The sequence below is a fragment of the Amblyomma mixtum genome, chromosome 3, assembly GCF_055824585.1.
Source record: "Amblyomma mixtum isolate Tamu chromosome 3, ASM5582458v1, whole genome shotgun sequence".
In the NCBI taxonomy this organism is placed as follows: Eukaryota; Metazoa; Arthropoda; class Arachnida; order Ixodida; family Ixodidae; genus Amblyomma; species Amblyomma mixtum.
This window is the reverse complement of record NC_143014.1, coordinates 187,240,955-187,301,902: the sequence shown is the minus strand read 5'-3', so window position 1 is coordinate 187,301,902 and position 60,948 is coordinate 187,240,955. Positions and strand designations below refer to the sequence as shown.

At 47.6% G+C, this 60,948-nt stretch overlaps 2 protein-coding genes, 1 long non-coding RNA gene and 2 pseudogenes across 3 annotated transcripts in view; 3 read left to right on the top strand and 2 right to left on the bottom strand.

The window, feature by feature from the left end:
* Window positions 1-7,695: 7,695 nt before the first annotated feature.
* FucTB (alpha-(1,3)-fucosyltransferase 10) lies at window positions 7,696-21,008 on the bottom strand. The gene is made up of 6 exons (XM_089582207.1): window positions 20,854-21,008; window positions 20,732-20,780; window positions 20,278-20,429; window positions 14,680-14,805; window positions 14,326-14,603; window positions 7,696-10,818 (listed from the first exon to the last, which is right to left on the bottom strand). The coding sequence occupies exons 1-6, from the start codon at window positions 20,968-20,970 to the stop codon at window positions 10,149-10,151; spliced, it is 1,392 nt and encodes a 463-aa protein (XP_089438333.1). The 5' UTR covers window positions 20,971-21,008; the 3' UTR covers window positions 7,696-10,148.
* An 11,837-nt stretch (window positions 21,009-32,845) lies between these two features.
* On the bottom strand, window positions 32,846-34,118 carry LOC149353007 (uncharacterized; annotated as a pseudogene).
* Window positions 34,119-35,919: 1,801 nt separating this feature from the next.
* Window positions 35,920-39,945, top strand: LOC149353006 (uncharacterized). The gene has a single exon (XM_089575754.1). The coding sequence runs from the start codon at window positions 35,920-35,922 to the stop codon at window positions 39,943-39,945; it is 4,026 nt and encodes a 1,341-aa protein (XP_089431880.1).
* Window positions 39,946-44,697: 4,752 nt separating this feature from the next.
* LOC149353005 (uncharacterized) lies at window positions 44,698-45,669 on the top strand (annotated as a pseudogene).
* An 11,115-nt stretch (window positions 45,670-56,784) lies between these two features.
* Window positions 56,785-60,948, top strand: part of LOC149353004 (uncharacterized) — a 22,516-nt gene continuing 18,352 nt past the window's right edge. The window contains exon 1 of the long non-coding RNA XR_016290894.1: window positions 56,785-56,945. This is a non-coding gene — a long non-coding RNA (uncharacterized LOC149353004). The remainder of the gene's footprint in view (window positions 56,946-60,948) is intronic.

Genomic DNA, 60,948 nt, shown 5'->3' with positions numbered 1-60,948 from the left:
TAATAATACCCTCTCGGCGCACCAATTAACGAGTGTTTCTATTTCCTAGTCGCTGCCGGAGTACCAACCTCAACTGTAGGAAGCTAGCTCAGCCTGCTTTTCTTCAATGCGTTAGCATTAGAACAGTGCTGCGAACGAAAACCCGTCTGTCGGCTCGTGTAGAGGCGGCGCGCGCTGCATGCCCCGCAAGCTTTCGGTCGGCCCACGTGGCTCTTCCATGGCGTTAGGTGCCGCAGACGGACATGTGTAGCGCGTCCTAAGAGCTTTGCTGTGTTTTGTGCGCTGTAAAACTGATGCTAATGCGTTACTGTTGCATGAATCCCATTGATCACACTTCATTCTTTTTATTTAATTTGGTGGAATTACAGTGAAACATGTGAATTATTCCAGTAGTGAAGCAAGGGGAAGGGGAGTCAGTAGAGGGAAAGGGAGAGGGGGCCTACATGCGCATTAGCCCAGGGCCCCCATTTTTCTTAATCCGGCCCTGCAGATGTGATCCTGGCACACGGACAACGACAAGTCTAAGTAGAACCCCTTGCTTGGGTGATTCAACGGTGAACTTCAACCCTGAGCTACATTCTTTGAAAACCTTCAAAATGTCAGGAATGCTCAGATTTAGATCAGGCTGAAAAGAAACACAAGGTAGACATCAACATATCTGCAAATTTTTTGAACCAATCCTATTGAATTACGCTGAATGTTTCGGTTCACCTGTGCGAGGAAAATGTTGTTCAGTATGGAGGCTACGCACGAACTGATACAAACACCTGTACGTTGAATGAAGAAGCCTCTTTCCCATCCGATGACAACTGAGGAAGGATAAAAAGGCTCTGCTGACACACCGCATCTGCCCATAAAAGCGACTTCATCATTATCATTCGTGATACACACCTTTCATTAACTCTTCATGAGGCATGGAATAGTACAAGTCTTCAATGTCTATATGCTAAAAACACCACACTGTGCTGCGTTCATGGTTCTCAGAAGGTCGATCACCGCGTCCGAATTAGGTATCACGTAAGGATCCTGGACATCCGACGAGGTGTTTCTGCAGGTAAAGGGCGACCGAGTGCTGCCATGTATGGCGCTCTGAAATAATGGAACGGAAGGGCATGCCGGTCTCGTGGGTCTTTGCAGTCAAAATCTGTGTCAGCGAGCCTCTGTTACCATGTTTCCAGTCTCCGCATTGTATTGATATCCTTTTCGATAACGGGTATTTTTGCTAAATTGATTCTGAACCATAGCGATGAGTGGCGTGTGCTGCTTACAATTCATTTTTTTTCCTTTTACTTGGGCTTCCGAGGAGGGGGGCTGCTTGTTTTATGCTTTTTCAAAGTGATTTGTATACGTGCGAGTTAGCGCTTGTCTGCGCGTCGTTCCCTTTCCGTCCCTCGTGTTACTTTTGCGCTATTTTTTCATTATGAACGTTATCCAACTTGCCCAACTTTCGGCTTTGCTTAAGGTTAAGGGCGCCCGCCTACTGAGCCGGAGTACCCGAGTTCGAACCCGACCGCGGCGGCCGCGTTTCTATGGAGGCGAAACGCAAAAGGCGCCTGTGTGTTGTGCGATGTCAGTGTACGTTAAAGATATCCAGGTGGTCGAAATTATTCCAATCCTTGCGGCGCTGTTCGAGTGTCCACCGAGATATGTGAGACAGTTACTGCGCCATTTCCTTCCCTCAAAAAAAAAAAAAAAATTTGCTGGGGTTTAGCTTTGGTTAAACCTGGTAGGTTGCGTAAGCATCCATAGCGTTTCATTCGGGATCATCACCGGTTGTACACGATTCGGTTTCGATAGAGGAGCGGTGCGCCCGTCTAGCAGCGTCTTGAGCGCGCCGCTTAGCAAGGCGCTGTTCGCGTTCATCTGTCTCCGAAGCCCGTTGTTTCCTGGCTTCGGCAAGCCGACGTAGCCTCCCTTTCAGTTTATCAGGCGGCATAACGATGGAGCCGGCAAGCGAGCGAACGCATTTTATACCCCCCCCCCCCCCCCCGTTCTCCAGCCTCCTCTCCACACTCCGCAGCTGGCGAGAGCGCGGCGAGGGCAGGGCCTCCACTCGGCAGCGGCGCGGCTACAGCTGTAGTGCGCCGCGCCTCGCGCCGCCCTTCAAGGTCAAACGTGCCTCGCGGCCGCCCCGACGCGACGGGCTGAAACCGGTCGTAATATTGCTTTCGCACTAAAAACAATTTTCAGATGCAGCTAGGAGGTTAGATTATGCAACTGTACTGCAGTCATCACGTCTCATATACATCTGTTCGCTAGTGAAGCCTTATTTTCCTGGGACAAAGCGCAGTGCTGGACTAAATTTAGCTTTTAAAATGAGCGTGCGGACAGTATACTGTCAACAATTGACCAAATTTTTGCGTTGTCATCGAGTTCGCGTGGTGAAACGCCGCCCAACGCTCTAAAATGTCTTCCGAGCACTCTGTGCCCGTCTGTGCCGCGTGGTCGCCGCGTGCATGCAACATGCTCTCATCGCACAGTGCGTCTGTGGCCAGCGTTGCTTTTTGACTTGAGTGCTGGTTCAGGTTTTTCCCCATTCTTTTCGCGGATTACATGACGCCCTTTGCTGCATGGGGATCGCCATGAATTCTTGTTAACGCGGCTTTTGCGCACAACTAAGCAGCGCTTGAAATTTCGGGAGCTAGATTTATGCTGCAGAGTCCTTAATCTTTAGAAGTTTGCCATGCAAATGCTTCACGTCGTATATCATTCTACACACTCATTCAGACGTGCCAGAACACGAACTACAGAGGCCGGATAGCTATGTCCTGGAGCTAAATGTAAGGGGTCAAACGTGTTGACGTCTGTACCTGAAGAACTCGTACATGCGGCCATGCAGTCAGTCTGATAGCGAAGGCGCATGAAAGCTAATCCGTTGTTTCAGACCTCTCAAATGGCAAATCGGAGAGGATATATGCATGGTTACGTGAAATATGATTATGATTAAGGGGTGAAATATCGGGACCTGTTAAACGCACGTGGGCCGGACTGGGAGTAAGCGGGTCCCCTTTCGCGTGAACGGTGGTGCAGTTTCTGCCCCACCCGCAGTGGCACAGCAGTTTCTTTTACACTCTAGATATGCAAAATTTTGTTGCAAAAGAAAGAGCTGTGTTATCTCGTCCGCCAATTACCTGGTACCTAGACCTTTGCTCAGAGCAAATAAGCCTTTAATCTGCGGACAAGAGGCCAAATGCCAGACAAGAGGGGCAAGAGGCAGCACAGCAACAAGATTTCTCACACACCCTCAATACACGCATTTTGTCTCCCAAGCATGCAAGATATTTGTACTTTCTTCACAGTTCTTGTGAGACATCAGGCATATGGGCTCTTGCTCTTTATAAGGTGCCTTTCACTTATACCACACATGCAAAACTGCTAAAACACTGTCAGACGTACCTCCCTTATCCACTACCAGCTAGCATTAGTACATACCACAGCTACAAAACGGTTAAAACACTAATCAAGGTATCACCTAGAAGTCTACAAGACGTCAAGGTAAACTGCTGTCGACAGAAAGCGTGTTCCGTTTTCCTAGGCCACAGGGTCTAAAAGAAATTTGGCCGGCTATATCTTAGCTACTTCTCTGAGGCGTCAAAATGTCTTGATGTAGATTACTTAAATTTTTACTAGCACTTATTGTGTTTCGTGGGAAGTAGCAGTTCACGTCATGCGCGCACTACAAGGCGATATGAGCAAGCGGGACGTCAAGCCCGCCTGCTCGATGAATGCCCAGGGGACATCACTATTGCTCTGTCGTGGGTGCGCTCTCTGCCACGCTTGGCCACAGAAGAAAAAATAGGTTTTATTTTCGGTCTCAGGAGCGCCTTGAGACTTTCCGGGTTGATCCCGAGCGCCCTGTACGCCGCGAGCACCTCCGGCTCTGTGAAAGCGGAACTCCATTGTACCGCAGTCACGTGTCGCCGAGCTCCGTGGAGCATTCGTCTTTCTCCGGGCGCCACACGAAGCCTACGAACATTCGAAGGATCATCGCGCGCTATAGAGGCGTGACAATGAAAACACGCAGAAGCAAATGCGCGCTCTCCTTGCGCGACGCGTGTTCAGGGTGAGCTGAGTGGACCCCAATGAATCACGAGTCGAAATGAGTGAGTCAGTGAGCCGTAAGTCGAAATGAGCGAGTCCAGATGGGAGTAGAAGTGAGTCGCGAGTTGTAACGAGCGGCTGACCCCCAGTGGATGAGTCAGAGTGAGTCCAAATGAGTTATGATCCTAAATGAGCTTGAGTTTATGAGTTCGAGTGAGGCGGCCCTGTGTGAGTCTGATTTTTAGTGAGCCAATTTATGTTATAACCAAACATTGTGAATGTGCCTGTGAACATACGTGATTTTGGCGGGCTATGCATGGTCACCGCTGCTCTCCTATGACTGCGATAAAGTGAACAGGAATACTGGTCACTTTAACGGCGCGTTTCTGATAAGCAGCCCCTATGGCCGGCAAATTCCTCGCTACCGCCGTTTCACATTAGTATACACCCGTGGAATGGCGTGAGGGGCCCGAGTGTGTCAGCATATGTTCAAGCATACACATACAGCCGAGCTGCTATGTGCCTCCCTCCACGACGAACAACCCGCTAGCTCCGCTTGCTCTACCGGTTGTATTTGCCGCTACACCGATGCCCAACATATATGGATCCAAATGGGCGCCTAACAGCTGGGATGAAAAATAAAACATAAAATTCGGTGTTGAAAAAACTGTGTTTTGCTCCAGCCACAGCCTGGACGTTCGGTCTCTTCAATTTGCCAAGCTCAGACCTATTCAGAACTGTTCCATGGCAACTCAAAATTATGTACCGGGCCTGGAAGCAGAATCATATATGAGCAACGCTATAGGCAGTCCCGGATCCAGCACGCGGGTCAGTGCTTGTCCTGTGTTTTTCTCCCCTTTCGTCTTCATTTTTCGAGCTGTTATTTTTGAACATGCTGTGCGGACCCTCTGCCCTTTGTGACCTGCATGTGAAATAAGTCAGAGCGCGAACCTAAGTGCAGCGGCGTCGCATTCACCAAAAGCGTCGCAGAAAAATGTTCATGTTTCTTAATTCACTTGCCATTGCAGTCTGTCCTTATTTGGAAAGCAATTTGAACAGCAAGGAGTATTTAAGCTAAGACTCTCTCTCAATATGGCTGCAAGCAGCGCACACTGTGTCTTCTCCTTCCTGTCCCATCTGGCCAGATCGAAAATTTGGGGGCTGCTGAGGAGAGTCCCCGGGCTCCCTAGAACTATCGGTATTTCAGTAGTCAGAGTGGAGAGTGGAGCTATCCAGGCAAATCATAGCAGACGGGTTCCTGGTAGTTTCAAGCAGTCCGCAATGGCAAATTGAAGAAAGCAGTCAAATATAGTGCATACTCACTTGAGACAACCATTTTAGATCCAGAAGATATTGTCAAAATGTACTACCACGCTCAGGATGAGCTAAACCACGCTAGCACCTTCCCGGGTGCTCGTGCAGTGTAGCTCATAGTAAGCGTGGTTGTACCTCCCAAAATATTTAGTGTACAGAGGATGTCTATTAATGACAACACTTGTCTATTTTACGTCTAGAAGATGTCCCCATTGCCTCAGAATGGACATATGCAGGATATCACCAAAAATATTTTGCACAGAAATTGTGACGGCAGTTGGGCAAAGCATGCATATGCGGAATATATTTGCGACCCTCTTTGCATATTCTGCAAAGGTGAAGCAAAAAGAAAATTTTTGAAATGCAATAAGCTAATTGCAAGGGAGATGGCTCGCTAGGACAGGTGTCAATGTTTTGACAGTTGATTCACCAAATTAATATCTCACATTGCCAGTGGCGTAGCCAAAAATGTTTTTCGGGGGGTGTTATACGAGGCCAGAAAGAAAGAAATAGAAAGAGCCCGCGCTCAAACAATATCTTGGTTATTTTTCTATATAAAAAGACGAGTGTACGCAGGACGCTGAGGATTTGATTCGTAAAGAACATTTATTTTCTCACAAAAAATGCCCTATCGCGGCTATTTAGAATATTTTCACATAATATACAACAACAGAGGAGCTTCTGCTCGACAACAAAGTGAGCAACTGCGAAAGAATGGCATATGTCAAAACTTCTACTCCATTCATGTGAACCTGCGTCCGGGTGCAGGTTCGCATGAATGGGCAAAAAAAAAAGGCCGAAAGGAGGGGGGATGCAGCACTCAGAAAATTTCGGGGGGCGTTCTGACATCGAAACACCCCCCCCCATGGCTACGCCCCTGAACATTACCAAGGCAGTCTAGTCAGGCATCAATCATATGCAAGACATTGAGCCACAAATACTATGCAACAGAAAATGGCATGCAATATATCGACGTGCTACACACACAGTAGTGACTTTCATTGAGGTTATACCAGATTTTTCAGAGAAGCTGACTGCTAATTTTTAAAAATAGGATTGTTGAGGTAAAGTGAAGCTTTTTGCAGCTTAGTAATATTAGCATGGTGGACATCAAAAAACTGGCGAATCGTGTTAACTAGTAAAGTGATTAACCAAATTCTAATAGTTAACTTTTGAACTATTACCAATAGGCACCTCGTTGCAATTAGAGATTTGTAGCTGGTTGTTAGTAATAGCCATGCCAGTTTTTAGAATTGCGAAAACACGATTGCCCTTGGCGCTGTGGCTTCACAAAATTTGGCTATTTAGACTAGTTATGTGCACTGGAAGGGTTGCTTTGCCTGCATGCTTTTCAAAAGCGCATGTATTTTGGCACGATGTAGCCAAAATTTTTGAGCCACAGCAGCGAGGGTAATCGCGTTTTCCAAAGTCTAAATGCTGATATAGCTATTACAAACGGCCACCTACAAATCTCTAATTGCAATCAGGTACTCATCAGCAGTAGTTAAAAAGTTAACTATTAGAATTTAGTCAACCACTTTACTAGTTACCATGATTCGCCGCCTGTTTTTTTACATCTGCCAACACTGGCATTACTATGCCGCTAAAAGCTTCTGTTTACCTCAAAAGCAATTTTTAAAAATTAATGATCAGCTTCCCTGAAAAACCTGGTGTATCCCCCACACAAGGCTCTCCTGTCAGAGCTAGTGGCACTTGCCAATCGAGCGAAGTTATATTAATCAATTATGAATTAGTGATGGCAAAAACAAAAAGTCCAAATGAACAACTATGTTGCTATTACATTTTATTAATAAGTCATATAAGTCTGTTTTTGTGTCTTTGCATGAACATTATGCAAATGCGTAAGGAGGAAACAATCGTGCTTCTAAAGAAGGCGCCTTTCGGAGCCCCACTCATGGGGCTTCTTTAGTGCATATGTTGCCTCATAAACCGCTTGAAAAGCTTTACGAGACACATGCAGTTCAATTCTTTGTGATGATAAAATGAGCCTGCCTAATTTAATTGTGTCTAACTGCGAACATTGACAGAAAGTCACTGCAGGAGTCTCAGTGATGTGCACAAAACGACATTCTGATCATGCAACAAAACGCAAGTCAAGTGGATGTGTACTAACAGATGACCTCTTGCGAATGCTAGCATGGATGTTTCATGGGTCTCTCAAAACGTTTCATATTGGGACCGTTTTTGGATATCCTCTATTTCTAGTTCTCTGGGACATGAAATGTGAATAAACTGCCTGCACTGGTGCGGCAACAGCGTGAGGATGTGGGGACTGTGCATGACAATGTCAAGCAATAAAACAGCCAACTTTAGTACAAAAACGTGTTGGAAAGTTTATTCCTGGAAATATGACACAACACTGCACTGTACATGGGTACGCAAGGCTACAAGTGGAACGTTAAGTACAGAATGAATATGTATATTAACACAATGAAAGGTTATTTCTAGCAACGACCATTCAATGTAGGGGAAGCTCAGAGCTATTTAAATGTTAAGAAATTAGAACAGAAAAATACTTGCCATTGCTTCATGCCAATGCAAGTGGCTAGACAGTTATGGAAAAGTAGCATGTTTCCATTAAATTTACCTGGCTTTGGCAGAAGATACAGTCGACAAAGTCCTAAAAGAAGGCAAGAGAAGAGTCGATTCCAAGGACGGTGCAAAGGAGACAGGGACAAGGAAGGCACATGTGCCTGTCTCCTTTGCACCATCCTTAGAATCAACTCCAGCTATGAACCGACTGGCCCGAACCAAAGTACTATTTAAGATAAGGCAAGTTCAACTTTTCTTGTGTTTCAAGGTTACCCCTGTTCACGCACTCTTACTGAATAGACATATTAAGCGCATATAGAAGTTTCTTTTGCTTTTTGACATGAACTGAAAATAAACGAAATCAACTTGCAAATGAGTGCACATATAGCAACAGCATATTTTTCTTTTCTTCAAGTCATGAAAGGAAGGGCTTTAACTGTTTAGCCACACACTACTGTTTAACCACACCACCTCTTAAAGGCAGCATAACAGGTACGTTAATGATGATACAGCCAGCTAACGAACTACCTCAATAAAATGCAACAAATTTCGTGTGCATGCACATGTAAGATGCATTAGCATGATTTTGGGAAAGCATGCACCTGAAGGAAGAGGGAGGTGAAACACTATTTCACACATGCAAGAAAATATGCAAAATAACATCACATTGTCGTGTGAAAGAGTTTATACCTCGGAGTTGGGAATGGACAGTCTTCTTAGTCCAAGACACTACATGACAAAATTGTACCAAGTCTTGTTCACCGAAATGCACTCACATTTATCGCCTAAACAAACACCATGTATTAAGGGATGGGACAAATACATTGACATGGTGTCCTCCAAATGCAACAGGCTCTAAGCCGCGCGATTTTTACAAATAATTTCGCTCTCACAGGAACACAATAGCCACGGCCAGAAATAGGGCTTGCAACCTAAGTCAGCAATGAAACACATCAGATGCTGAGCCACGGCAATTAGTTATGAGCATGCACTACCATGGCGAAAAGTTCCCAGTATGCGAGAATGGTGACTTAGGTGCTAAGCTGGAACAATTGGCACAGCTCACCATCTTTTATGATCACGAAGAGAGCTGAATTTTTTGTTTTTGCTTCCAACTCTATACAAAATGGTCACAAGTCATTGGCAGAGACCAGTGGTGAGAGTCATGTATTCTAAAGACTTCTGTACCCTGAAAGTTTAGAGTTAGGTTCGAACATTTTTCACTTTGCAGTTATATACATAGCCGCTTTGATATGTTTAGAAGCCACTAAGGTATATACAGGGTCTCTTCTGAAAGTAGTAGGACTCATTTTTTTTAATAAAATGTATTTATGAGAGTAGTAAAAACGATTAGAATTCTACACACTGCTGTTAATGAGTTTTCCAGTTTTCGTACGCCTCCAGGAACGCCTGTACCGGAATGCTGTTTAGCTCCCTCGTCACGGCCTGTTGAACCGTCTGTACCAATCTGTAATGTTTCCTCTTGAGCGTTGATTTTATTTTTGGGAATAGAAAAAAGTCTGGCGGGGCCAAGGCAGGGCTGTAGGGGGGCTGAGGCAGCGTTGCCGCCTTGTGCTGGGCAAAAAATCTGGGTCCTCATTCACATGATGCAGAAGATCCTGGCAGATCGGTTTCCGGTTGGCCTTTTGCTCCTCTGACAACACTCCCGGCACCAACTTCGCGCACACTTTCTTCATGGCTAAGTTTTCTGTCACGATCTCAAAAACTTGGGTTTGGGGAATGCGCAAGTCATCAGCAATCATTCTGATACTCATCCTACAATCACTGTTCAGTAAATATTTCATCCGCTACACATTTTCGTTGGTCTTGCTGGCCGATGGGTGTCCTGAGCGGTCGTCGTCTTCCACTCTTTCCTTACGTTCTAGGAGCAGCTTGCGCCACTCAAAAAATACCTCGTCTACTGATGGCAGCGTCACCGTAGGCCTCCTTAATCATGTCGTGAGTCTCTTTGCCTGTTTTACCAAGATTTACACAAAATTTGATCGTGTATTGCTGATCCGGTAAACGCTCCATGATTTTGCATGACGAGACGTTTCGACAAGGGTTCACAGTACAAGCGACCTGTTCTCTTCAACAGCCGAGAGTCGACCGGCAATTTTCCACAGCATTCCCAAAATCCCCCTTCAACGATCCTGCACGCGCAGACCGCCTCTCGTCCGCCCGTTCGCCCAGGAAAAAACCAGTCCTACTACTTTCAGAACAGACCCTGTATATGTAACTCAGTTGCTTCGACTAGAGGAGCGTAGCGAGCTCAGTATCTTGTTCTGCAGGTATTGCTCATCAACGGCTACATTTGCTTGCAGTATGTCTTCAAGTACTTGTGCCTCTGTCTTAGCCTGCCTGTACAGCTCTCTCCAAAACCCTCTGCTTTGTTTTTTCAACATGCTCTGTGGTAGATCACAGCTGTAGTGGCTGGCGTTGGCAACAAAATTCACCCTTCTTGGGCTTTCTAGCCTTTTCCAAACCCTTGAGCACACAAGACACTCAAATTCTTCCACAAAGCTTGGTCTTTTAGCATCATTCACACCCCACCTACGTTTCTTCATGGTATTTAACAAAGCCTTATTGGAGATCCTCTGGTGTAGCTTGTGACCTAAAAAGCTCTCATACAGCTTGTTGTTCCCATCTATTTTCTTAATAGCTTTTGCAAGGTCTTCAGGGCCACTGTAGTTACTTACTAGAATGGCACTATCTGCATTATTTGGTAGCCAGTCAACAACAGATGGGGATCCAAAATAAATGGGCACTGACCCCACAATAAGTGGCCGCCAAAGTTTTTCAGTGATGTAATCCTCACAGGCATAATTTTCAATGGCGATGTGAAACTTGTAGTTTGCCAGAAGGCGCCAGAAATGTTTGTTGTCCATAGCCTCCATTGCACTTGACAACCTGCACAAATAAAACAACAGTGAAGTCACCAGAAATCAGCTCCTGCATGGGCATAAACAAATAGTAAAACATAAGGGGCAGCGAAAAAGCTCTTGCCCTCACTATGTTCCAACTGCATTATAAAACAGCAATTTTTCTGTGGCGAAAAAAAATAATTTTCAGGTTATACAGTATGACAATCAAGTTTTCCTTTTTGCTAGCAGTAAACAGAAGCCAAAACTTCAAAGAGCAGTAAATGGAATGTTAAGCAATATGTTGCCACAGGAGTGAAACATGCTTTCTTCATTTATAACAGAAAGTTGCAAGATTCCACATGTGTCGGGCATATGGTATAGGGTGGCCTCAAAAGAACTATAGACATTTAATTTTATTGCGTTTTCTTCTTTCAAATGATACGATGGACATTAGAATACATGGGTCACTGTGTGGTATTTGTCTACAACCATTAAATAATTTACAATTGAGTTTCTTCTGTCATGCTGTTTTGGTTTCATCAAGGCCTATGTGGGCCAAACAGGGCGGTGCATCAATGAAAGGGCAGGTGAGCACGTCCGGTCAGTAAAAGACGTAAGTGGTGCACATCTTTCTCAGCACTGCGCTGAGTGTTTTGAATGCCCTCGAGCGGCAGAACATTTGCCACAGGCCAGATGCAAGTACTGCAAAAAGTGTCAACCACGGTTTCATGAGATAAAGATTTTAGGTAAAAGCAAAGACACAAGGGCAAGGGAACTATTGGAAGCATTTAATATAAGGAAGAGAGGTGTATCTTGTGTTAGCGATACGTCAATGAGCCTCTTCAAATCGGAAATGCCGTATCTTGAACAGTCCTGTAGATAGTGTTGTGTGGAAACTGGTATCTCTCTGCACGTGTCCTGGTTTTTCCTTATATTTGCTGCGCTGTTAGTGAATAAAGTTAGATGAAGTTTAGCGCTAGTCCTGTGTGGTCCTCTCTTGTGTACGTCTTGGTTGCGCTACAGTTCTTTTCTTACATCAACCAAACGATGGCTGTGATATATAGTCGCACTTTAGGTCACGTGATGCATGGAAAAACTGAGATATAAACGCTGAGACATAGTTTTAACTCACTATAGCACTTAAACCAGCCTGCTTCAAGAGCTAGAATTAAAACAAACGACGTATCACAAATTATATTGTTTTTTTTCGTGCATCACATGACCTAAACATCAACTACATGTTACAGACGTCGTTCGGTTGATGAAACCGAAACACCACCAGGAAGAAATTAAATTATAAATTATTTAGATGCCGTAGGCGAATATCACGCGGTGCTCCATGCATACCAATGTCTAACGCATTGTTTAAAAGAAGAAAACATGCAAGCAAATATTTGGCACCTATAGTCCTTTAAGCACATGAAAAAAAAAAGCTCTGAAGTGGTGGTGGAAGACTACTGCATGAGCCAAATGATGCTAATAAGAAGGCACTAAGAAAAGTGAGCTTGTAAAACTGAGAACCTGTGAAAACTGGCAACTGAAAGCAAATTTTAAGGAACACAGGAAATCAGCAAAGCAGTTATTTTCCAACATTTGTATGATATCTTGCATTTTTGTGAAGTGCTAAGTATGCTTCCTGATTGCTGGTGCTATTTCATAAACTGATGCATGTAAAGAGACAAAGGAGCCCTTTATAACTCTTTAAAAAAGATGAATATGTAAAATCCTGGGTATGCACATGTCAGCCTAACACTGCAAACATCAAAAAAATATTGTCATCCATTTTCAAAAATCGTTCAGGAGAGACACTCACTACACCTGCCTGTGGTGCCTTTTTCTTCTGTTGTCGTGTTTAGTGCTTCTTCTTCTCATATTGCCAAGTCATTAACTATCCCAGCAAACACTAATATTGAGTAAGGATATAATTTCTGCTTTTTTTTACAATTATCATAGAGACAATGAGAAGTACCATAAAATGAGAACAATACACAAGTTTTAGAAAAGTTTCATGACCCCACAGAGGCAATAAAGTGTTGGCTGTTGGGTGATGCTGGCAGACTTTGTACTTCCACACCAAGCAGCTACTGTTTGCTGCATTGGAGATGATGTACTGCCTCATCACCATTACTCCACCAAAATGACATCTCTGGACCTCCTCCTATTTCCAAATGTTGTGCACATCCATTAGCAAGACATCTGCTGGTTTCGAGATAAGAATATAATTACGCTACAGTTTTGCACTGCTTCCAAATCTCATGACCTATAGTGCCACACTAAGACAACAACTCCAAAGGTCTCACAAGTATGCAGTCCACAAGAGGAATACATAAACAAGAGCCACTACACCAAATTTTGTATTTCGATCTTATCTGGGAAGCAGTGAAGGGAAGAAATTTCGACAACTTCTGACAAATGAATGAGCCAGGTCATATGCATTCATATGATTTGATATGATTTTTATGACATGCGTTTTTGATAGTTGGAACCTGTTGATAATCGAAATACAATAAAAATGCCTTTTGATATAATAAAGCCGATTCTGAAGCAATATACCGTAGTTACTCGCAAAATGGACACACTCACATATTGAATGCACCCTCTCTTTTGGCTGTCAAAAAATACAATACTTTTTCCCTCCTGTAATAAACACACTCCCTTTTTTTTTGGTGAAAAATCTAGTGATGGTATAGTGAATGCTATCAGGTGCTTTTTTTTTAATGCTGAAACAACTACGCTATAATATCAAGTGCCATCTGTTCAATGTCAAGTTCACTCCATGGAACAAAGAGCCAATAAGAAATTTCTGCACGGAATCCAAGGACCCACAGAAACCACACCTAGTCAGAGAGAATTTCTCTTGTTTGATCTGCCACATTAAGGATTGTAACAACTTAATGCAGTTCCACTTCATGCTTAATGCTGTGACTTAGAAGCCTAGAGTGAACTCCAGTTGTGCTTTTTCTGGACAGCACTATGGGCCACTGCACGAGTTACATGTGCGGGTATTATGATAAAAGTTCTTGACCATGCTCTTGAGCATAGAAGCCATGCTGAACGGTGTGCTTTGGTTGATTTTAAAGGTGAACCATACTGGATCAAGTATTTGTTCTACCAGTCTACTTTTGTTTTGTTTTAGCTACTTCAAAATTTTTATGAATAGTTTACTGTGCATGATAAATGCATCCCCATATTTTCAGATTTTTGGAGAAAAAAAAGTTGATTCAGTAAGCAAGTAAATATGATAACAGATGTATGGGATCGTGCTCATTATTCTCAAGCTAACCCTAAGCACTATCACGATCAACAGCTTGAAAAAATTTGTTTTTGGCGCAGTCATGTTATGTGGCTTGACAGGCATCAATGCATGTGGAGACATGCATGCTCTACACGCTAGTAACAACACCACGTGACTGGGTCGCAAAGTTGAGCTTGAATAAGCTTTTTTTCGAGCATACACGTCCCGTAACGTTTTGATCATGATTTTACTTATGCACAGCATTTGTTTAACAAGACTGCATTAGTAACATGGAGGGTAACTAGCTTGTATACTTACTCCTTCGGAAGGTCTTTGTTATGAATACATTTTCCATAAGAGTCGACATTGATATACTTCATCAGCTCAGAGACGAATGCATCTCGTTCAATGGGAGTGTTGCAGTCCGACTGAACATAGGCAACAAGCGACAGGTTTGTCTTCACTGTGTTCTTGGAAGCAGTCTCCACAAAGAACTCCTTGCTTGTAAGGTCCGCAATATCATTAAGGTATTGCAGTGTCAGGGGAAGGTCCGAGCTTCTTCGGAATGTCGCAGTGTGATTGAACCAGGGAAGAATCTGGAGTACAAAATCAAGTACAATAAGAAAATCAAACCATGCTATAGGCACCTGTATTTGAACAGCGCGTACTTACATTTGGCATGCAGAAGACAAAATTGTTCTTTGGAGATTCTTCATGCAGCAAAGCCCAGTCATGATTCTCTTTCCTCGGTAAGGGCAGGTCTCCTATTTCAAGCTCACTGCCATAAAATATCACCGCCTGTGGAAAAGAGACACACATCTCGCTGCAATAACATGACTTAAAACAAGCACACGACTATTACCTTCACAATAAACAGTTAAACTGATTTTTCTCAACGCAAGAAGAGGTAACTGACAGCATAATCTTTAAAAAAAAAAAAGACTTAAAAGCACAGCTGAATCCTCTGACGGGTAACATTAGGATGATCTGGATCTGAGCTAGTTGGTTCATAATGCAATTAAAGCATCTGTCAGCATGGGACAGCACATAGCAAAGAGACACGACACGAGGCCGGCTAAGAACTATCTTTATATATAGGTGAAAAGGGGGGGGGGAGGCAACAGGAAAAAAAACACTGCACAGTCGCTCTTAAAAAGAAGTGGTCAATGTCACCGGATAAAAATGAACTAACAAGAAAATACACACGTAAAAAATGGGAGGTGAAAGGCGCCAACCCAGAAGAATTATTAGAAGTGGAAAAAGAAAAATCAATGTATGAAAACATGTGGCTAAAAAAACACATGCGAAGCAAATATGCGAAGTAACGAGGACAAACGTGTAAATAAACTGGAGCTGCAAAGCGCAACCCAGACGAAATAACAGAAGTGATAAAAAATGAGCTGACGGTAAGGCAGTGATCAAATATTGAGTGTTCACACACCTAACATAGGTCGTCGGTTTGAATCCCTGCACTGAGCCAAATAGTAAGTTTATGCTGCATGAAACGACTGAATCATATGGCATGATCTGAAACATTCTGTGGCAAATGGTTGTCCCACAAATTTTACACGAATGTCGGGACTAAGTGGCCCGAATTTGACGCCTGCCAGACAGGGATATATATACTAGATCAACATGGTTTAGTTTCAGGTTGTGGTGCTCGGGCATCACGCCTGCTAATATTTCATTCCATTATGTAACCACCTCGGTTACCATGGCAACCACCGTGTTACGATTTGCGTTATAACTAGGCGTTGGACATTTCGGTGTAAATCAGGAAAAAGAAAACGATAAAAGGCTGCCGAATTCAGTTTTTGAAATTCAGTTTTAACCGAAAAAGGTCAGTATTCTGGCATGCAAGGCATAAATATAGCTGGCTGTTGAACGCATGTTACACTCACTCAAAGCTGAAATTAAGTAAGCAGGAAGCCACGGGCACGATGTGACGATGGTGCTGTTGGATAGCAATCCAATAGTGTGATTGGAGGTATTGCTCCGCTAGCTTATATACCTCTAACGACCGGAAAGCACGACCTCCTCGCCGCCTGCTAGCTGAGCACTGTTTGCTAACTATCATCCCCTGCTTAGAGCAGTTGGTTGGTTAAGTAGGCTAATAAACTGCAAGCAGGACACTAACACGAAACTGTGCATGGCCGTCACTAAAAAGTATGTTCTGGCTACCACGACAATTAGGCGGCAATTCTATCGTTGCTATCAGCACGCAGACCATGTGCTGCCCCGCCCTCGTGCTCAACCCAGCGCGACAACCCAACATTCATTAACGTGTCAACCTAGTTCTTTGTAGTAAACTTGCAAATTCCGTTTTCGTCTGCCGGCTATCTCATTTAACTTGAGTTACTCTTTTAATGACAATCACAATTTCTTCTACAAACACAGCTCCAACACGGTGAAAAAAAAACACCCAGACAGACTTTCAACTGACTTTTGGCCGCACAGGATTGCTGAATTAAATCACCAAAAAAAGGTCAGTATTTCATTCATTGAAAATAATATACACCGAAAAAAAAACATAACTTGGGTTCTGAAACCTTTTGCCTGTCTGTCTGTCATTCTGTTTTTTAGCATAGTACCCCCTTTCTGTAAGATGTATTCTGAAATAAAAACTGCAAAAAGTCTGTCGAATTTTCAAAAAATAAAAATCGAAGAGTCCAAACCCAGGTTATAACGCATAACGCTGAGACCCGAAAAGCGAGAAGTAGAGCTTAACGCTGTAATACAATGTTGTTGCTATGGAGGCCACCATCTTGGATTCTATCTGTGGAATTGGCACAACTTGGAGGGTTGAAACGCGACCGGTAGAGCTAACGCTCTAAAACTAAAACCAAAGTATGAAGAATGTGGCTAAAAAATCAGCGAAGAAATAAGAACAAAATAGAAACAGTTAAAAAGGGCGCAACAAGAACCATCCTCAGTCATAAAGTGAAGCGTTAAAACTTATAAACTGCCCAAGGTATCTTTTTTCTTTTCCGTTAAGGGCTACGGATGTGGTACTGATGCAGGATTCCATGCTGTCATTGACTGCAGCAGCTTCCAGCACTTCACGTGTCAACTGCTCGCTCTTTTTGGACAAGAAAGTTGACTCGTGCAGCAGCGGAACGCATCCGGTCGGCTTGCAATACTTGCAGTGGTGAGGCAAATGTCCTCCCGAGGCATTTTTGTCGAACCTTGCATGCTCCATCTCGCGTTCATTGAAGCACCCATCTGTTTGTCCAATATACACTTTTCCACATGACACAAGGAACTTGTACACAACACCCACCTCACAAGACGAGTACGGCTTCTGGTGACGCGTATCACACCTGGGCTCCTTGCTCGTGTCATTCACCTTCGCGCACATTGAAATAGCTTTTTTTAGGCGCGGAAAAAACAACAGACACCCCACTTCTTGCGTCTATTTTCTTGAGGTTGTGGGAGAGCCCCTGTGTGTAGGGAATGATCAAATATGCTTGCGCAAACTCACGTTCGTGGAAAGGCTGTTGCTTAGGCTGTTGGATCTGGCTTTGTATCTTTGGAGCAGCACTTCACAGAGAGCAAAGATGAGTGTTGCAGGGAAGCCGGCTTCTTGAAGTCTGGCGATCTGAATGGCGAAGCTTTGATCCATTTGGTGTGCACCTGAATGCTCAGGAGCCGAGGACTGCGCCGCAGTAGCTACCCCTCACTTGACAATTTTTGAGTGACTGAAGTCGTACAGCAAGAACTGCTTTCTAGCATGAGCTTCGTATCTCCAGCAGACGTGCTTAGTGCTAAACAACACCAGATCGAGGAAACGAATACTGTCTTCCTGTGGGAGCTCCGTCGTGAAGGCAAGGTCAGGATAACAGGTTCAGAGGGCCTCCAAAATGGTGTCCTTACAGTCATATGACTCATGTGTGATTTCCTTGTTACAGAGAATGAGAAATTCATCCACACATCTGAAAATGGCAAGCACTTGCCTGTCACAAAGTGTGTCCTGCAGCTTCCTCCCGAATGCAGCCAAAAACATATCACACAGGTGCAGTGCCACCCGCAAGCCGATGGAAATCCCGCTTTTTTGAATGAAGTAACCATCTCCGAAGCTCACATCATAGCCCTCAAGTAGGTACTGAGCAATTCAAGGAAGGCATGACTGTAAGGACACCATGTTGGAGGCCTTCTGACCCAGCTGTCCCGACCTTGCCTTCACGACGTAGCTCCCACAGGAATGCAGTATCCATTTCCTCGATCTGGTGTTGAAGTTTAGTGCTAAGCACGTCTGCTGGAGATACGAAGCTCATGCTAGGAAGCAGTTCTTACCACATGATTCCAGACTCTCAAAAATTGCTAAGTGAGGGGTAGCAACTGCAGCGCTATCTTCGGCTTTTGAGCGTCCATGTGAACACCAAATGGATTTAAAGCTTTGCCACTCAGATCGCCAGACTTCAAGAAGCCGGCTTCCCTGCAACACTCATCTTTGCTCTCTGTGAAGCGCTGCTCCAGAGGTACAAAGATAGTTCCAACGGCCTAAGCAACATCCCTTCCATTAACGTGAGCTTGCGCAAGCGTGTTGCAGTCATTTCCTATGCAAACGGGCTCTCCCACAACCTCAAGAAACTAGCCACAAGAAGTGGGGTATCTGTTGTTTTTTCTGCGCCTAAAAAAGGTGTTTCAATGTGCGTGAAGGTGAATAACACAAGTGAGGAGCCCTTTGTGCGTGTTGCAGTCATTTCCTACGCAAACGGGCTCTCCCACAACCTCAAGAAACTAGCCACAAGAAGTGGGGTATCTGTTGTTTTTTCTGCGCCTAAAAAAGGTGTTTCAATGTGCGTGAAGGTGAATAACACAAGTGAGGAGCCCAAGTGTGATACGCATCACCAGAAGCTGTACACATCTTGTGAGGTGGATGTTGTGTACAAGTTCTCCGTGTCATGTGGAAAAGTGTATATTGGACAAACGAGTAGGTGCTTCAAAGAACGCGCGATGGAGCACGTAAGATTCAACAACATCTCGGGGGGACATTTGCCTCACCGCTGCAAGCATTGCGAGCCCATCAGATGTGTTCTGCTGCTGTGCGAGTCTACCTCCTTGGCCAAAAAGAGCGATCAGTTAAAATGTGAGGTGCTGGAAGCTGCTTCAATCAACGACAACAGGGAATCCTGTATCAGTACCACATCTGTAGCCCTTGCTGAAAAAGAAAAAGGATACCTTGGACAGTTTTATAAGTTTTAATGCTCCACTTTATGTCTGAGGATGTTTCTTGTTTGGTCCCTTTTAACTGTTTTTATTTTGTTATTTCTGCGCTTTTTTCTGCCTCATGTTTTCATAGTTTGGGTTTCAGTTTTTTTTTTCAATCACTTTAATTATTTCATCTGAGTTTGCGCTTTACACCTCCTGTTTTTTACCCATGTTTTTTCTTGATATTTGCATATTTTCTTCGCCTGTTTTTTTAGCCATGTGTTTTCATACACTGGCTGTTCTTTTTACCATTTCTAATAATTCTTCTGGGTTGGAGCTTTAGACCTCCCATTTTTTACACATGTTTTTCCATGTTACTTCACTTTTATCCAGTGATGTTGACCACTTGTTTCACTGCCACTGCAGTGTTTTTTTTTTCTCCACTTTTCACCTATATATTCTTCTGTGCTCCCAAATACAGAACAGTTGTTAGTTAGCCTCGTGCTGTGTTTCTTTGCTGTGTGCTGTCCCTCGTTGGATGCCGCTTTAATTGCGAGTAACATTAGCGAGTAAAATGTGACATGAAAATACTAGTAACACTACTTGCTACCTTTTGAAGCTATTGAACACAGTTTTCAAGCATTGTAGGGTGACATTTTTTTTTTGTCTTGCTCGGGCATATGCTGTGGATGTATGTTACATAGAATGTGCTGTTGCTCTAATCATGCTGTCTGCAAGGTTTTGAGCAACTATCCCTCATTGCAATGTGCAGCCATTCTTTGCTCTTATTCCCTCCTGCATTTTTCATGTAAGTTGTTACTTTTTCTGCTAACTCTCCAGTTGTAACTGAGTGGATTGTCACCACTCAGATATGAGTACCGATAAAGTGGGCAGAATTCTGCGAAAGTTCTAGAATCATGCTGCTTATAATTTCTGCACCGCGGACACTTTACGCTCATATCAACTACACCTATGCAATCTAGCGACGGCAATGAGCACAGAATGCCTTTCACTTCCGCAGTTTCCACACTGGGTGCTTTAAAAATTTCCCGCGAAATAAATAGCAAAAGTAAAATTTGCACTCGGATCGAAAGCACCTCGAAATACGCAGATACTCACCTGCAAATTCGTATGGTTGAAGAAGACCCTGTCTTCCGTAAAGAAGCATCTCCGACTGCCGCACACCTTCGAGTGCCCTGCTTGTTTGGTGAACGGTGTCCACCAGAGAATGATCGGATCAGCAACATTTTCGGGCACCCCTGTGTAGTGGCCTGGGAAAAAAAAAAAATGCGTTACGTTCAAGAGGCAGCATACGCTCTACGTCACGGAGTTTTTAACACAAAAATACACGGCTGCAGCTTAACAGGCCGGGCTCAATCTCACTTTAACGCGATGTCTAAAACTTTTAACCAGCTAAGTTGCCGGAACAACGCGCGGCTAAAACCAAGTACAGAGATCAGAGGAAAGATATCCATTCCTTATATCCCGAGAAAGCCCAGTAGTTCTAGAAGCGAAGTCCCTTAACAGATGAGAATTTGAGGCAGGTCTGTCCCACACATGTGTACGAACTTACTGTGATCACTTCGGTAGTGGCCATACAACACCGTGTCACTCTCTGCTTCCTGTGCAGAACGACATTTAATTGAAAGCTGGATTGCAACAATCGCGAGCAGAAAGGCTGTTAAAAATACTCACCGATAGCAGAAGATATATGGAAACGTAAGAAAATAAAGCAAGTGTGAGTAAAACAAACGAGCACCGAACTACACACCGCCTTGATCTGAATATGTTGGCTGCGCAAACAGCCACCATTGCTTTACATACGGGCGTTTGCAGTCGTCTGCAGCCACTGCAATGAGATTTCGGTTTCGGTTTTTTCGCTAGCGCCCTTTGTTGACGAAAGAAAGCGGATAACTTTTCAGGAATTTGAGTGAGGGAGCGAAAGCATGCGTTTCCTTCGTAACATGATCTCTGTGTAACATGACCATGGGTTTGAGAAAACGAGCGGGGGGGGGGGGGGGGGGGGGGGGGGGGGGGGGGGCTCTTGGAATTAATGCGAAATCATGCCATAGATATGCTGAGTCCAAGGAGAACGTGCCTGCAAGCGCGTATTTCGTTGGATATCATGCAGAAAAATGCGACCAAAAAGGAAATGAACGTGAATGCCACGTAAATGTGCATTTAATGCTTTTGAAACTGTTCCTGTCAGACCGTATGAGCCTTGGTCATCTCTTTCATTAAGTAAAATGGCTTTTTTTTTTCGTGTGCTGGGTTTCAGGGGTAAAGATGCATATTCTTTTGCGCAGAATTTGCTTGCATAATCCAACCTGGGTAGCACCGAACGTCATAAAAATGTGTAAGTTGCAGTAGCGTTACATGGTACATTATTGGAGCGTTATGCTAATGCTAAAAATTAACAAATAACATATGTTGTAACGTAAACGTTATACAACTTAAGTCTGCAGTTACTCTCCGCCCACACATAGGACCACCGCACAAAATTTGTGCACGATAAAAGATTATCGAAATTTCCGGAGACCTTCATTAAGCCGCCCCTCATAGCCTGAGTCGCTTTGGGACGTTAAATACCCATAAACCAAAACAAAAGCTTATTTCATTCACTGCTTGGCCGCGTTAACGCAAAGGCGCCCGTGTGCTGTGCGATGTCAGTGCACGTTAAAGATCCCCAGGTGGTCGAAATTATTCCGGAGATCTCCACTACGGCACCTCTTTCTCTCTTTCTTCTTTCACTCCTACCTTCCACCCTTCCCTTACGGCGCGGTTCAGGTGTCCGCCGATATATGTGAGACAGATATTGCGCCATTTCCTTTCCTCAAAAACCAATTTACCAATTTACCACTGCTTGATTGGCCTGCGGAGTAACACAGGAAGCCGCAGGCATTGGCCCAGTGTTACGAACTTCTGTTTTTAAAAGTTGCAACCTACCATAGTGGGATTCATAAACCGTAACTGCGACTGCAGAAATGTTAGTTTTAGCAAAAAATGTTGGAAAGAAACGTTGTTTTACAATCAAAATGCCCTGCTTAGTTTCCATATTGAAGTAAATGAACAGAAAAGCAGTGTGACAGTGCGCTGCGCGTCTCAGGAGGGCCGCTATCTCCGGCGGCATCTTCCCTTTGTGGGACCGCGGAGGCGCTTGGGCAAGAGACTGTATGGCACCTGGAATCGTCGGGTACCGGGGGCCAGTGCTCCTAAGGGTGTCCAAATGCCGACAGCCTGGCCGTCATCTTTATTCACACGCCGACAAGCATTCAACTGGTTAAGCACACCCCGCAAGTACCGCAAGAGTGACGGGGGCGCCGACAGGAGGGGAAAAGACCCGAAAGGGGGAATGCCGCAGGCGCCGGCGCTGACAGGGGCGCGAAGGAACACTCCAATCTGGGAAGAGGGATCGCCTGAATGGACGGAAAAACAAGAAAAGCGGAGCAGCAGAGAGACAAGCAAGGCCCCTCAGTGAAAAAAGGCTAATTGGAACTGGCCAAAACACTTGGAAACTTTCGGATTCCACTTGGTTCTAGTTGTGTCGTGGCTTGTTCTGGTTGATCTTTTTGACTGGGCCGAGGCGACACCGCTGGTCAGTCGGTCCATGCGCCCAAGCCATCGGGGAGAAGCCGAGACTGAGCGAACGATAGAGGTCAACTCCGCAGCCCCTCCATCCTCCCTGACGAAGACTCCGGCGCCAACGCAGCTGCATGTAAGTTTTGGCACCCCAGCCTCTGCATCATGTACTATAATATGTAATTCTCGAATATATCTGTTTTGTTCCAACTGAGTCTTATTTGCCCACGATGGGAGAGGGCTATTTAACAGGCACACTTTTCAGAGCAAATATTTTAAAAAAATTGTTAACGCTTAAAATAGCGCACTTTAAAACTTCCGTTTTAGCACTGTGAAAAACAGAAATGTTTCATTAGTGTCGTCTGCTATCGCGGGGTCGCGCTCTGTGATCGTGCATGGGCTATGGTTCGTGCCATGAGGACTTTCCCTGAGCCCTCACACTTCTATGAGAAACTAGTTTGCGCGCGCAAAGTGCCGGCTCTCACCATGTCCTATCGCTGTGCTTGCGGATTTTGAGAAGAAAAGCATGAATTAGGAAGCGGAAACTTGTCCTACCACAAATAAGTGATGGCCATGTTCATACTGACAAGTGCATCATGCTGGGATTTGCGTGAATTAATTCATAAAGTGGAAGTCGCTCTTGCACGCAATGCACGGTCATCGCCAGGCTTCGAAATGCAACAAATGCAATCTTCGACGAGTACGGTTAACGTAATCCGCGCTTGCCGAAGATCTTCGCTCTTCTAAAAGACGAGTACCTCCGAGACTCTTACATGAAATGTGCAGAGTGGTCACAGTAGCAGTCTGTTGAGTTTTGAATTCACAATACACTGCCCCCTTCTTTCACCTTTCAATGCGCAGGTTCCCGCTGGACAAACCCAGCTTGCTGCGTAAATGGCTCTAAGCGATGGGGTCAAACGGACTTCACGCCCAACAGGCACCGGACACAGCTCAACTCACTTCGAGTCAAGCGCCTTCACTTTTTTCGGATCTCAAATGAACTGCCTACGTAGCTGGATAACCACACCACGACAAGCGCACATCACATCAATGAAAATGAAACTGAACAATCAATTCGTAGAGCTGTCAGCAAGCCACCAGATGCCAGTCTGAAGCCACGTCTTCTCGGCATGTGTAGGATGTCCTTAATGTATGAGAGAGAGAAACTTTTTTAGAACCATACAAGCCAAGGGAAAAGAGGTGCTTGTTATGGCATACATGACGGAAGCCAACAGCTACCGAAACAAAGGAGCATAGGGGATGTCTGTTTTTTTTAGTTTGTAGTTTTTTTATTAATGGGAGATTAGTAAAAACAGCAGAAAAAACAACCACATGCCGCCGGTGGGATCCGAGCCCACGACCTCCGAATTTCGCGTGCGGAGCTCTACCAACTGAGCTACGGCGACGGTTGTCCAATCTGCATGCTTTGGGGGGCATATATGTATAGTGTAAGCGAACCTTGAGAGTGTTCACCATCGCCTCCCTTGTCCATAGCGGCGGACGTAGTACGTTCTGTATCACTATAGTGGCTATAGTATTACCGCGAGTGCCACGTAGGAACATAGCCGAACGGTGAGGACCTCGTTTTAAGCATACATGCGAAGGGAAAAGAGGTGCTCTTCAAATAACGTTGCGTTTTGTCAGTTAGACCGGAAGTTATAGGGCCTCTAATATGCGTCATTTTTTTTTCATTTTCGTTCTTTTTTAGAACATCAGCTCTAAATAACTATGCTCTGGAGCCAAAAACCACTCTTGAGATCGCAAGATTAGGATGCCTTCTAAATTCTGAAGAAGCAGCTGTTTAATCTACGTGCGCGTGACGTCCAATATGTAGGACATCAATTTTTTGTGCAGTAACTCAAGAAGTTTATTGTGTAAAAGCTTGCGCCCGCATGCATAGGTTCAAGAGGCTGAACTTTTTCTGTGCTTGTGTGCGTTCAGTTTTGTGCATTGTGTGCTTTCAGAAAGAGCCGCCTTTCTTCTCTGGAAGCAGACAGCAGATTTGATCCCATCGACCTCATTGTGATCCCGCAGGAAAATCAAGCAAGTTTTGTGCACTGTCATAAGAAAATCACCACACGCGATGAAAAATGTGACGTTAGAGTCGATGTCAAGTGTTTCAAGCGTTACCCCATCTCACAAGTTGTTTGCAGCGCTGTGAAGGCTACAGCAGTCTGCACCAATCAGAACGATGTGGGCTGCAAAATGTGTTCTTCCGCTCCTCTCACTTCGCGACTAATGGCGCCATCCTTGGGAAGGAAAGAGCACCAGTGTCGAGCTGCTGCGCACAGGGGCTCTGCCGACTAGGTGGACGCTACTTTTACGAATGGTGCCGCACAACTTCGCAGCTAGCCTCCGCAGTGCTGTGTTCGTGCGGGCTTTCTCTGCTAAGTTAACCAGTGAATGAAACGCTCGATATACTTTCAAAACACTATCCCAAGCTAGCTTTCAATTACTGCAATAATTGCTTGAAAAATGGTCACAACAGTGCTCAGATATTCCGAGGACTATTTGTTGTCATCCTTGACCCTGACTGAACGAGACAGCTCTACTTTTCACAGCGCTACAAGCAACCTGTGAGATGAAGTATAGCGGTTTTGCCTAGTGTCCTGCATTGTACGATGGCCGGAAAGGCGGTGCTGAGAAAAATATTTCCATTAATAAAGGAATGATATTCTTAAGTATACGAAGCGACATAACCTTTTGAGATCAAAAATATTTTAATTTCTGAAATTTCTGAAGTTTGGGGATATGTGGGTTAATTACCACAGTAGTTTTTTTTAAAACAACTTCGCAAAAAAAGATAAATAGAACAAAAAAAAACTTTTATGCACTCCATATTTGGCCATTCTATACGTACAGACAATAATTCGTATTAGCAGTGCATACCATTGAAAAAAGAACACATTTACTCTTTGAAACTAGTTAAAACTTGCTTTACCAGCTCCAGCAGGAGGGCCACAGCGAGCGCAAATATTGTCAGTAACGGCCAGCGGGCACTTCCCCCTCCTGGCGCGGGACGTGGGCCCTGCATGCAGAGTGCATGAATGCAGAGGGACAGAAAAGGCATGCCAGCCAGGTTTACTGCGCAGTATAACTCTCGCAAAACATAAACCAAAATATGTCTGCAAGTACCTCTGGCATGTAAGCATGCCCACTTCAGCCTAATGCTGCCGGCTTGCTCTAATTTTAAAGCACCTGAAAAATGAAATAAAAACGTAAAGCAGCTTTAAAAATGAGGCACCTTGGGGTGGCATTCTAAGATTTGAGGAGCATATATATGTAATAAGAGCAAAAGCGTGTAAAAATTGACGGACGACTTAATGTAGTTACGCCAAATACGAATTAGGTTTGCTAGCACTTCGGTTTTTCACTTCCGTTTCGGTTTCGGTTCGAGGCTTGGTTTTCAAGGTCAAGCAGACTCGAGCCAAAGATCGGCGAAATCATTGAGTGGGGGTGCTAGTGCACTAAAATTATGGGTGCACTTTACGCACCTTAAGACGGCAATGCGATAGCGGTGTTTTCGGATGCATTGCGCTCGGATGAAAATTGATAAGGCGACGAGATCGAAAGCACAGCGCAGGAGACTGGCAGTTATACACTCGAGATGTTCGGCTGCAGACAAGGCGCTGAATGAAGAAGAGGTCGTTCGGAACGGCCGCATTTCAATATGCTCTTTGGGGTCCTGCCCCTTCTGAAATCACCATTGACCCTTACAAGATTGTTTCACTTCGTCTCCCGTCCGTTAGAGTTGTGCTGAACGCCGTATTTTCGTATGGTGACCTAAATGGATCTCCGTATCCAAGCTCCTGACTTCAAGGATGTCCTTTCCCGCGTTGTGAACCTTCATGATATTCTTTGCATTGAGGCAATATCTAAACGAGCCATGTCTGAATGGTGACTTGTGGGAATAGTGCATCAAAACAGAAGCTCGTTAACTTGGTAGAGGTGCGTGTAAAAGGGCTGAAAGGCATTATATTTGATCCGGAAACCAGGAACAAAGTTGAAGCTACACTGGCTACAGCCCCACTTGGAGCATCGACGGATTGTATAGTCGGTACAACTCAAGAAGGAAGCGGTAAGTGCCCAGAGCTCAGTCGAGCCCCTCCAGCCAACGGCGTCTACCCTGCACTCCCCATTGACCGATCCCCTTGGACCCAGTATAGAGTGAAGTCGCAGGAGGTGGCACATGAAGGGGGGATAACCACAGCGAAATCGGATTAACGCGGCGTCATGAAGATAGGTCGATGCCATTGCTGCAGGCCCCCTTTGAGGTCTTTTGCCGCTTCTTTCTCTAGTTGTACCCGACTATAGCAGCTTTGGAACCGTATGGAATTGTACAATCAGTGGAGAGCGAAAAGTGGCGCTGATCGAGGATGTAGCACATAGAAACAGCAAACCGTGAAGTTTAGAACACGCTGAAAGAAGGGGTTTCACCTTCAAACGTTCCCCACACCTTAAATGAATCTGGGATTCAGGTCTTGGTGGTTCTACGGGGAGGGCCTCCACTATGTCTTCAGTGCAGCAGGGTTGGAGATGTTTGGCGGCAGTGCCGTACACCACGATGCAACTAGTGTCGCCGCTTTGGCCGAACAATGGATAACTGTGTTATAACCTATGCCAGTAGGTTGCGTCAAGGCCACTGGTTCAAGGAAGATCAAGTTAGTGTCAGAGACTGAAATTTTTTTTTGGTTTTGAGGAAAGGAAATGACGCAGTAACTGTCTTACATAACACGGATTCACTGTAGACAACCGAACCGTGCCGTAAGTGAAATGATAAAGGAGGGAGTGAAAGAAGAAAGGAAGAAAGAGGTGCTGTAGTGGAGGTTTACGGAATAAGTTCGACCACCTGGTGATCTCTAACGTGCACTGACACCGCACAGCACACGGGCGCCTTTTGCGTTTCGCCTCCATCGAACCTGGGTACTCCGGCTCGGTAGCCGAGCGCCCTTAACCACTGAGCCACCGCGGCGGGTAAACCTAGCTGCATTTCTATAGCCCCCTCATCGCTTTCGATAAACCTTCGTGAGAAAGAACTTTGTTCATATTATTCAGGAAACGAAGGAACTGCCCCAAAAAAGCATCTTTGCTGTAACCTAACGTAGCAGTAAAAAAAGGAGATTGCCTCTCTGAGGATACATGTGGAACGAAGAATAAGGAGAATCAAGTCATTTCACATTTTGATCGGCCCATACCACTCGTACTCGCTCCCGTAATTAATCACATTTTGACTGTGCGTGCAATCCTAACTAATTTTCAGAGTCCTCTGAGTAACGCTACCAGTGTCAACAGAGTCACTGATAATGATAGTGACTTAAGACCGTATTTATTCACATCATGGATGCGGTCGCATAGGAAAACATCCTTCTTTTGGCTGTAAAAAAAGAGTCCAGATTTTTTTCCCTCGCGTAATGTACGCACCCCATTATCTTGATGCCCTGTCTGCTGCTAATAATAGTGAATCCTAGCTAGTGCCTTTTTTTAATGCCGAAACAAGTACGCAAATATATGGCGTGCCTTCTGCCCAATGTAAAGACTACTATATCTCACACAGCAGCCAAAAATAATGTTATGCGAAGAATGCAACGAGCAGAAGAAACCACGTCAGGGCAGCAGTTAGATCTGTCATATTAAGGATGTAAAAACTTGTTGCGGTTAGGCCTCGTGCTGAATACTTTAGAGTATTGTTAAAATGAAGTCCAGTATATTCACACAGCATTATGAGTCACTGTGTGAGTTATATGTCCGGGCTTAAGAAAAAAGTTTACTAGTCTCTGCCATGAAAACCATGCTAAGGAATGTTGTTTTTTAATACTGAATATTCATACTGGAGGCATTATTTATTCCAGTAGCCCACTTTTCTTCCTCACTCTTACCACTTCAAATTGTTTCTGATTGTTATACATGCCACGCAAACATCTCACACCTCAAATTTTCTTCGATGTTTGGGAAAAAAAAGAACATCATTTATTGTGTGAGTAAATACAGCATGTTGCACCAAGGATTACTACTTCAGCATTTTTCATTAATGTTTGACAGCAGAATGTGGATAAGTATCCACCCGCCACTGTGGCGCAGTGGTTAAAGCGCTCGTCTATTGAGCCGGAGTGCCCTCGTTCGAACTCGGGTTCGAATCCAGGTTCGAACCCGACCGCGGCGGCCGCGTTTCGATGGAAGCGAAACGCAAAATGCGCCCGTATGGTGTGCGATGTCAGTGCACGTTAAAAATCCCCAGGTGGTGGTGGTGGTGAAACTTTATTTCCAGCGGATATAGACGAGCAACCCGAAGTCGCTCCCCGCTTAAACGACGGCCGCTATCCCTTGGGCAGCGGCGGCGTCTTCAGCCAGCTTGATCTGTGTCCCCGGCTCGGGGCTGAGCATTAAAGCGCCCCAATGATCGGAGTCGGTAATGAAGTGACTCACGATTAGGGACTGCGGGCAGTTCCAGATCATATCATTTAGATCGGCTTTGCTATCACAATGTTCGCATTTGTCTGAGTAGAGTCCTTCCGAATAGAAGCTACACAATTGGGGATTTGAATAGGTGTTAGTTTGAAGCTTACGCCAGGCTTTGGCCTGTTGTTTGGAGATCATTTTATCTGCGGTGGCGAATCTGAGTCTTGCAAGCCTGTAGTGCTGCAGGGTTTCTCAGTATGAAAACAACCTGTCCTTGTCGGAGTATAGAGCGGGCGGGCTGCACGACCTAGCTCGGCGGGACAGTTCTCGAGCTAGGTTATGAGCCGCCTCATTACCAGCAAGGGAGGTATGAGCAGGCGTCCAGATTAGGGGAATGCGCCGTGTGGGATGGTAATTTTGCACAATTATCGAAATTATTCCGGAGACCTCCACTACGGCACCTCTTTCTTTCGTTCTTCTTTAACTCCCGCCTTTAACCCTTCCCTTACAGCGCGGTTCGGGTGTCCCCCGAGATATGTGAGACAGTTACTGCGCCGTTTCCTTTCCTCAAAACCAATTTTCATGCTTTTTTAAGCTTCCATTTCCTGTTGTGAGTGCGTTTGCCATCACACATGGAGTGCCGACGTGGGCTGGGAAATTTCTATATGAAATATATCTTGTTCCAAAGGTTGCGTTAGGCAAAGATTTTTTTTGTGCAGGGAAAGAATGGCAGCCATTCACTGTAAAGCCACTAGCTTGCTTTCCTGCTACTGGTCTGTTGTTTGCAGTGACCTTTGTTGTATGTTCACGCATCTGTAGTTTCCGCCGTGGTCATAATTTGAAGTGCTGAGTGAGACGTTTTGGATTGCCTTCATAGTGTTGCAAGTCCTTTATGTGATGTTAGAGAAGTTCAAGTACTGTCATGTGCCCATGGCCAGGCATATTTCACACATTGGACGCACATTCTACCATTTTTGTAAAATTATACTCGTGCTGAAGTGCAGTGCTGATAAAAGTTTGCTGCCGTTATTAAAATAAGAAATGAGTATTACACTCTGCATGCAGCGTTGGATTGTCTCATGTCTAACATGTTTCTGACCTTCAGGAAACTGTTGCCGTTTTTTACTTTTCCAAAAGAAAATTCAAGCAAGCACTACCTCCACTAGCACATCATTTATATTTTTGAATAAGTGGCAAAAACAGACACAGTCATGACTGCATTACCAATACCAACCGGAAAATTGCTTAAGACTTTGCAAAAACACACCTGAAGAGGTATATATTTGCAGACATCATGCTATGAAGTCCCACATATGTTCACTGTTCAAACAAACCAACTCTGCTTCTTGAGCGCACTCTGATTGCCTTTGTACAAGAGTGAGCTAATGCCGAGCTGTTGCCTGCTTTTTGCAATAGCTATTGCAACCACCATGACAAGCTATATGAATGGGCGATGCAAATTGATGTAGTGTCAAAACACAAAATAAAGTCGGTAGGGTCAGCAACATGTACTACTTAAAACAAAATGAGGTTGGCACCAACTGCCATTAAGAGAGCGACATGTCACACCTATATGAATCCTGCTCATACTGAATCAATGAAACAAAAGATTGTCTTCGTTTGCATGATGAATATTTTCTCCTGCTACATAATTCCGGCTCAAACGGTACATCAGGTCATCACAATTAATTCATGCATATATTAAGCATGATGGCTCTGTGCAGCTCAACTACCTGCGTAATGTTATTGACGAATCTGTTAAAAAAATATAAATGATACGCCCTCGTAAATGCACTTTGCATAAAGCAACTAATTCAAAGCAAAAAGTTATCCTTGTTTTTGTACTAAAAAATGAAGACAACAGATTTACGGCCTAAAACATGGCCACATGCAACCAAAGGGACCATCCGTTTAGCCAGTGGTTCATCACATGGCTAAATTGTAGTGGTTGAGGTCTGCTGGTTGGCAAAGTAAGGCAGTGCAGTTGTGAAAAAGAAGTTTTCCAATGTCACTTCAAGATTTGCCCACTCCTCCTTATCAAAAGGAATCCGCTAGACTGCTATCCAGTTCTCAGAGTAAAGAACAAGATTATCCCACAGACACCTTGGTCAGGGCCATCTATCCTAGCGCCTGATACTAATATTCCTCGTCCCTTTTGAGACGTGGGACTTCATTCTCTAATGTAATAAAGAAGCTCTTGGTAGGCACAAAACTAGCATCACTGTCTTTCAGAGAATAGGGACACTTTATCTCTAAGACACCATAATTCATTTCTTCTGGGTCAAACACAAGCCTGTCAGGCGACCTTGGTGAGTTTGGGTCAATGATGAGGCCACAGTGCTGCACCAGTACATTGTGTCCCACACTTTTCATGACAATTGCATACCGTTCTGATGCAACTGACTCATTTTTCGTGCCACAATGAATTGCGCGCACTCTTGAAAGGTCCTTTGGTTGAAAAAGACTTTGTAGTCCCTTCTCAGTCCATTCTTTTCGCTTCATTGCTTTACCAAATGAGGAAGCTGTCAGTCGGTATTTCCGGGCAGAGTGCCATTCCTAGCTGTGCGAATGTTGCCTTATGTTGGCCTCTATTTGCCGTGCTTCTTCAGCAGATGGAGCTCCTGAGATAAAAGAAACATTTGAAGCATTTTTTGCATGACTCTGCTGTCAAACCATCATGTTCACAAAGTTTCCACCTACTGCACCCTCTGGAACCTTCAACAAATCTTGTAATTTCTTCTGGCTTTGCACTGGTACAAAGTGCCAATTGTAGCCAACACTGTCTCTAATGAATGTATCAAACATCATCAGCCTAACTATGTTCACCGCAGGACTAAGGCCTCTTCCAAATCTCCAGTTAACACTGATAACTTGGCTTGAATGAGTTCAGCACATGCCAAAGCATTTGCTACACTAAACTCCTCCAGTTAGGTCAACATGCAATATGCTGAGTGTTTTTACATCCAAGCACCATCACTTTGTCACAACTGCAGTTCAAGAACATGACTGCACAACACAAATGCTGCAGTAAAGCACTTTTAGAGCCACTTGAACTATTGCTTGGCATGCCCGACAACAGGCTTTTCTTCATCATCTTCTCATTAAAGCACAATACTAATGCCGACTTATGTATATAGCCATACATTAGGTGTTACCGTTACGCTGTTGCCTTTCCTGTTGCTCAGGTGCCTTTCAAGGGGGAGATGTGTCGTTCTCGACAGCGCATCTGCCTAGTTCTTACCCTTTGTTCAGTAAATTACCTCTGGCTTCATTTTCTAAGCAGTTGTATGGACACGTCACAGATGTTCCTCATGAACTTACATTCCCATTTCGTAGCTGCTTCCCCCCCCCCCCCCTCCCTGAAGGGCGTATGCTTTAGAACTTTGCTGCATTACTGGACGGCTATTACCGGGCATGCACACTGACATAAGGTGTACTATGGGCAGCAATGAGAACTTTTGAGTTTTGTGTGGTGGTTACTCAAAACCTCAAAAGAAGTTAGAAGAATTAAAAAGCAAAATTAGCCATTCGTAAGCTTACTGTCAGTATACGGTGCTCATCAGGAGTGAACGCATCACACAATGTGTCCTCAGAAGCACCAGAAAAAAGTAGTAGTTTGGGGACAGGACAAATGGCCCCTCCTCCTGTAGTTATCGTGTTGGATAGCAACGTTTTTAACCCATGGGCCATGGCACTTCTTGGCTTGCTGGTGTCATCGGTGAGCCATGTGTGCTAGACCCATCTTGGTCTCTTTCGAGGGTGTCGTCACTGCGAGCAGAACAGCTGCAAAATGGCTATTTGAGAGACTTCCCAGCTTGCTTCCCAGGCCTCGTATTGCTGTCACCTGCTCGGTTTCCTCCACAATGTTTCGACGTGCATAAAAGGTACGTGCTGGCACTGGCAGGTACAGGCCACCCTAACGTGGGCTTCGCCAGTCGACGTCTAAAACACTGGCTGGCTTAATGCCGTGTTGCCTTGGGCGCCTCCATTGTTGTGGAAGTTCAGTGCAAGCAAGTTCTGGTGGAGCCTCTTTGAACCCCTGCTCTTTTAAAAGAATAAGAAGACGTCAAGATACCAATATATGGCTGCAAGCTCCACTGCTTCCTGCTGGACACTCGCACGCAGTGTCAACAGGCACTTCATTTCCACTTTAAAATGTAAGGAAAACATTGTAGGATTGACCAGCTTTTTTCTGGCTCCAGAAGCAAGTGCACCGTACATAGTGGAGGCCAAGGCTGCAAGGATAACAAAAAAGCATCGCCTTAAAGGTGCACCAAAAATTAATACGAAAGTGACTTTAGGTTTCGCTCTGAGCATATGATTACTAACTAAATAAAAAAAACAAGAGGAATCGCCAGCTAAACCTTTGTTCATCTTTGGCAACATAGAGAAAACACCTTTAAGTAGCTTTTTGGAAGCATATTTTTGAAATACAGTGAGTAATTACTTATTCTGCGATTGTCCAGCTACATATAACATGGGCCACTCAGTTCAAGGGACTTGTTTCACCTTTAACGAAATCTCCGAAAGCTTCGCGAGCATATCAAAATAATGAAGCCAAGAGGATCCTGCATCACTATGACAACATTATTTGCACCGCACTCTATATCAGCCTATAAAGTAGATCGTGATATAATAACATTCGGCACCTGAAGACGATCAAGCATATCATGTTGAAAGTTATCTGGGCATATATCTAAGTGATAAGAGCTTCAGCGCTCAGCTATTTTGCGCTACAGTCATGCCCGCTGAAATGTTTATGCTTACCCAGAATCGCAGCTGTTGGTCCTGAGGGATCAGGGCGAGCAGTATGCCTCGACTGCAAAGCAGTACGATTTCTTTTCTTGCCGGGCCGATGGCAGCTTGTCGTCAGAGAACCATTTCAGCGTTTCTTCATAAATTAAAGGCACCACATTCCGGTCCTTAGTCCAAGCAGAATGGTTGCAACTTGGGAAGCGACAAAGCTGGTGCATTGGGAACCACATAGTGCCGATTACCGTTACTCTGCACGCAGGAGCGCGGGAACTTTGCACGCATGCGCAGTGCGCCTTTTTAAAGAGAATACACAGGCATTCCAAGGCAAAAGTTTTGTGTTTAATGTGGGCTATGACAACATTAATTCATTACGACTATCTTTTCTTCATGCGATGAGACTGACTGTGCTCCTATCGCTATCTTGAAGCTATAGCTGACAGGTTTCGCTCGTGCCTGGCATTTATTGGCTGTCACAAAGTGCGCGCATGCTTTATTTTTCTTCTTTCTTCTCCGACCAAAGTGGCCACGGCTGGCCACGGCGCCGGTAGTATGCGGGCATGTCGCGACGCAGCGGCGATGACTTTGCCTCCCCCCGCGTGGGCATTGACCCCTCGCGACGCTGGGGGGATCAAGACTACGCCGCCCCCCTCCTCAGGATTATCGCCGGGAAGAGAGTGCTTTCACGAGGGGGGGACGGGAAGCGGCCGGTGAAGGCCCTAGCACCCGTCCCAACCTTGAGAAGTTAACATCCCTCCTCGTTAGGACCATACCTTTCCTTCGCGTCCCCTTCAGTTTCTTCATGCTTCTTCTCCCCCCTTCTCAACATCTGTATATCGTTGGTGCACGGGGCCGAGAGGATTCGTTTGCTTTTATTTGTTTTTTTTTTTGTGGTTTGTCACGTGAACACGGTGGCGGGAAAATCACGACCGAGTTAGTTGGTTTTGAGATTTCGGTGCGTGCCGACGTGTGTAGGGTCAGCCAGGGCAGTGGTCGGCAAGCGAGCCTAGGCGGTGTCTGACGCGTAGAGCGCGGCGACGGCGGCCCCGAAAGACGCGTAACCCGGGGCCCAAGTTCGCCCGTATCCGCACCCCCCCATCAGCACCGCGCGCTTCCGCAGCCCGACGCTCCCTGCGACCGGACCTTGCCACTACGCAGCTAAGTCACCGATTCTCACCACTCGCTCTGCTCTTTTTCTTTGTTCTGTCGCTGTTCTCGTCCTATTCTTTTGTATATTGCTTTAATCGTGTAACCTTGTTGTATAGTTCTCGCCCTGTTGTTTTCCTTCTTATTGTTAATAGTTGTTTGTGTGCTTCTGATTTTGTGCTTGTTGTTCGCGTCGCGCTTGTGTATTTTCGCAATATTGCTTGGTTTACTTTGTAGCCGTTTGTTCTTGTTCTTACCCAAGTAAAAGGGTTGCTAAAGAAACTTGCCTATACGCCTCATGCCTCCGGTCAACGGCTAATCAGGCGTGGCCCCTATCGCCGGTCAGCGGTCTAACCTCATCTTCCGCACGCGGGGTGGAGAGGTTTGTCGCTCCTCCCCCTCCGAACTTACGGAGAGTGCAGTGGTGGGCAGGTTGGCCCGATTAATTATAATTTCGGCGCCAATCAAACATCGAGCCGCCCACCATATCCTGACAATTGGCGTCCACGACAGGACTTGCTGACCACGATTGGCCTTGACCGCGAGGCATAGCGTTCAAGTAATATCTCAGGCATTACGAGAACTGAAAGCTAAAACGTCTGTGCAATGGCAGATTTGGAGAAGATAATTGCTTTCGGGAGGCAACTAGGCTTAGAGGGGTTAGCCCTTCAGGATTTCCTCAGAGACGAGCGCGCGAAGCAGCGCGAGTACTTGAAGGAAGAGGATGAAATGGACAAAGCGCGCTCTGCTCGTCGGCTGCTAGAAATGAACACGGAGCTGCAAGTTCTCCGCGCTAGAAGCGAGGGTAGCGTGAGCGCGAGTTCGGATTCTGCTGCAAATGGAAGCGAAGCGACATCGCGTTTCTCAGGTGTTAGTCCACATAAGATGATGGCGCCGTTTAACGATAAAACGGACGACTTGGACGCCTACCTGACAAGATTTGAGCGGGTCGCAGAGGCGCAGAAGTGGCCACGAGAGCAATGGGCTACGGCCCTGAGCACCTGCCTGACGGGAGAGGCATTGAGCGTTTTCGGCCGGATGCCTGGATCGGACGCGGGGGACTACGATAAAGTCAAGCGAGCTCTCCTGCTACGTTACAACTTGACGGAGGAGGGGTTCCGACAGAAGTTCAGGGCAGAAGCGCCCCACGAACACGAAACCCCGTCCCAATTCTTCACCCGACTGGAGAATTACTGGGAGAGGTGGGTACAACTCTCCGCTTCCGAGAAGACCTACGAGGGTATCAAGAGCCTTCTTTTAACGGAGCAGTTTCTAGAGAACTGCACGCCTTCGATGGCTACTTTTCTAAAAGAGAAAACGGCAGCCGATACGAAGGAACTGCTGCAAAGGGCTGACAACTATGTGAGTGCCAGGGGGGCCACTTACTTTGGCAGGCGCGAACCGAAGCGTGAGGCTCGGTCCGTGGACAAATCTTCGGATGCTGGCCGCAAGGGCCAACAGGGAAGGCCGCCATCAGCGTCCGTACCATCCGCGCTTCGCTGCTACATTTGCGGGCGATCGGGGCACGCCGCGGCGCAGTGCAAGGAGAACCGGAGAAATTCTGAGCAGGGCAACAGGGCACTCCCTGGAGCAAAGGACGTGTCGGCCTGCATTCAGAACGGCTATTTAGAGCTGAAGGATGGTCAGTTCGTGCCGGTGGTGAACCTCGGCAGGGCCCAAACGTCCGGTACCCTTCCCGTAGTTGAAGGTCGCATCGCCGGGCAGAAGATAAAAGTATTGAGGGACACCGGCTGTAACATTGTTATTGTCAACCGAGACCTTGTCACAAAGTCCCAACTTACTGGCCGGAACCGAGCCGTTTACCTGGTGGACCGCTCGGTCAGAAGGCTACCCGAGGCACGAATCCAGGTTGACACACCCTACTATAGGGGAGAGGTGCTGGCCGGATGTATGGACTCGCCGCTGTTCGACCTCATTCTTGGGAATATCGACGGCGCCAGGCATCCGTCCGAGCCAGACGCGACTTGGAGCGGTACCGCCCCGAGCACCGAGGGGAACGAAACGGGTACATCGGATCCCGTACCGGGGCAGCCAAGTGCCCCGGAAGAGCCCGCACCCGCGGCGGCCGTGACCACCCGTCAACAGTCCAGGCAGCACTCGTCGGAGACGTTCCGCAAGCTACGCGTACCAACCGCTATTGCGGGAGTCACACCGTCGCAGATGAGCCGAGAACAACAAGGGGACGAGACCCTCCGACGTTGTTTCCAGATGCAGAGGGGGGAGAGAATAATCCAGTGCAAGGGAGGAGGCTCGTACACCTTTCTGCTAAGGAATGACCTGCTCTACCGCCAGTTCATGCCAGAGTCAGGCTCGCTTACTTTACAGCTGGTTGTCCCCTCTCAACATCGGAGCAAAGTTCTCCGCCTCGCGCACTGCGGACTGATGGCAGGTCATTTGGGGCGCAAAAAGACGTGTGACCGAATTCTGGCTGACTTCTTCTGGCCCGGCGTGCACAGTGACGCCGATCGGTTTGTGACGTCGTGCGACAGTTGCCAGAAGACCGCGCCACGGGGATCCGTCAAAAAGGTACCCCTAGAGAAAATGCCTCTCGTTGACACGCCGTTTCGCAGGGTGGCCATCGATATTATTGGACCCCTCAAGCCCACGACTCGGAAGGGGAATCGGTACATTATGACGCTAGTCGACTATGCGACGCGGTTCCCAGAGGCCGTCGCCCTGCCCAGTATCGAGACGGAGCGGGTGGCCGAGGCTCTCTTGCAAATTTTTGCCCGAGTTGGTGTGCCCGAAGAGATGCTGAGTGACCGAGGGTCGAATTTCACCTCGGAACTCATGACAGAAGTCGGCCGTCTGCTGTCCCTTCGCCTGCAGACCACCTCGCCGTACCACCCAATGGCGAACGGCCTCGTTGAAAAGCTGAACGGGACGCTAAAGAAGATGCTCCGCCGCATGTGCACCGAACAGCCTAAGGACTGGGACCGGTTCATCGAGCCTCTTTTGTTCGCCTACAGGGAGGTACCCCAGGCCAGCACGGGGTTCTCCCCTTTCGAACTTTTGTACGGGCGGAACGTGCGAGGCCCCCTCTCCATACTGAAGGAATTATGGACCGGGGAGAAACTGGAAGAGGAGACCAAGACAGCCTACCAGTATGTGATTGACCTGCGGGAGAAGCTCGAAACGACCTGTAAAATGGCACATGAAGCGCTAGAAGAAGCAGGCGAGCGGTACAAGCGGTATTACGACCGCGGGGCCAAATCGAGGGCACTACAGATTGGAGACCAGGTGCTTCTACTGCTACCAACCGAGCACAACAAGCTCACAATGAAATGGAAGGGTCCCTATGTGGTTAAGGGAAAGAAGGGGGAAGTCGACTACGTCGTAGACGTGGAGGGAAACCCGAAAACATTTCATGCCAATATGCTGAAGAGGTACTTCAGCCGGGTCCCGGAAACCGACTCCCACGTGCCGGTGGTCGCGGCGGTAGCATCCGATATCGAGGAAGGGGCGCTGGTGTGGCCTGTAGGTGAACAAGCCGACTACCACGATGTCGCGGCGTCCGAGAAACTGACCCGACCACAGGCAGAGGAGCTGCGGTCCCTAATAGCCCGATACCAGGAGCTGTTTTCCGAGCGGCCAGGGTACACCACGTGGGCCGTGTGCAGTTTGACGACAACCACCAACAGGCCCATCCAGGTCAAACAGTACCCGCTTCCCTTCGCTGTGCGTCAGGAAGTTGAGAGGGAGGTGGCCTCGATGATGCAGATGGGCGTGATCGAGAAGTCGCGCTCACCGTATAATGCGCCAACCGTCCTTATAAAGAAGCCCGACGGTTCGAACCGCTTTTGCGTAGACTTCAGAAGGTTAAATGATGTACTGGTCGCCGACGCCGAACCCATCCCCCGCGCCGACTGCCTCATAGCTGAGGTGGGAGGAAGAAAGTTCTTCTCCAAGATGGATCTCGCAAAGGGCTATTGGCAAGTCCCTCTGGAAGACAAATCAAGAGAAAAGACGGCGTTTTCGGCTCCCAGTGGCCTCTACCAATTTAGGAGCATGCCTTTCGGCATCAAGACCGCCCCAGCCGTCTTCGCGAAGCTGATGAGGAAGCTTCTAGACGGGATAGACAACGTCTATCATTACTACGACGACCTGCTCGTGGCGACCGAGTCATGGGAGGACCATCTAAGGGCACTGGAGCAGGTTCTCACGCGAATCCGGGAGTCCGGGATGACAGTGCACCCGAAGAAATGCGAACTCGGCGTCGATCAGCTGTGTTTCCTGGGCCACACGATTGGAAAGGGGACCCTTGGCCCCATGGAATCAACCTTAGAAAGGATCCGCCAGGCCCCCCGACCGATGACCAAGCGCCAAGTGCGAGCATTTTTGGGCCTAGCAGGATACTACCGCGAATTCATCCCGAATTACGCAACTGTTGCCGCCCCTCTGACAGACTTGACCAGGAAGCTCGCGCCGAACAGCGTTAGGTGGGGAGGGGAAGAAGAACAAGCCTTTAACAGCTTGAAGCGATTGCTCTCAGAAGCCCCCATCCTGCAGGTTGCGGACTTCGGCAAGCCATTTGTACTGCGTACCGACGCCTCAGATCAAGGGGTTGGCGCGGTACTCCTGCAGGAGGGGGGCGGACTTCTGCACCCCGTCGCCTACGCGAGTCGGAAGCTACTTCCAAGAGAGAGGGCATACGCAGCAGTTGAAAAGGAGTGCTTGGCCATTGTTTGGGCGATCAAGCGCTTCAACTTCTATTTATACGGCAAACGGTTCACCGTCCAGACTGATCATCAGCCCCTCAAATATCTGAACGAGGCTCAATTCATGAATTCACGGCTGCTTCGCTGGGCGCTGCTCCTACAGGAGTACGACTTCGGAGTCAAGAGCATTAAGGGAAAAGATAACGTCGGCGCAGACTACCTCAGCCGGGCGTGAATCGGCATGGAGGGAACGACATGCGCGCTACGGCGGCTCAGTTTCCCCCTTAGTTAGTAAGTTAGTATTTTCTGTTTTTTCCCCTTTGTCTGTCGTGGACCTTTTGTTGTGCTTGGAATGTTTGGCAACGCAAAATCTGCGGATGTTGTGTGCCGTGTTGAACTGTTTCAATTCCAAGTGCTGTGTGGAACAGTCTGCAGTGAATGTGACGTGACTGCGTGAAGTGTGCAGTGCGCGACTGTGCGAGCCATCGTGGGAAACGTTGTGCGACGAAGAACTGGTGCGCGCTCCTAACAGTGAAGTGCGCGTTAATTCATCTTCGTTTGCTTGCTCGGCAAGACGCATTTGTGCATGCACGACATTTGTGTATTTTTGATTTTGAAATGTTATTAAGAATAACATTCTTTTCGTGGGGGTTGTGTCACAAAGTGCGCGCATGCTTTATTTTTCTTTCTTCTCCGACCAAAGTGGCCACGGCTGGCCACGGCGCCGGTAGTATGCGGGCATGTCGCGACGCAGCGGCGATGACTTTGCCTCCCCCCGCGTGGGCATTGACCCCTCGCGACGCTGGGGGGATCAAGACTACGCCGCCCCCCTCCTCAGGATTATCGCCGGGAAGAGAGTGCTTTCACGAGGGGGGGACGGGAAGCGGCCGGTGAAGGCCCTAGCACCCGTCCCAACCTTGAGAAGTTAACATCCCTCCTCGTTAGGACCATACCTTTCCTTCGCGTCCCCTTCAGTTTCTTCATGCTTCTTCTCCCCCCTTCTCAACATCTGTATATCGTTGGTGCACGGGGCCGAGAGGATTCGTTTGCTTTTATTTGTTTTTTTTTTGTGGTTTGTCACGTGAACACGGTGGCGGGAAAATCACGACCGAGTTAGTTGGTTTTGAGATTTCGGTGCGTGCCGACGTGTGTAGGGTCAGCCAGGGCAGTGGTCGGCAAGCGAGCCTAGGCGGTGTCTGACGCGTAGAGCGCGGCGACGGCGGCCCCGAAAGACGCGTAACCCGGGGCCCAAGTTCGCCCGTATCCGCACCCCCCCATCAGCACCGCGCGCTTCCGCAGCCCGACGCTCCCTGCGACCGGACCTTGCCACTACGCAGCTAAGTCACCGATTCTCACCACTCGCTCTGCTCTTTTTCTTTGTTCTGTCGCTGTTCTCGTCCTATTCTTTTGTATATTGCTTTAATCGTGTAACCTTGTTGTATAGTTCTCGCCCTGTTGTTTTCCTTCTTATTGTTAATAGTTGTTTGTGTGCTTCTGATTTTGTGCTTGTTGTTCGCGTCGCGCTTGTGTATTTTCGCAATATTGCTTGGTTTATTTTGTAGCCGTTTGTTCTTGTTTTTACCCAAGTAAAAGGGTTGCTAAAGAAACTTGCCTATACGCCTCATGCCTCCGGTCAACGGCTAATCAGGCGTGGCCCCTATCGCCGGTCAGCGGTCTAACCTCATCTTCCGCACGCGGGGTGGAGAGGTTTGTCGCTCCTCCCCCTCCGAACTTACGGAGAGTGCAGTGGTGGGCAGGTTGGCCCGATTAATTATAATTTCGGCGCCAATCAAACATCGAGCCGCCCACCATATCCTGACATTGGCATAAATGCCAATACGATGACGCGCAGCAGATGACGTACGGTCTAGCAGACGACGCGAGAGCTGTACCGCGCCAGAAGTTGTATTAGGCACGTATATGACGGTGCGTCTCTGTCGCTGACATGCGCAGTGCGAGCTGCCTGTTATCACTTGCGGGCTATATAATCGGTACGCTTCAATAAACGCACGTTCTTCTTGTTCTGGACATCATGCTGTTGCCACGTTCTTTCCAACTCGGATACATGGTGTCAGAAGTGGCTAAGACGAGCTAGCTACACCGACGGCGGACGAAGCATGGAACGGCTGGTCGCACCGGAACCGCTGCGTCTGGCAGGGAGTGTCTCGGCATCATGGAAGCGTTTCAAGCAGAAATTTGAGATTTTCCTGCAAGCGTCGGCAGTCAAGGACCAACCGAGAAGTGAGGCTTCGAAAGCTGCGCTCCTGCTGAGCATCGCCGGTGACGAGGCGCTCGATGTGTTCAACAATTTTAAGTTCGAGTCGGGCGAGAACAAGGATGACTACAGCACCTTGATACGAAAGTTCGACGCCTACTGCACAGAGGTGAGCAACGAGGTGCATGAGCGGTATCTTTTTCGCACGAGGAACCAAGCGGAAGGAGAGCCATTCGAAAAATTTTTACGTGACCTGAAGAAGCAAGCTTCACAATGTAACTTTGGGACGTTACACGACTCAATGGTAAGAGACCAGATCGTCTTTGGTACCAACAGTCCTAGATTACGGGAGAAGATGCTTCAAGAGAAAGGATTGACGTTAGCAAAAGCGGAGGAGATGTGCAAAATTGCAGAATCAGTAGCACAACAAAAAGAGGTGTGGCGTAAAGAAGAGAGTTGTGTGAATTTTGTTTCAAGGCGGCGCACAGACTTGCAGCATGCACATAGTAAAGAGCCCAAGTGCGACGGGGAGCAATGGCAGTGTAGAAAGTGTAATCGCAAGCACAAACCGAAGCAATGCCCAGCATTTGGTAAAAGGTGCTACGTGTGTGGTAGGTTTCACCACTTTGCTGTCTGCTGTAGGAAGTCAAAAGAAGTGAGCGAAGTCGACACACTTGCGGAGAACGACTTTGACGTACTAGACGTAGGAATTAAAAGTGGCACGAATGAGTGGACTGTAAATGCTGAAGTCGGCGGTCATGAAATTGCCTTCAAAATAGACACAGGGGCGCAAGCGAGCCTCTTACCGTTTTCAGTCTATCGAAAACTGTCACCAGCTGGAGCACCAACTCCGACGAGCACAGTACTACGGGCATATAACGGCGGCGTTATTACGTGCTTTGGGACAGTGTCGGAAACTGTACGCGTTGGAAATTCCCACACTGTAGTGAAGCTTCTCATTGTGAAAAACGGTCGTCAGCCTATACTCGGACTGGACGCCAGTGAAGCTTTGGGACTGGTTCAGCGTGCCGTGAATGTTATAAATACGCCTCCTAAACATGGTTCTCTCAAGAATTATAGGCATATTTTCGAAGGGCTTGGTTGCTTGAAGCAGCCATATCACATGGTCCTGGAACCTGGAGCAGTACCGGTCGGGCAGCCATCATTGTGAAAGTGAATGAGCCTACTGACTGGGTAAGTCCACTGGTTGTCGTCAAGAAAAAAGATGGCGGTTTGCGAGTGTGTTTGGATCCCAGGCAGATCAATCGGCACATTAAGAGGCAGCATTTTCCCCTCCCGAGACGAGAAGACTTGGAAGCTAAGTTGGCGGGCGCGAAGTACTTCAGTTGCTTGGATGCTAACTCTGGGTACCACCAGATACCACTAGACGAAGAAACATCAAAGATATGTACTTTCTCGTCACCTTTTGGGAGGTGCCGATTTTTGCGGTTGCCGTTTGGAATATCATCTGCACCGGAAGTGTTTCACCAAACAATGACGCAAGTTCTAGACAGGCTGCCAGGCGTGCTGGTATATATTGATGACATTCTGGTGTGGGGCTCAACGAGAGAAGAGCACGATGACCGACTAGTAGCTGTCCTGAAAGCGGTCGAAAAAGCAGGGTTGACTTTCAATGCGCAGAAGTGCAAGTTCAATGTGACCGAAGTAAAGTACCTCGGTGACATAATAACCGGAATTGGCATATCTCCTGACACACAGCTCGTTAAAACAATGATTGACATGCCAGAACCAACAAGCAAAGCGGAGGTTGAACGTATGCTGGGTGTCCTCAACTATTTTGGGAAGTTCGTGCCGCGGCTGCCGGAAAGAACGGCGTTATTAAGGGATCTTGTCAAATGTCGCTCCGATTTTCAGTGGACTGAAAACCACGCTAGAGAGTGGAAAAGCGTAACGCAAGTTTTGACTACCGCTCCCGTGCTCGCAATCTTTGACGCTCGAAGGGACACAAAGATTACATGCGACGCTTCGCGGAACGGGTTAGGGGCGGCCCTTCTGCAACGTCATGCTGATGAATGGCGACCCGTGGCATACGCGTCCCGTGTTTTAACACAAGCAGAGCAGAGGTATGCTCAAATTGAAAAGGAGGCCCTTGGCATTTGGTTTGGTTGCGAAAAGTTCCATCAGTTTGTCTACGGGCGACAACTGCTAATAGAAACTGACCATAAGCCACTCTTATCAATTGCGGAAAAGGCAATCGATGACATGCCACCTCGACTGCAAAGATTTTTTTTGCGCTTGTTTATGTATGGCTTCTGTTTGCAGTACATTCCCGGCAAGAACTTGGTTCTAGCAGATATGTTATCACGATCCACGGCTTATGGCAACAGCAGCCGCCAAGACACTGGCATGGATGAAGTGGAAATTCACGCAGTCGAATCCCTGGGTTATATGGTGACGCCAACGACGCAGCGCGAACTGCAGAGAGAAACGGCGTGCGACGACTGTCTGCAAGCCGTGGTGCAAAGTCTGTCAAGGGGCCAACCAGTGGAGGGTGAACTCAAGCCTTTTACACAAAACCTTTCTGTGGTTAATGGAATACTTTTTAAAGGCTCCAAAGTGGTCGTACCAAAGAGCATGCGAAAGAAAATTCTGTCTAGAATTCATGCGGGACACCTTGGCATGCAAAAATGTAAAGAGAGGGCACGTCGTCTTGTTTTCTGGCCGGGCCTTAACAGTGAGATTGTTTCTCTGGCAGCTAGCTGTCCAACTTGCAGGTAATTCGCTTACGCGCACGCAAAAGAACCGCTCCTCATGCGGCCAACTCCCCGATGTGCATGGTACCGGGTGGGAGTGGACATTTTTTTCTTTGCTGCAGACTCGTACCTGGTTGCTTACGATGCATTTTCTAACTTCCCAGAGGTGCAGCAACTTCAGGACACTAGTGCAAGGGCTACAATTGCTGCACTCAGCGCTATCTTCGCAAGATATGGCGTGCCACTAGAAGTGTGCACGGACAATGGTCCTCAATTTTCGAGCCACGAGTTTGCCGTGTTTGCACAAAACTATGACTTTACACATGTGACTTCGAGTCCCCATTACCCTCAGACAAATGGTCTGGCTGAAAAAGGTGTGCAGGTGGTCAAACTCATCTTGAAGAAAACCCAGGATTCCGGGGACGATTTCTGGCAAGGCCTGCTGGCCTATCGATCAACACCACTCGAAGATGGACGATCCCCGGGGGAACTTTTGCAAGGGAGACGCCTGCGAGCTAACCTTCCCGACTTTGAAGAAGTGCCGCGCAGCAAGGTAGAGAAGCATCGCCAGAAAACGCAGGGCAAACCGTTGCCGAAGCTTTCTCGAGGCGACGTGGTAAGGCTGCGAGGAACTACAACGTGGGCCCGGAAGGCGAGGGTCGTAAGCGCTCCGGCTCCAAGGTCGTACCAGCTTCTAACGGAAGATGGACGAATTCTGCGACGTAACCGGCGACATCTCGTAGAGACGCGAGAGCGGTATGCTGAGACGAGCAGTGACGACGGTGGCGACACAAGTAGGCCAATCGACAACCCCCGGGTACCTGCCTCGCCTTCGTCACCTGGTACCTGCCTCGCATAGCAGGCCTCGGGAGGGCCACAAAGGACTGCTGGGGAACCACCGTGCGCTGCCAATACAGCGGGAAGCTCGCTTCCGGGTGCCGTGCAGCCACCAGCAATAAGGAGATCGCACCGGAACAGGAGGGCCCCGCAACGCCTTCGCTATGACGAGGAATTTAATCAGTGCGCTTAACTAATCTCTGTTGCTGCAACTGTTTTTGTTTGTTCCCGCGAAAAGATGTATCAGGCACGTATATGACGGTGCGTCTCTGTCGCTGACATGCGCAGTGCGAGCTGCCTGTTATCACTTGCGGGCTATATAATCGGTACGCTTCAATAAACGCACGTTCTTCTTGTTCTGGACATCATGCTGTTGCCACGTTCTTTCCAACTCGGATACAGAAGTAACCGCATCGAAAACACGCTCAGTTGCTCGAGCCTCAGATACCTCTAATAACATAGAAATTCACGCGCTGCCGTGTTCATATGGTAACGCTGGCGACCTCTGTATGCTGTAAGAAGCGCAGTCTGCAAGCTCTCCCTGCATCACCTCGACCGAAACAAGATGCATGTGTAGTGTTGCTAGACTCCTAAGCAGTTTCGCATATCGCCTATTGATAGCTCGAAAGGAAACGGTGCTAAAATGCTTTTACGTCATGTCCGAAACTTTATTGTTCTTGGTGGATTTTTTTTTTATCCCTCCTGCGCGTCGCGACGCGGCATTCGTTGCGATTCACATCGATTTATAATGCCAATGCGGTTCTTTTTTTTTCTGCGGTAGATTCAGAAGACATTCTAGCACTGTGCTTTGTATCATGTGCACGCATGCATTCTTGCTTCGTTGTTCTATTTAATATAATTTTTCTTGAGATTTCCTCTCTTTAAATTTCTCAAAGTTTTCTTTGTGGCCGTTTTCGGCGTTCAAAACACGTAGCAGGAGCAAGTAAAGCCCAGGAATGCATGTGGCGCAAACTATTTAGATGCATATGTATGCGGAGTTCGGCGACATAGACGAACTTCGTCTGCTTCGGCGAAAGCTTCGAGTCAGCATCGCCTATACCGCACCTTCTGTAGTATTGCCCTCTGTTTGAATAGCGTGACTTGTGTGGCAAACTTAATTACCCCTGATATCTCCCGGCACCTACATCTGCTATCTTCTTCTTTAGGGCTCTGCAAACGTAGTGTTCTTGCTATATAGGCAGAAGGTTAGGTAGAAGTATGGGAAACGCGCCTGTGTCAAGCGTTTCTGATGTGCGCATATAATCCTTTAAAATCAAATGTGCATCAAAGCGCAGAAATGCACATTTAGCACAGCCAGAGCCTATAGGACCAGTCAAGCCTATGAAACGTTATTTGCCGAATTACAAACCGCTGCTCTTCGCGTTTGGGGCCTTAAAATGAGATAATTTGCGCTCTTGGCCTGTTCTTGCATACCCACTTGCCTATACTAGTGCATAACAATGATATTTACGCCGCTTGGTAAACATCAGTAACAGAGAATCAGCAAAAGACGTGAAAGAAGGGGCATTCCTCGGCTGGAAGCAGTAGGAAGGAGCGGTGTGCGGGCTGCATCGCTTCAAGTGCGGGCGACGACAGCGGCACCGCTTCCTTCTGCCACTATCGGTATACGCTGAACAATAGAAGCCCCCGCTCACGACACTGCATAATAGACACCTTTAGCATACCGTCTACACTGTTACCGTTACCGAAGTACCGGAAGCCCGCCCAACGTTGGTTAGCACGCGCTGTTTGGTTCCGATGCTGTAGGAGCGCGCGCAGCTTCCTGGTACCTGACGCCATCTGGCGCCGTCAAGGCGATTTGCGCATGCGCATTGGTTGCGCGAGGGCTCCCGGTACTCCGGTTTGGTTTATGGGGTTCAACGTCCCAAAGCGACTAAGGCTATGAGAGACGCCGTAGTGGAGGGCTCCGGAAATTTCGACCACCTGGGGTTCTTTAACGTGCACTGACATCACACAGCACACGGGCCTCTAGAATTTCTCCTCCAAAGAAATTCAACCGCCGCGGCCGGGATCGAACCCGCGTCTTTCGGATCAGCAGCCGAGCACCATAACCACTGGGCCACCGCGGCGGCGGTACTCCGGTACCGGTAACACGGTGTGCTAAAGGTGTCTAATATTCTTGTACATTGTAACATTAAGGGCTTTTAGTATGCAGCGCCGTACGGTAAACACGGTCACTACGGTAACAGCGACCGCACGGCAAATGTGGCTAGGTAAGCTTGGCAACGGTAGCAACGGCAGCGCGTTACTGTATTTGCCGTGTGGCGGTCCGGCTCTACTCAAACTCGCCATTAGCTTTATCACCGGTCGGAAACATTTGTCTCACCAGAACTGCTCAACATTTTCGAAGCTAGTCATTCTTAAAATTCGCTAGATTAAAACTAGAGTTAGCAAAAAGAGCTTAATTCGGAGCTAGATTCAGGAAGAACTAAATAAGCCACTAGAAGCTGAAGCAAAATTTTGGTAGCTATAGTTGCTTGCAATAGTAGCTAGATCTGGCTACAAAACAGCTAAAATGGCAACCCTCTTGCATACCGGTGCTGTTACCGGTGGCTCCGAAGGCCAGAAATGACAGCTGTCTTAGTGGCGCCACCTGCTGTGCACACTGCGAACTGCTCTCTGTAAATATAGCATGCCGTAATCCGCGATCCGCTCGCATGATTCACTTCCGCGCGTCGCCTGTGCGCACGTGCTGATTGGTCCCGACGCGGGAGGCGTGCGTGCAGCTGTCAGGAGCCTGGCGCCATCTCACGTTCTTAGAGCAGTCTGTGCATGCGCAGTGGCACCCCGCAGAAGCGGATCACGGTAGCAGATTGCGGATCGCGCTATGCTATAACTCTCTACTAAAGCTTATGACAGCGTCCTTCAAAGCTCTATACTGATTCATTTGCCAGACATGGGTGTAAAGGGTTCTGCGATTTGTTCACTGGTTTATCTGTGGTTTTCTATTCGTGTAAGGTTAGACAGCATTTAAAATTCAGAAACGTTTGTATCGCGAGGTGTGCATCAGGGAAGTGTACTCTCCGTCATGCTTTTAACATGGCATTGGCTGGTCTGCCCAAGGCTTTGGAGAAAAATTTCAGGCAGATTTACATGTCAACATGCAGACGACATTTGCATTTGGTCGACTGGCTGTCCGTATAAGCGACCGGCACTGTTTACTCGGCAACCCTTATTACAATACAAGAGTGCCTTCTATCTGTGAAATTGTCTATATCCACGGAAAAGTCTGGTTTCGTCCTGCTCCCAGAGCTCGGCGGGTCGTCCATTGGCAATTGAAACACATGCGCTTTCTTGGCGTCTGTCTGGAGACAAATGGAGACGGGAGTTTTCATTTGCAACGACCTGTACATTCATTGGTCTCGTCATTAACGCGCCGAAACGTGGTCCGTAAAGCCATATAGTCATAGTCCTTTCTCAGTGGTCAAACAATTCCATCAAGCCCTTGTAGTGAGCCATAATATATATATATATATATATATATATATATATATATATATATATATATATATATATATATATATATTTCGGGCTGCTGACCCGAAAGACGCGGGTTCGATCCCGGCCGCGGCGGCTGAATTTCGATGAGGGCTAAATTCTAGAGGCCCGTGTACATTGCGATGTCAGTGCACGTTAAAGAACTCCAGGTGGTCGAAATTTCCGGAGCCCTTCACTACGGCGTCCCTCATAGCCTGAGTTGCTTTGAGACGTTAAACCCCAATATATATATATATATATATGTATGTATAACAAGAACGTAGACCAACGTTTGAAACGCTTGAAACAATTTATTGACGTTTCGACCGTGGAACGGCCTTCGTCAGAATGTCTGTTTCAAACGTTGGTCTACGTTCTTACTACTACATACCGTGCCAAGATTTTCCATTTTTTGCTGGATTATATATATATATATATATATATATATATATATATATATATATATATATATATATATATATATATATATATATATATATATATATATAACAAGAACGTAGACCAACGTTTGAAATGCTTGAAACAATTTATTGACGTTTCGACCGTGGAACGGCCTTCGTCAGAATGTCTCAGTTTCAAACGTTGGTCTACGTTCTTACTACTAGATACCGTGCCAAGATTTTCCCTTTTTTGCTGGATTATATATATATATATATATATATATATATATATATATATATATAGTCCAGCACACTTATAGCGGCTGCAGATATAACGAACGTTCGTTTATGATGAACGGGTGTGGTGCTACCGTCAAAATATGCACCAGGGCAATGACAATTCGTCGCAGATACAACGAACAACTTTCGCCACACACTCAGTTATAGCGAACGAGGAGGCGAGGTAAACTACCTCCGAAGTAGACGAAGTCGTGCTTCCAGTAAGCGCGGAGATGAAAGAGCGCCTCTCAACCTTCATGACACCGCCCCGGAAAGAACATGTCGACTCAAAAATGCAATAAAAAGGCGGCACTGCCGTGCGCAGCGCTAACCGTGAAGTCCGGCGTCCGGTAATACTGTAGACGACAAAGTGAACACGGTAACGACATGCTATAACACTCTATTGAAACAGTAGGTAACCGCCAGCCAAGCCCTTGTCGATGGCCTACGAGGACAATCACTGCCTGCGTGTTCGCCGGCTGGCCAAAGCATCCCAATTGAAAGAAGCGTGGTGAGCGCGAGACGGGCATCGTAGAAGGGGAAGGTACTGTCCATGACCGTGGATGAAGTAACAGCAGCGATTTGAGAATTTTGAAATCCTTGTTGGCCATGCTGGTCATGTGGTATGCATAGCCTGCCCAGTCGGTCCCATCTTTTGCGCTGCTACCACGTGCAGGCAGTGTCAAACAGCGGATAGTCAACTGATGCACTCTGTGCCACGAGCGCTGCGCTATTTTCGTCGCTGCATAACCCGTGGAGCGACAGATGAAACTCGAAAACCCACGTGATCTGACGCATGTAGATTTGTGGCAGCGTTTCGTTGATTAATAGCTGGGCAAATGTTTCCTCGGGTAACAGCGTTCCTGCGGACCAGAAAATCGCAGAAACGCGTGCTCTGACACAGGCGTTGAACACTAAATACGAGCTCTCCCCCACTTCCCGGATCTAATTTATGCGGCCCACCTGTCATCAGCTCCCTTGGACACCTCAACCACTTTTTTTTCTTCTTTATTGCATTTTCACAACGGGTACAAAGAAGTAAAACATGTCAGCAACACTTGCACTGACACGGCAGGTTAAAATTTTTTCAGTTCAACCAAGTCATCCAACACATTTAACCAAGTTGGCTGATCAGGCAGTGCCTGATACACTTCCCTCAGACGTATGACACCTTCAATGAAATGCTCGCGTGGAGATCTCACAACTACTTCTGCATTGTTGAATTGTGTCCTTGTTTTCCATAAACTATGGAGGCCAAGGAGTATAATAGTGTCATAAGGGATGTCCTGTTTTCCTACCGGTAAGAACCTGATGCCATGCGGGTGTAGCGGTAAATCTTTCTTTAAGGTTCTTTGAAGCACATCCCAGAAGAAAAACGCATCCCAACAATCTAAAAACACGTGATCTATTGCTTCAGGTTTTTTACATAGAAAACAATCTGTTGACCAAGGGACAAAGAGTCCTTTATCATGCATTCATGTTTTGACCGACAGTGTTCCGGTGTGAAGTTTGAAGAAGAAGGTTTTCAAAGATGGGTAAACTGGCATTCTTTTAACCCTTTTGAGCACATCTGCTCCTGGGCCTCCGCAGTTTGACAATCGGATAATCGGGTAAATGGGTCATGGTTAATGACATGTGTCGGTGTTTGTGTTGCAGACACCAGTTTTATGAGTTTTATGTGCGTGTACTAACAGCGATGCGAGTGCCAGCCAGCGTGTGTGTGTGTGTGTGTGTGTGTGTAGACATCACCCGTGAAACTCATTGTATTATGCCATCAGCCTTCATTCGCACTTTCCTTTTCCTCCTCTTCCCTCTCCCCTGTGTGGAGTAGCAGGCCAGGGCCATGTCACCACCGGCCGACCTCTCCACCTTTCCCTCATTAAAGTTCCTTTCTCTCTCTGGTAAATGGGTACAGGGAGCATTGATTAAATTAAATCTTTATACAGATTTTTTCTAGTGACATTGGAGAGGTACTGCATTGAAAATCGCACTTGTAACATTCTGTAGGCAAGCACAACTTCACGCAGATAACCTCTCACGGTACCACGCATGTTTTCAACAGAGCATACTACAGCTCCTGGTAGCAATCGACATAAACGAACTTGCATAACTGTGCGAAGAAAAATATCGTTCTGGTCGCGAAGAAACATAAAGCGGGACATGATTTGTCGTACAAATAAATGAACAAGACCGAGACCTCCTGTCTTCACGGGCAAGAATAAGTTTGTTCGACTAGCTCTTTCCCATGTCGACCACGATTAGTTATATCCCGTCCCTAAATTTGACAGGTGGCAGCAAATGTCTCGACGAGGATTAAATGGCTGCCCTGGATAGCCTGGAAAGAGCCGCGGCAGGCTCTGCTTTACACAGGTCGGCGCGCATAACGCAGATTTATAAGAAATAAACGCCACTTTTAGCGGCCTCAGTAGTTTTGGCTGTTACACGGAGAGTCCACTTACTACGAACAATGGATATTCACGCGGATCCCGTTTCCGCGCGCGCGCGCGCGCGCACACACACACACACACACACACACACACACACACACACACACACACACACACACACACACACACACACGCACACGCACACGCACACGCACACGCACACGCACACACACACACACACACACACACACACACACACACACACACACACACACACACACACACACACACACATATATATATAACGTCCGAAAGCGACTAGGGTATGAGGGCGCCGTAGTGAAGGGCTCCGGTATTTTCGACCACCTGGGGTTCTTTAACGTGCGCTGACGTAGCACAGTACACGGGCCTCTAGCCCTCTAGAGTTTCGCCTCCACCGAAATTCAACCCCGCCGCGGCCGGGATCGACCGCGGCGGTCGATGGAGGCGAAACTTTACAGGCCCGTGTACTGTATGTGCCTGAGTGACGTTAAACCTCATAAACCATAAATATATTGTACGCAGACCTTCAGCTCCCGAACCATCGGCGGCTGGCGCTTAAGGCAAAGACGACGAAAAGTGAAACAACATTCCGATGCTCGTGCGTGCTCTGGACTGACCGCTGCCGCTGGTCTGTTCAGGGACTGTACCGCTAGTCGTTCGCGAAGCTTCGCCTTGGAAGACGTCCTACACTACACGTGGTGGAGGTGTCAGCGATCCCCTCACCCTGTAGCTTCGCAGCCGTGCATTGCCTCCAATTTCCGCGATGCCTGAGACCGCCACCGAACCTACATCACCGCTTCCCTCGGCTGTCATCTGTTCCGGCGTAGTGCGGCAGCGTGACCCAGCCTTTTTCAGCGGCACGGATGACACGGATGTGGAGGATTGGTTGGCCTCCTATGAACGCGTAAGTGCGTATAACAAGTTGGACGACAGCGTCAAGCTCACCAACGTTATATTTTATTTGAGCAACGTCGCCAATCGGTGGTTCCGCAACCACGAGGCTGACATCTCCAGCTGGGCGGATCTTAAAACCAGCCTCGCAGAGGTCTTTGGCCGTCCCGCTGTGCCTAAGCTTCGTGCCGAGCAACGACTGCGCAGTCGGGCACAACAAAGCGGCGAAAACTTTCATCGAAGATGTCGTCGACCTTTGCAAGCGCATCAACGCTTCCGTGAGCGAGGCCGACAAGATCAGAAATATTCTTAAAGGCATTGATGATGACACCTTTCAGATGCTCGTCGCGAAGAATGCGCAGTCTGTGTTCGATGTGATAAGCTACTGCCGAAGCTTCGATGAGCTGCGCAAACAGCGCCTTTCCATCTGCCGAGCCGGCTTTCGAGAGGCAACTATTTCCAGCTTGGCTCTTCCTGGGGACGGTGCTCTGGACCATCAGTCGCTCGTCCAGCACATTCAGCAGTTTTTCCGTGAAAAAGTCGCCCGCCAGCTGTGCTTGTCTACCAGCCCACTTACACCTGCGCCGCCGCTCACTCTCTACCTCCAGCGTGTCGTACAGGAGCAGGTAGCCCTATATGCTATGCCTGTGGAGTCACTGGCCACGTGACTCGTTTGTGCCGCAGTCGCGACGATCGTCCGTACAATTATAAGCGTGAGCCGCCGTGCGGTCTTCCGCCGTCCTCCTCGCCTGCGTCACATGAGCCGCCTCCGGATTCCTCTTCCCCTAGTTACCATTTCCGCTCCCACCGTTCGCCGTCCCCTGGCCGACGATCGCGTTCTCCGATGCTCTGCTGCCAATCCGCCATGCAAGCGGAAAACTAACGGCCGCAGTTCCGGAGGCAAGAACTGCGCTGCCAGCGACTCGCTCAAGACCTGTTTCCGTGCCCGCCAACATTATCACCGTGTTCGTTGAGGGAGTCGCCTTAGAAGCACTTGTTGACACTGGCGCAGCCGTTTCAGTTCTTAGTCACATCCTCTGTCGCAGACTCAGAAAAGTGACGACGCCTCTTTTTGCCGTTTCTTTCCGCATCGCCAGCACTCAGGACTTTCGACCATTAGCCGCCTGCACCACCCGCCTGCTTATCGATAACGTCCCCTACACAACAGAGTTCATCGTCCTCGCCCGCTCATCTAACGACGTCATCCTTGGTTGGGACTTCCTTTCCAGCCATCACGCCGCTATTGACTGCGCCAAAGCTCAGCTTGAGTTATCGCCCTTCAGTGACGCTCTCTTGGACGTACCCGGTGCTGCTGCTGCGACTGTGCTCGTCTCAGAGGACACAGACGTTCCGCCTTTCTCTACAGTGCTGACGCCTCTTTCTTGTGCTGCTCTCTCTGACGCAACTGTCACTTATACGTCCTCTTTACGATGTGCTAACCAGAAATCTGTTTTACTGCCTCATGCCGTGCTTACAATTATTCGTGACTCAACCCAACCCGTTCTCCTGTCCTACCACTTTACTCCGTGGCCAATCGCTTAGTTGTGTTGCCTTGCTCAAATCCGTCTCAGCATACCCCCTCGTTCATAGCACGGCCAGCATTCACGTCAGCGCTATTACACCTGTTCCCATCGCCAATCCGTCTCCTCTCGATGTTTTTCACCGTTCCGTCGACGCCGCCCTGACGCCTACCCCACGAGCCCAACTTGTCGCCTTCCTGCACCGTTTTGCGGCTGTATACGTTCTACAAGAATCGCTATCGCCATTTATGCGCTTTGTGGCTTACCGAAGGCAATTAATGACACAGCCGATTTGGAGAGACGGCAGCTGGGTGGGCTTTTCTCTTGTGTCTCCGAAAGCGGGCTGGATCCCGAGCTTGCATGGCACTAAACACTCTTATAACGCGTCTTGATTTTAAGAAACAACTTCAACGGTTAAACCCACCTCGGTCATTCGAGAGCCGCGGGCTCTTGCTTTCGCACTACTAAGCGAAGCGCTCCTTCGGCTGAAACATGTTCGTTGGCGCTCGCGCATCTCGAAAAGAATTTGAACATCATCTTAAAGCTTATATCTTATAGCTTCTACGTATGGTTCGGTGGATAAGACTAGCGGAGTTAGCGCAGCGGCGTTTCGCATGCCACCCTTGAATGCTGGCTGGTCAGCTCGCTTTACCATTGAAGCGGCTTTACGAAAACTTGGGTCATTCTCGGTTCAGCCTATGGCAATTATGACGTATACTCGAAATCAGCACTTCAAATGTTAAATTATGGTTTCTCGTTAGGTTACGTCTCAGCTGGCTGCGTTTGGAGCAGCTGCACAGCAGATGATTTTCTATTCGTTTTCAGCAGGTTCATTCGCAAACAGGCGCCCATGGCCGCGAGGTGGCTGACAGCCTCGCCCATGAAACACTGTCTGCTGAGCCATCGGGAATAGTCCTTCAAGGTTCCAAAAGGTTCTTCAAGGTCACAGTGGTAAACCATTTCAAATCCCTGTGGTTCCTGCCCAACCAAATCTTTGTGACCATGGGGCTGAAAAGAACACAAGCCACCCTACTAAACCGCATACGCGCGGGTTCTGCTCGTACAGTCGTCAGCACGCTTGTTTAGAGCGCTGGAGCGGTTCACTACTGAACTAACAAATTTAAATCTTGGCTCAGCTCGTCTATTGCTGATATAGTGCAATTTCCAGGGCAAATTGTGCGTCTATGCTGCTTCGTTCCAGCTCAGGCGTTGTCTGTAGAACCGTTTAACTGCTTAAAAATTTCCCTTCCTTTGTGTGACTGGGGCGGCGTATAGACAGGCGCGCTGACGACTGTACTCCAGCCTGGATGTGTAAGACAGGTCTGACGTCGTCTCCGCTGTGTTCATTTTACGGTGTTTTCAGTGACTTGCAACGTTACCTCATGGGTTACACCATGACGAAGCGGAGCTGCGGGTCGTGCTCACCTTCCTCATATGGTATGAACGCCACAAAACACATCGTTTACCCGCGTGGGTACTGGTGAATTAGGAGGGAGGCTTCCCGCCTTCTCCTACAGTTTCTTCAGACAACTGAACTGGACTTCAAACTCTTCTCTTCCGTTTTTTTACTGTGCCACAGCAACAACCTCAACCTCGAGGTGTATAAGCAGTTGCCAAATGTGTCACGTCGGCGCTGACAAATTTAGCACGCGCCAGATCCTGACCCGCTCTTCAGCGGATGCCCAACGCGCAGAGGGTGGTAGTTGCACTGTTACGTGCTAGTGCAGACGTCGCGCACGAGCCGTTACTCATTCTTAGCCACACTCAGAAGCGGAACAGAAGCTCGTAGTACATGCACGGGTCGATGCCGCCCATCCGACGCACGTGTACACTCCGCTACGTCAGCGAACAAACCCTAAGACACGTCCGCGTTATATTTGCGTTACCCGCAGCCTCTTTCGAGCGTTGATGCCCTCTCCGCTCCTGACCTTGACTCCCGACTTCGCGAACAGGTCCGGACGCCCGATTGTCGGCCGTAGGTGGAAGTATAGTGTAAGCGTCGCGTCTCGACCTTCCCACGGTAGGTCGCGGGAATGGCGGTGCATGTCTGCACGCATTCGCAGTTCTGCCGAATCAGGGATGGTCGCATGCAATAGTAATAATAATAAAAAAAGAAACCAGATTCCAGTCCACCTCTATCTAATGCAACAATGCGCTCGCTTTTCAAGTTCTTTTCTTCCGCAGCGCCCGCGAGCGCCACCGTTGACGCCCTCGCGCACAGCTCTGCGCCGGTAGCGTAGCGCAGCGTGGGTGACGTGACGTCGGGGCGACTGATAGCGGCGACTAACGGCGGGGCACACGTCACGGAATCGTCGCGGATCGTGCGAGTAAACAGGACGCAGTGTTGCCGCGCTGTTGGGCAATAGGCGCACGGCTGGACGAGTGCGCTGCCGCTGACTCGATCGAGCACCGCCCCGTGTACGTCGTCGCAGCAGCGTTCCTGAGGAGCAGGTGAGTCGACTCGTATCGCGCGCGCTGCTCGAGTTGAAGCGCGTGAACTGCGTTCGCTGCTGCTACATGCGCCACGCGTGTGCGTTCATGCTGCGCTTCGCGTTGTAAATAACTGCGGCACGTCCCTGCGCTCAGCAGCTGCGGTATGGCCGCTCTCCGTTTGCAAGCAGAATATCGGCCTTCCGAAGAACGGTTGCTTTCCGGTGTCCGCGGTGAACGCTACTGTGAGCGCGTGTCGACAGGCACGATGCTAGTGATACCGCAAGCGTCCTGTTCGTGTTCACTATACCGTCCAAAGAAGTGTGAACGTTTTCACTCTTCTGCGTTAGGCATAAAAAAAAGTGTTCGAAAAGTAGTTGTTGGGTACGCGCCGACTTGGTTGCAAGCTCGCCTGAAGCGTTCACAGTGGCGTGTGCTAGCACGCACCTCGTAAAGCAGGTCGGAGATGGGCATGCAGACGGGTGCAGCCTCCTTAATTGCGCTGCAGCTGCCATCTCACTGACTGCGCATGCGCACTGTTAATGCGACGGCCATGGTGTTCGCAGACCTCACCTGCTCGTCGGCCTTGAGACAGGTACCGAGGCCTGCTACAGTGTGGTTTGTAACGGAGGGCTCCGCCGGTCGGTGTTCCTGCTTGCGCGCTCATTGTATCGCGTTTAGAACGTGGCCCTTCAGGAAATAAACTTAGTAAGTTTTGCATATATTAAGCACTATACAACACAGTAAGGGCAAAAGTCCTCGCACCTATAATTCTTTTAGGTCACATATTAAATTTCGTGGGACATTATTTATATTTACATAACAATGCTGGTTAACTGCTGAGTCAATCACGTGTGACAAATTTGAATTGTGTTGTTCCCAACCGTTTTTGGCATTAAACGTCTGCTAACCACTGTATTTATCGACGTCCCTCACGGTAGCGGCTCCGCGGTGAAATTTGTGGCGAAATTAGTCTCGATGTGAACGCTCGTGTCTGGAGTGAGCATGCAGGCACCGTTCGGGAGCCACATTTCTCGATCGAAATGTGTCGAGGCGAATGGTTGCTTAAAACTAGGGCAAACAGTTGTTCAACCTGGATGACCCGCCTGCATCAAATGTGCGTGTTGCCTACGTCTTGAGTCAGCGCTGGATTCGTGACGCATGGACATTTCACGCGCGTGGGCTGTCCATGCGTCGCGAGTTCGTTCTGGTTCATCCGCTTAGGAGGACAAAGCGAATCCGCGCGGTTACGGCGCGAACGTCCTTTGAGCACGGCACACGGTAACAAAAAAAAAAAAAAGGGGTGGGGGGGGGGGGGGGGAGTTTCTTCGTTCGTTACTATATGCCTGGCTCGAAGGGAGTCTTTGCTTCAAGCACGTGCAGCGTCATTTGCTTGTAGAATTTAGATACTCATGATCGGGAGAACTTATAATCTTATATCCAAACGACGTTCATGAATGACGTTAACAAATGCGAATAGCTGGCGGGACTTGTTTGATTTGACCTCCAGTGTACTTTCTTGCTTTCACATGTCGTCGTCAGTCGTGCGTTCCTTCTGAAGAAATGAGCCGGAAGCGTTGCGCGAGTGATGAACTTCAGCGTTTCAGATGTCCAGGGGACGCGAGAGCAAAAATAAAATCAACATATTCCAGCTTGGTTTCTCAAAATTACTCGCTTCCGTAAGTTATCCTGCGAGAGAACAGTTATATACGACTTGCAAACTGCGTCGCCGATTCCGTCATGGCTGCTCATAAAAACGCTCAGCCAATAGCTCTAACTGAGCATCTAAACGTGACTGCACTACGATGCAACGTCCAGGGGCCAAATTACGAAGTGATCAAATCACATACCTGCCATAAACGGATCAATTAGTCCCTCTTTTACAGGCATATATGTCCCCTAGTTAGTGCCGACCAGTAGGAATGGGGATTTGTGATCATTTTGGGACTGTTTTGAGATTATGGCCGTTCCGTAATTCGGCCCCAGGTATCGACCTCTTCCGAAACGCTAGAAATAACCGCTGACGATGAGCCGTCAGCTGGGAAAGAACATCTGAAAATGCCTGCCGGTGACGATGTTGCTTGACATAAAAAGGAAGCTAGATTATGATCAATTAAAAAATGATGTCATTATGAGGACTGTCTGCTAAAGAGTTATATTCGCTGACTGGCCCTCTGTATGCGCGGCTATGCCGTTATAGCAGTGACGACGGATCAACGCCAAGCGCATATTAAGGCGAAAGCCTTTAATGGCTTATACTGTCGTCCATTGAGAGTGTCACACCTTTGGCAGCGTGTTAACCCGGGAACTAAAAAAGATAGGAGAAAGGGTATGGCTGCTTCAGATAGAGGAGGAAAAAATGAAGCCACTTTGGATGACTGTAGAGTAATTAGTTAATTAATTATAGTCAATATATATAATTATATATATAATTATAGTCAAATTATAGTCAAAATTGCGCCGAAATAACGCAGACGTCGATATAGCCACGGGAACAGTGTGACGTCACATCCACCGGAAGTCGTCACGGCATAGTGCCCTCGGCTTTCCCCTCTCAACGTGGCTATGGTGCTCGGCTGCTGGCCCGAAAGACGCGGGTTCGATTCCAGCCGCGTCGGCTGAATTTCTTTGGAGGAGAAATTCGAGGCCCGTGTACTGTGCTATGTCAGTGCACGTTAAAGAACCCCAGGTGGTCGAAATTTCCGGAGCCCTCCACTACGGCGTCTCTCATAGCCTTAGTCGCTTTGGGACGTTAAACCCCATAAACCAACCAACCAACCACTTCAGTTTCCAAAGTAACCTCGCGTTTTTTTTTTATACAGGGTGTTTCACCTAAGACGGTGAACAATTTTTAAAGATAGGCTTTTTTGTGCTAGAAGACCGCTTTTTTCGGCATAGCATTGTCATCGGTGTAGTGCGGCAGAATACAGCTAAGACTTGCTATCAGCATGCTGGTTAACTAATACTGAGTAGTTATCTTTTTAACTGTTACCGTTGGGATCCTTATTTACTGGGAGGCTTGTATCCCATCGTATGTAATATGCGTATCAGTTTTTGGAATTTCGAACATTCCTTTCTTGTCGCCGCTGCAGCGAAAGCAATTTTGTGGCCGCACACAGCGCCTGTCACACATCGGCGTGCTTGTCACGTGCTCTCTCTCCCCGCTCCCAGTCGGGCGCTGCGAAAGGAGCACGTGACGGTTTAGAGCAATGAACAGCACACAATGACCAGGACGAGGAAAGAAGCACACACGAAGCGCTGTGCTCGTTTCTTTCCTCGTCCTGGTCTTTTAGCGCTGTTCAGTACGCTAAACCTCCACATACTCGCCCAGTTTTCCGTTCTGCCCAGGAGCACGTGACACTCGCACCGCTATGTGACGCGCGCGTGGCTTGCGCTCTTTCTGTCGCGAGGTTTCGGTTTCGCTCGTTTGGGGCCCCAAAACTGCTTGCGTTGCAGCGACGACGAGAATGGTATTTTTGAAATTCCGAAATCTAATGTGGATATTACGTACTATGGGGCTACAAGCCTCTCAGTAAATAAGGAGCCTAGCAGTAATAGTTAAAAAGTTTGCGCAGTATTAGTTAACCAGTCTGCTGATAGCACGTCTTGAGCGTATCTGCTGCACTACATCGCTGACAGTGCTATGCGCACTGTCAGCGCTGTTCCAACGCAAAAAGACCATTTTCAAAGACTGCTGACAGTCTTAGGAAGCACCCTGAATAGAATCGTGTAAGTACAGTCTTTGTCAAAAATATGCAGCCCAGGGGGTTGGCTTCCAAGCCGTGTAGCGGGGCTTTTAAGCCCATTTGAGTGCTAAGCTTGGGAGAGTTCATCACTTAAGTTCCTCCCGCCTTCGTGAGATTAGGGTCCCTGAGTATGCAAGAGGAGCCACGCTGCATAGCTCAGAAGCGGACCGACCCCTTGGGCTGTATACTTTCGACAAAGACTACATATGTTCGTAGTTGCGATGCTTCTACTGGCCTTACTGTTCGGCTTCTCTGGGATGGAAGGCTTGGCAAATGTG

Coding starts and splice junctions, on each gene's coding strand:
- LOC149353006 (XM_089575754.1), top strand. CDS start 35,920: ATGGCGCCGTTTAACGATAAAACGGACGACTTGGACGCCTACCTGACA.
- FucTB (XM_089582207.1), bottom strand. CDS start 20,970: ATGGTGGCTGTTTGCGCAGCCAACATATTCAGATCAAGGCGGTGTGTA. Junction 14,806..20,277: donor TCAACCATACGAATTTGCAG/GTGAGTATCTGC, acceptor TCTTTTCCACAG/GCGGTGATATTTTATGGCAG. Junction 10,819..14,325: donor AACAAAGACCTTCCGAAGGA/GTAAGTATACAA, acceptor TTATTTGTGCAG/GTTGTCAAGTGCAATGGAGG.